The following is a 69,946-nucleotide window of genomic DNA, read 5'->3' as shown; positions in this document are numbered from 1 at the left end:
TGGAGGTATTAAAGGATTTTTTCAGGAGCTGTATTTTTGTCATACTACCGTCACATTTTGCATGAAATGATCAAACCTTAGTTTGAAACATCACTTGGTTGACTTTTATGCGACTATAGTTAACATGTGTCCAGGTCAGTGTGTCACATGATTCAGTCATGGCTGATAGCTAAGCACACATAGCAAACAGACTGACAGTATTTTCCAACATGCACAGGTCATTTTGATTACATTAAACTATACTTCACCTGAACAAATAAAATTGTCAGCTGCTGTCTGCTACACTGGCATACTGATGCCATTATAAAAAGATTAAATAAGATTATGTTAAAATGCAAACACACAAGTCATTGTGAGTTACGTAACTATAAACACATCCACCATTTACGCTGAATTTTATTCACTGAAAACTCATTTTGCTGAATATTTATTTGTTGTCATGATTTATTTTTTCATGTTACTTTATTCCTCATCTCATTGTCTCCTTTAATCTGCTGTTATTTTCTCTATCTTTGCCTGTAAGGTGACCTTGAGTGTCTTCAAGGGTGCCCATAAATAAAATGTGTTATTATTGTGTATTAATGTAACCTTATCATTGTAATGATCCATTATTATTATATATTAGCCATTATTGTTTGTCATACACAAAATAATTCATCTTAAATTAGAAATTTTATTCTGTTTGTTCTCAGTCATATTATTGAACAACGATGCATATTCTCAGCATACAGTGCTGACTGACAGGAAAGCAAAAGCAAAAGTTATGTAATAAAATGTGATGTATTTTTAACATGTTGCAACCATAGACTGTATAAAATAAGGTTGCAACAGTCCCCACAGTTGGGTCAGTTGCAACATCTGACTTCCTCTCTTCAAATAGCCTAGATTTTGTGAATGATGTGTCAGAAGAAGAAGAAGAAGAAGAAGAAGAAGAAGAAGAAGAAGAAGAAGAAGAAGAAGCTCCATCACAGCCCGGCAGTGAAGGCGGAACTAAAGTGGCGGTCATGTGATTCCAGTCAGGACCCGATTAGCGGCCGCACTGTTTACCTTCCGCTGCACACAGAAACAGCGGAGAGGAGGAATGTCCGACTATCTTTCAAAATGTATTCTCACGGTTCAGAGAGTTTAATTAAACAAGCGAGGTAAGGAAACATCAGAAGAACTTTGTCCGCCATTTTAAGCTCTTCTTCTTTAGCTAGTTTCCGCACAGTGTTAGCATTTCCGCTGCTAAGCTAACTAGGCTAAAGCTAGCTAGCCTGTCGAAAACTTAATGTTTACGTACATGTAGCGTGAATTTTAAGGCTGTATATTAACGGTAGGACGGCAAACAACTATTTTTTATTATCACGCCTGCTGTGTTTTAATTAATGTAACAGAATTGACGTTATTTAAGTTAATGTGACCCTTTAAATTGTCTTAGAAGTGTTCAGTTTGAAACAGTTGATTTTATGAGGCTGTAGCTCGCAACACTAGACATGTATTAAGTTTTGCAGGTAAATGATTTAAAGGATTTATTAATGATCAAGGCAAAAGCACAATTATATGTAAATTTCTTTTATAAAGGGACAGTGCACATTAATTTACATGATCACTTAAGTCACGTAAATGTGCCCAGATGTAGCCATACAGGCTAATTTTTATCTGCAGTCCCTGGCAGGTTGGTGGTATATGTGTAAAAATACAAAATAACATTCACAGATAAAAGTAGATTGATGACGTGTCCATAGGAGGTCACATAAATACAGAGCAAGCATATAACCATACACAAAAGCACACAGCAGGGCACATAAGCAAAAACAACAAGACATAAGAACAATAACAGAATGATATAACCATATAATCTAAAACATTGAAAGTGTACTACACAAAAGCACAACATAAACCAAAGCACACAGCCACAAACAAACACACAAAAGCACATTACATTTATATCGCATGTAACATACCCAAAGGCAGCCCAAAGTGCTTTATAGGAGACACAGGCCGATTTATATCAACTCATTTGACCGACAACCAATACTGGTATTAATATATCCACTTTTTTCCCCACCTAATTTTAGTCCTCATCAAGTCTCTTCTGTGGTGGAATTAACATCGTATTATACATGCATACTCTTATCGTGACAGCCCTCCAGCAGATGGAGATATTAAGTAAAATGCTTTTCATTGTATGTAATATTTATTCATTGTGCAAAATAAGAAAAAGCATATCGGCCGATAGTGATGACATGCCGATATTATTGTGCATCCCTAGTCGCATTGTCTCAAGTCTCGGCTCTTCTGGCAATTTGTTCCACATTTTAGTGGCATACAATCTAAAGCAGCTTTATCATGTTTGGATGTTACTCTGGGAACAACCAGTAAACTAGAGCCAACCGACCTGAGTGGTCTGCGAGATTCATAGAAGGCAGGAGATCCGACAACTTGGACCTAAACTGTTCAGGGATTTATGGACAGGCAGTCGAATTTTGACGTTGATTCTGTTGAAATATAGATTTTATAAATATTGTGTCAGTTGATACTCTTGTCTTGAAGAACTTTCCAGAGACAAAACCTGCACCTCTGTGTGTTATTTCCAGGGAGATTCAGGATTCTGAGCTGCAGAAGTTTTACGGCAGGTTAGTCAAGCTGCTCCAGGGGAAGGAGCTCGGCCATGAGGCTGTCGACTCCCTCCAGAGGCTGCACCTCATCCTCTCTGCCAACAAATACATCAGGACGTAAGAGCGCCAGCCTGCACCTCTCATACACCCTTCACGACCCTCTGTCCAGTCACCTTTCTGCTCTCATCACATTCAATTTGCTCCATCATTGTCCAACGCCTTTTTTCTTCACCCCCTCTTCATCTCGTTCCTCTAAACACCCATTTACTGCCTGTTGTGATCTCACATGCCCTCTTAGATGGCAAACACAGTCATCAATCTTCCTCCATTTCTGCTCCAGACTGTGAGCTTTTACTTTATACACACATTGCATGTCTGTCCATCAAGTGGGAGAGGGATCCCTCCTCAGCTGCTCCTCCTGAGGTTTCTTCCATTTTTTCCCTGTTTAAGTTTTTGTCTCAGGCAGGTCAAAGGACAGGGGGTTTCTTATGCTGTACAGATGCCCTTTGTGATATTGGATATATATAAATAAAACTGTCTTGACTTGACAGAATTTCCTGCCATATGTCTCCTCTGTTGTCATCAAAGGTTGCCCCCAGAGCTTCAGAAGAGGCTTCAATTGCTCCTCTCATCGCCTGCTGAGCAGTTTCAGGTGCTGGGCTCAGCTGTGCTCAGAGAGACGCTCCCCACCTCTGGCCAGGATGTGAACTACAGCCAGGAGAACATCAGTCAGCTGAACAGCCATGCTGCTGCGCTGCTGCTCTCACAGGTGTGAAGTGACACATATATCTTATTTGGCTTCAGTCATATTTATTTTGACACGTAAATGAGATTTTAAGAGGATGTCTGTTGCCTCTTAAATTACTAGTGTCTAATCAGACGTCATGGTTTGTGAAAATTATCAATCAACAAAAGATTTCTTTCTATAACTGATGTGAGTAAAACATACCATAGTTTGTTTTTGTGTGTGTTTAGGTGTAGAATTTAAAAAAAGAGTTTGGTGGCAGTGAAAATACATAGACACACACACTATTCATGGATTCAGCACCCAGTGACTTAGTAAGACACAGAGGAGCTTGTTTTGTTTTCAGGTGCCTTAACCCTGTCTTTTGTAAACTTTCACCCCAACAGGCTGGATCCAGGGCTGACCTGTCGTCTCTGTGCGCTCAGCTCCTTCGCAGTCTGGAAAGCCGACAATCAGAGGGGCCACCTCACTTGCTCACACACACCCTGCCGATCCTCAACACCATTCTCACACACAGCCCCAAGTGCCTCACCGAAGGTAACGTATGGAGTGGGAAAAGTAAATTTAAAGCCAAGCTATAGACATCTAATCAATGATCAAGTGATTCCACCGTCACAAAATCCTTTGTCCTTCTCTGCCTCTGACTGACAGATCATGTGACCTTGCTGAGTAAAAAGCTTGTGGATTGGTTGCGTTATGCCAGCATCACTCAGGGAGGCGGCACTTCCTCAGGAGGATTCTTCACAGGGCAGAGGTCACGTCAGGTCAGTAATCCACTTTCATATTGAGCCTTCAACTCTCTCACTAGTACAAAAAGTGGAGAAGATGTAGACATTCCTTTCTGTTCTCCTTTTCTTCTTCTTCTTTATTGTGTATTTTTGTGTTTCTGTTCTCTATCAGCCGGTGCCGATTGCAGAGCTGGATGGAACAGTGTCAAGTGATTTCTTCACCGTGCTGTGTGTGGGCCAGGGTTTCACCGAGGACCAGTGGATGAACGTCTACTCCTTTTCCATGCTTCGCCATTGGCTCCTCACCTACCACTCTGTTTCCAACAGCAACAGCACAGCTGACACCGGTACGACCTTTTCCACCAATAAAAAACCACAATGTTTTGTCTCCCCATGCTCATCGCTTCATGTCATAGCTACTGTGTACATACAAGGAACATCAGCCTCTAAGTATCAACCTTGGTGGCTGTGGTTTGTTCATATCATCAATCTCAGATGTCCTGCTCTGTGTTTTCATCATCTCCAGCACAGAGGCTGCAGCACAGCCTCTCCCTCTCCCACTCCCACTCCTTTTCTAATGGTAAGACATGTGGACCTTCCCTGCATGCACGTGCATCCAAGAAGCTGTAAACTCTTACGTTTCTGTTCTGTTTAACTTCGGGGCGGCACAGGTTAACTCACAACGCTTGATATGATCATGACTTACACTTCATCTAACAAACTATCTCACCACAAACCTGATCTGTGACTTCTTAACTACTTTTTTACTGGTGTGTGCATCTTTAACCCTTCCCTTAATCAGTGGTGGAATGTAACTAAGTACAATTACTCAAGTATTGTACATTAGTTTAGATTTGAGGTAGTCGTACTTTACAAATATTTTGTTTTTTACTCCACAACATTTTGTCTGACAGCCTTAGTTACTTTACAGATTACAGTTATTCAGATGTGTTGATTTGGTGAGGTGTTCTTTTATGTGTTGAGAAAATTCTCCTCCTTCTTAAGCTAAATAAACTCTTTAAAAACCCTTGAGGATCAGCTGGATGATGCATCGTCACAAAGCTATAAACCGGGCTGTTTTTCGTACACCATAAAAAGTTGACTTTTGAGAAACAATTACAGCTGTAAAATCCGACATACACATTAATACAGCAGGAATATTAATCCGAAAACATCAGATGTATTAACTTAAGTAAGGTTTTGAATGCAGGACTTTTGCTTGCGGAGTGTTTTCGGTGTGATATTGGTGGTCGCACTTAAGTAAAGGATCTGAAAATTTCTTTCACCACTGCCTTTAATCTCCTCACGAGGTTGTAATGTTGAATGAGTCACTGTGATGAATGACTAATAAGCTGCTCTGACTTTGACCACGTTCAGATATTCAGACATTAATATTACTGTACTAAACACATATTTGACGTGTACGAGGAGCAAGCCAGATTCTTTTATGTGTTTTATTGTTTGCACTTGACACTTCTGTGAGTTGTTGTTCATGCCTTACTCTGTCAAAGTACATTGATCCATATAAATATCTAATTTATGTTAATTCTGCACGATCTAACAAAACACCTTAAGGCTAATTCCTGTGCTACGTTACATACCCAACCGTCAGTTTTTAATCTTTCTAAAGGGATGTGATTGTGTGGAAAATTAACCTAAGTGTCTCTAAACCTTTATAATAATCTCTTAACTAAACCTCAACTCCAAGTTTAAGTAAAGCTCTGAAGGTTAACTTCAGTATTCAGTTTTTGTGTCTAAGTGACGAAATCAGTACAATTGGTATTGAGTGAGAGGGCTGCAGCCGGCAACTGCGAAACAGGCTGCGATTTAACCACTCATTGCCTGTTCACACCGTTTATGTCCACTAACAGTGTTAGTTTTGCCACTGACAGGCTCAGATTGTTATTCTGTCTGACAACATTATGGCAAGGATCCCTACAGAGATAGACCTTTTTGTGAAAGAATAGATCCTTTTTGTTTAACCAGACACAGCCCCAAAATCATCACCAAACACACCAGACTCCATTTAAAAAACAGACATTTTAGCGCGTATAGAGGCAGCATATTTTCACATCTAACTGGATGAATTACGGCTTTGTTTCAACCCTAACCAGAGTTGGTGATTGTTGGAACAGCGGAAAGACAAACTAGGATGGCTTTTGTGAGTTTTATTTTGTTTCTGTCCACTTTAAATTAAGTGTGATTTATGCTGATAAAATTACTGTTTATTTAAATGCAGTCTGGTGGGTTTGGGGATAGAGATTTCAAGGCTGTTTCTGGTTAAACAAAAAGGATTTTACTCTTTCACAAGAAGGTCTATCTCTGAAGGGATCCTTTCCATCGTGTTGCCAGACACTTAGAATACTAATCTGTGGCTAAAACAAACACTTTTAGTGGATGTACAGTACAGGCCAAAAGTTTGGACACACCTTCTCATTCAATGCGTTTTCTTTATTTTCATGACTATTTACATTGTAGATTCTCACTGAAGGCATCAAAACTATGAATGAACACATGTGGAGTTATGTACTTAACAAAAAAAGGTGAAATAACTGAAAGCATGTTTTATATTCTAGTTTCTTCAAAATAGCCACCCTTTGCTCTGATTACTGCTTTGCACACTCTTGGCATTCTCTCCATGAGCTTCAAGAGGTAGTCACCTGAAATGGTTTTCCAACAGTCTTGAAGGAGTTCCCAGAGGTGTTTAGCACTTGTTGGCCCCTTTGCCTTCACTCTGCGGTCCAGCTCACCCCAAACCATCTCGATTGGGCTCAGGTCCGGTGACTGTGGAGGCCAGGTCATCTGCCGCAGCACTCCATCACTCTCCTTCTTGGTCAAATAGCCCTTACACAGCCTGGAGGTGTGTTTGGGGTCATTGTCCTGTTGAAAAATAAATGATCGTCCAACTAAACGCAAACCGGATGGGATGGCATGTCGCTGCAGGATGCTGTGGTAGCCATGCTGGTTCAGTGTGCCTTCAATTTTGAATAAATCCCCAACAGTGTCACCAGCAAAACACCCCCACACCATCACACCTCCTCCTCCATGCTTCACAGTGGGAACCAGGCATGTGGAATCCATCCGTTCACCTTTTCTGCGTCTCACAAAGACACGGTGGTTGGAACCAAAGATCTCAAATTTGGACTCATCAGACCAAAGCACAGATTTTCACTGGTCTAACGTCCATTCCTTGTGTTTCTTGGCCCAAACAAATCTCTTCTGCTTGTTGCCTCTCCTTAGCAGTGGTTTCCTAGCAGCTATTTGACCATGAAGGCCTGATTCGCGCAGTCTCCTCTTAACAGTTGTTCTAGAGATGGGTCTGCTGCTAGAACTCTGTGTGGCATTCATCTGGTCTCTGATCTGAGCTGCTGTTAACTTGCGATTTCTGAGGCTGGTGACTCGGATGAGCTTATCCTCAGAAGCAGAGGTGACTCTTGGTCTTCCTTTCCTGGGTCGGTCCTCATGTGTGCCAGTTTCGTGGTAGCGCTTGATGGTTTTTGCGACTCCACTTGGGGACACATTTAAAGTTTTTGCAATTTTCCGGACTGACTGACCTTCATTTCTTAAAGTAATGATGGCCACTCATTTTTCTTTAGTTAGCTGATTGGTTCTTGCCATAATATGAATTTTAACAGTTGTCCAATAGGGCTGTCGGCTGTGTATTAACCTGACTTCTGCACAACACAACTGATGGTCCCAACCCCATTGATAAAGCAAGAAATTCCACTAATTAACCCTGATAAGGCACACCTGTGAAGTGGAAACCATTTCAGGTGACTACCTCTTGAAGCTCATGGAGAGAATGCCAAGAGTGTGCAAAGCAGTAATCAGAGCAAAGGGTGGCTATTTTGAAGAAACTAGAATATAAAACATGTTTTCAGTTATTTCACCTTTTTTTGTTAAGTACATAACTCCACATGTGTTCATTCATAGTTTTGATGCCTTCAGTGAGAATCTACAATGTAAATAGTCATGAAAATAAAGAAAACGCATTGAATGAGAAGGTGTGTCCAAACTTTTGGCCTGTACTGTACATTGATAGAGCGAACATGCTGTGAGTGGTTGCTCCTTGTCAGGCAGCTGCCAGCTGCAGTCCTCTCACTCAACGCTGGACCAGTTTCAAAAACTGTTGTTTCCATCAGTTACTTGGTTTTGAGTTTTCTAGTTTTCTATGACTACATCAATTTAAGTTTCTGTTTATATCACTAACTTGCACATTCTTTGTTGATTCCGGAGGCTAAAATAAGAAGTTCGTCTTGATTGAAGTGTCTTTTTTCTGTAAACCACAGCACTGGTCATGATCTCCAGAAACTAAAACCTTTCCAAAACATTCTAACCCGTTTTCTGTTCAGATTTGGCAGTCTGAGAATACTTCATGTGGAATTTGTTTATAATAAATCATCACTGCTTTGAGAACATTTCGACCTCTCCTTCGTGCCCTCCCATGTTGCAGATGACCGGTCGGAGGTGGACGGATCAGTGGTTTCCATGGTTTCGGCCACTTCCTCCTCCAGCCGATTGCTCCCTCCAAAGGAGCGCCTGAGAGAGAAGGCTTTCCAGTACTGCCAGCGCCTCATCGAACAGAGCGATCGCAGTGAGTCAGCGTGTGTGTGTGTGTGTGTGTGTTAAACTGTGCAGTGTGTGTGAGAGAGAAGCAAGTCATGTAGTTGTAAATCCAGAATTTGAACTAAATAAATGTTATGTTTTTTGTGATATGTGTTCTTCTCTTTGTCTCAGAGGCACTAAAAAGGACAGACACAGACCTGCAGAAAGCGGTGAGCCCGTGTATCATATATTAACAGTATCTTACAGATCCTCATAGTCCTATCCATTTTTCCTGCAATAATAACAGTCAGTAGTGTAACATTGTGTAGTGTGTAAAGAGCACTTTGATTGGGAGGAATATTGTACTAATTTAGTGAACACCTACACATGTAACGGCTGAAATTCATGTCACTTATCTGAGAGTAAAAAGCCACTATGGAAATGGCTGACTAGAAACATTCAGTAAAACTAGAATAAACAGATGAGACTTTTTGGAGGAGGATAAAAAAAAAAAAAAAAAAAAGAAACACAGTGCTCACATTTTTCTTATAATCCGAGCAACTCTCTAACCGGATTTTATTGTGGTCCTGTTTCCTCTCTCAGTGTCTGGTGGAGGCAGTGTGTATCCTGGACAGTGTGTGTGAGGAGGATGCCTCGCTGGTCTTCCGAACATTCCCGTGCATCAAGGCGCTCTTCGGTCGGCTCAGCTCAGACCTGTCGTTCGCCCGAGTCCTGCTGCCCATAGCTCAGTTCTACCTCAACCATGGTGTGTGTACACTTCTCTGTCTCTGAATCACACATGTACAAAAGCATAAATATGGATTGATGCGTATAGGTTCTTACACACTGACAGTTCAGTAACTTTCTTCACTGAAAGCATTTGAAACGTGTATTTGAACCTATCTAGGCGAGATGGCTGCAGTGGATTGCGAGGGAGTGTGGAAGCTCGTGTTTGGCCGATTCCCTGCCGAGCTGTTTAACGACCACTTCCTGGCACATGAGCTGCTACGCTTCCTTCGACTGAACCTCGAGAGCCTGCAGCTCCGAGTCCCACAGTACACACGCTCCTTCCCAAACCTGCTGAAGGTGAAAATACAGACTAATGTGTACCATACATGTGCCTACTGAAGGCTACTGAGGAGGACACATTGTACTGAGTGAGCTTTGTGCTGTCTGTCTGTCTCTGTAGTTCTTAGCGTGGGACAGCCCAGCAGTGGTGGATGATTTCTTGGATCTGCTGCCCTCTCTGGTGACAGCTGGAACTGCAGTGGAGCTTCTTCACACTCTGCTGGACCTGCCCTGTCTGTCTGCCACGCTGGTTTTACAAGTCAGGTGCGCAAACACATGAGCCAGAGCAAAACTGTTTACAAGACTGATTTGACTATGTTCATTTTTTTTTTTCCATCATCATACGGGGTGTGTGTATGTACGTGTGTATGTGTGTGCTGCAGGTCCACTTGTTTGCCCATCTCTGAGGCTGGCAGCCGTGCCCTCCTGTCACTTGATGCATTTCGAAACCCATCTTTCCGAGGGCTTTTCCTCTTCCTGCTTCGAGGAGAAGCAGGCTCAGGTAATCACAGTCGCACAGTTATATGTATGTATTAAATGTATTAAAATATTAGTCTTACATTTTGCTTTCCTGGTACAAGATGGTAATAAATGATCTTTTATGGTGCTGATTGGCAGAGCTTGTTCCCCTTAGACTGAGCTAGGCTAGCTGTTTACCCCTGTTTATGCTAAGCTAGGCTAACCAATTGCTGGTGTTTTATTGTACAGACACAAGTGTTATCTATCTTCTCATCTAACTATTGGCAAGAAAGCAAATAAGTGTTTTTCCTAAAATACAGAACACTACCCTTGAAAGAATACTTCACCCCCCAAATGATTGTTTGTGTATTAATTACTAAGCGGCAGGTACATTTAGTTATTTTGAAACATAGCTAATTGACTCACTTTTCTTTCTTCCTCTGCAGGTGACACAATCGACCGACTCAGCATGCTCCACGAGCTGCTGGCTGAGACAGCTGATTGGCCGAGAGTTGTTCAGTGTGCCCAGATTGTCCCTGTGCTGTTGCACATTTTTTTCAACACAGTGATCACGGTGAAGAGATTAAAAGTACTTTACAAATTCATCACACCTACAACTGTCAGTTTATATCAATGACATAATGTGTGGGCTTGTTTTGTAGGTCGCTGATGAGAAGCTTTTAGCCCACTTGATCCTGGTGATACTGGAGAGAAGCAGCCTCCTCCTCAACATCCCGAAATACCATAAAGAGATACACAGGTAAACCCAAACACACACACAGTGGAACTAAAGTCTGCTGTATGTCTTCACCCTGACCTCATCACATGCTCCATCCTCTCTCTGTCTCTGCAGGGTGTTCAGCTGCCACCTGCTGAGGTTGTGCAAGCTCCACCCGTCTCTGGTAGTGGACCAGTCTCATGAGATGCTGGAGTTCGCTGGAGCCACGGCCAATGTCTACAGCAAGGAAGAAATCTACACACACGTGGTAATGAAACTGTGTGAGATTTTGGGATGATTCTTTCTCCTCTCTGTGTATTTTGGATCTTGTACAAATCTCAGGCTTTAGTTGAATCTCAGCGTCCTTTCCCGTGTACTGAAATATGGTAAAATATCACGCCAGACACGAAACTGTGCCAACACCTGACACCAAGATAACACTGCTCTTGTTTGGCTTTCAGGTGTGGGTGCTGGGAGAGTACCTCTCTGTGTCATGTGACTCTCGGTGCTCCGTGAGGCTCATCACTTCCTGTTTTGAAGCGCTGGAGGCGGTGCTGTTTGAGATCACCTCATCTGCCCCACCACCTGGAGCGGCTTGCCCTGCTCCCAGAGCTGTCACCACTCTGATGAGCTCTCTGGCTAAGCTGGCGTCACGATCACATGACCTCATACCCAGGTGACGGCCATACACGTATATAAATTAATTTCTTTTTTGGCATGTATACTGTGATGTAATTCTGTGTTTATTCCTGTTTCAGGGTGTCTCTGTTCCTCTCCAAGCTAAGGACGGTAACTAGAGGTGCTCCAGTTGCCTGGTGCTCTGATGAAGAGGACCTTGTTGCCATAGTAACGCGAGGCGAGGAGCTGTGGTCGCTGCTGAAAGCCCCTGGTGTGGCGCAGAGCGTCCTGACCCCACCTCCACATGTCACCACACCCCAGTGGCACAGAGACATCAACGTGGCCATGCCCCTGCGACTGCGGGTGCTCACCAACCTCACACACAGACTTCCACACCACACATCATCATTTTGAATTCGCACTTAGAGATTCTCTCATGAAACGAGCATCTCAATAAATCTTGTGATTTTTGCACCTTATTTTTCTAAATAAATGTGATTGAAACTTGACATTATGAAGCATTTTTTGGAATCTAAACAAAACACACAGACGTCTCTCGGTGTAATATAGTGTCTCTTCTTTAATACAGTGAAAATACAATTTTAGAAAATAGATCATTTGATTTAAAAAAAAAAAAAAGCTCACTTCCTGAGTAAGTGCTCTGTTTTTCTGTTACAACAGAAACAGTTGAACTTCTAGAGGTTAGGGGGAACCTGCAAATGTGATCACACAGTGTTTGAAGTATAAAAATTCAAACTGTAAAAGTAAAAAAAGAAATATAATATGCCTGTGTGTTAAAGGGGAAATCCACCATCTTTTATGTGGCTGTCCAATTAGTGTTGATGGTAAATGTAGTCGATTGAAGCAACAGATTTCTCAGTGCGTGCTGTATTGACAGAGAATGTTGAGCTTGCAGCTGCAGCATGTGTTTTTCTTGGATCCAGCACCATCATTTGACGTCACAGTGACGTAGACGGAGGCAGGAAGAACTACAGCTCATATCAGCTTGTACTTTGCCTCCAGGGGGCGTGCTCTACGTGTCCTGTCTCCTGTCTGTGTGTCCTCACTGACACGTAAACATTCCCTCCTATTTTTCAGTAAATATAATTTACTGCTTAGACTGACTACATTTACCATCAACACTGACTGGATATCCACATATAACGTGGCGCATTGTCCCTTTTAAAGTCTGTCATTCAGAGGAATTCGGGGGAATTCTACTTTATTCAACACTGTTGCTGCTGATAGAAAAGTGCTCAAGGTTAAGAGTGCATCACTGAAACAAAACTGGCAATCATAGTCCTCTAAACAAGATAATCAACGCGCACAGCCTTGACATTCTTACAAATTTAACATCTGACCCAGAGCACAGTTAGCGCTACATTAGCTCTACGTTTTCATCTTTCAAATCATTTTACAGTAACTTAGGAGAGTTGATTTTGAGGCAGATTCAAGACTAACATCAAAACAGAATCACAATCAGGCCAGCTCTACTGAGGCCTCCTCAACAGTCGACATTTTCCTGGAATAAAAGCGGGTCATCGGTCGTCAGTGTGTCATCCTTGAGTCAACCTAAGATGTTTGTTTGTGAAACCAGTGTCAGCAAGTGTGTTGTTTGTAGTGCCAGCTCTACAGTTTCATATTTTGCCGCTGTGCAAAATGGACAAAACTAGAATAAAGTCAGGGTTAGCACCAGTATAAAGGAATGCCTCTGTGGTACATTTTGGCACATCACTTACAGTTGGAATATGGAAAGAGTGGAGTTACTAGTGTAGGGTAGATCAGGAGGTGTAGTCACAGACTGTATAGCGTCAGTTTTGTTATGGAGTTTTGTGATTAACGGAATAGTTTGACAGTTTGTAGGTTTATTTGCTGTCTTGCAGAGAGTTAGATAAGAAAGTTGCGGTGCCCACTAGCTCACCTGGTAGCGCAGGCACCCAATGTACAAATCAAGTCATTCCCACTATCTCTCTCCATTTCACGCTAAATTTGTCCTATAAAATAAAGGCAAAAAATCTTTAAAAAAATAAAGTTGATCCACTCTCATATCCATATGGTAAATATGAAGCTACCACCAGAGGCTGCTAGGCTTAGCTTAGCTTAACTTAGCGTAGCGTAGCATAAAAGCAATGACTTCCTGGAGTGTCTGTTGATTGCCTCACAACATCAAGGTGATGACAAGACTCCAGGAAGTTCCTGTTATCAAGTTACATATTAGAGCGTGCATGAAACTGCAACTTGTCATTTTTAGATCTTAGATTTTTGTAAAAATTAGTTGATGAGGCAGCTTTAAGCCCAGTTCACACCAACGCAGCTAGACGAGACATATCATCTCCAAAGCAACGACACTCTGTACTCCCGTTTTAATATCCAGCTTGTTATGTTTTTGTAGCTGGATATAATACAGTTGCATTTGTAGTGATGAAAAGGCGACAACAAAAACGAGAGGGTTGAGAATTTGGAGCTGTCCATAGGTGTGACAACGGAATCCCAACGGGCATATGCAAACTTATGTCGTGATTAAAGATTAAACAAACGTTCAACTGATAACTGGAATCAAGTAATGTTAACAACACGGAAGATGTGCGCCCTTCCCTTTTTTTGTTCTGTCTCTGTACTGCCGTTCGTCGTCCTTTTCTGATTCTCAGTAATGTTAACTAGATATCAGCGCTGAAAGGCTTCCACGACATGGCGTCACGCGAATGTCTTAAAGTTGAAAAATTCTAACTAGCACAAACTGCATGAATTTCATGTCTTTGTCAGTTGCGTCACCCGGCGCAATTTCAATTTTATTTATAAAGCCCAATATCACAAATTTGGCTCAGAGGGCTTTACAGCATACGACATCCCTCTGTCCTTGGATCCTCACGGTAGACAAGGAAAAACTCCCCCTTCTTCGTAATTTGGTGTAATCACTCCATTAGACAGAGGCAGCAAGCTGTTTCCCCCTGTTTCCAGTCTTTGTGCTAAGCTAAGCTAACTGCCTCCTGGCGTACACACATATGTACACGTATGTAGCATCTAAGTAGCATATATGCTACATATTTAGCACACAGACATGAGAGTGGTTTCAATCTTCTTATCTAACTCTCTGCAGGAAGGTGAATAAGTAAAATAGCAAATTGTGAAACTGTTCATTTAAAGGTGTACTATGCAGGAATTGTCAGTTACAGTTCAAAAACACACCTGCAAGCAAAAGTGAGAGCTTTGTCCACTTGGTGTTTTCGTCTTTCGATATTTGGGGGTATTTTTTGGCACTGTGCTTGTGATTCTCGTAGTTTCCTCTTGGTTGCCTGCTGCTTATGTTCTGGCACCTGTGTGACAGCGCCACAAAGGTGAGGGGAGACATGTACAGTATTGTTGGAGGGTTTTGAAGCAGAGTAGCCTTCAAATATACTGTCAATGTGTCTTGCAGTGTCTCTATCTTGTTAAGTTAACTTGGTTCAGGTGTGCTGCTGCACACAGGTGAAGGGGTGTGGCCTTTGGGGCACAAACGAGCAGGGAATTGTTTGGGGAGGGTTTTTGGACTTTGCTGAGGAAGAAAGGAGGACGGTGGTGGAGACCGGACAGCCTGGGTTGGAGGAAAAATAAACCTCTTGCTTTTAGTGTTTCCTCGACCGGTTGTTCTTTTCTTGTTTCCACCCTGGTGAGTTTGATTCCTTTTTTGGGGGGGATATTTTTCTTTTTTGCAATGTTTTGCTTTTTTCCTGATTAGCGGAAGTTCCTCTGATTACCTTTTTTCAATTTTTTTTCCTCCTGTATTTTCTTTGGGGAGGGGAATAATATATAAATAAATCATGTTTGAGCCTATTTAAGTTTCCTTTAGTTCGTTCTTCTGCTGGTGTCAGTAGGGAGCTGAGGGCAGGTCCCTAATTTCGTATACCTCGCCTCCAACCAAGTTAAAGTAATCACTGTAGATTTTTAATTTAACTCATAACAAGGCTTTAGAGCTAAGCTGATTGTTAGTTGTTAGATTGCTGGATGATTGCTAATTGCTAGTGGGTCATACATGACATTTGAGGGATTACTTTTGTATGAGTCTACAGATTGCTTTGTTGGAAAATCCTGCATAGTATACTTTTCACTGAACATTCGTCATCTAAAGTTTCTGGCACTTTATATGTTGCCATTTGTGCCAACATCTCCCATGAGGTGATGGAGACACCTCTTACATCATGTGTGATAATAACATGTCTGATACAGCAGAGTTCAGTTGTGTTTTTGCTCATCTTTGATCCAGTCAAACTGAATGTTCCCTGATCAGTCTGTTATATGATTAGCATGTTGAAATGACATGTAGTTACACGATACGAGTGTTTGGTCCGAGTGTTTCTCATCTGACAGTCAGATCATCTCAGCACAATCTGTGTAGCCTCAAGAGTCGGGTTAGTTGCAGTCAAAAACACAGTGGTCTCAGAACACAGGTGATGTCAGCTGAGAGCAGCTAGTCACCTCGACGTCTGCAGCAGCGGCCCAGGTAAGTACAGGTACCTCCAGATGGCGTAGTAATGAATGCATGCTCCCACTGCGACGAAAAGATGCCAGATGGCGTGGGCGAACGGGACGAGGCCATCGCTCTTGAAGAAGACCACGCCCACCACGTAGAAGATGCCTCCTAATGCCAGTTCACACACACCATCACGATCCACCTGCAACAGTTCAAACAATGCAGGTCCTTTGGTCTTTACATGGGATTTGCAGACTATAATACATACACACACACACATATATATATATATATATATATATATATATATATAATGCCAAACTTAAACCTGAGAGGAAGTCAATCATCTGAAGCTGTATATTTGGACAACAGTCTGCTGGTATTGCACAGGAACTCCATGTGATTTGTAGGTAATAGGTTAAAGCAAACAAAACCACCTGTTTGGTTCTTTAAATACTGACAGTGTCTGATTCCCACACAATAGCAGGAAGTCTGCTGCAGCGGAAGAAGGCTTTACATAAGTTTTTTTTCCCCTCAGGAGCAGAGAAAGAAAACTCTTTGTGTTCTGCACTCACCATAGACAGGATGACCAGAGCTGGAACGACCCCCATGGCCACATATCCAAACAGCTCCACCAGCTTGTACCTGCAGGTAGGAAACAGAATATAACACCTCCAATCTTCCATCTAATTGTTTCTGCTTCAAACAACAGCTCATTGTTTGCTGTAAACACTTCGAGGGGCAGGAGTCTGGTGTCAGGTTGATTGTGTCACACGGGGACACAGGGACACAAAGACAGGCTGTGTTACCTCTCGTGGAAAAAGAAGACATACATGGATCCTACACAAGCCATGACCCATATCAGCCAGCGCATGTGGCACGCCCAGGGCCCCAGCTCCCTCAGCATCAACCTGAGCACACACACACATCGGTACGGTCACTGTTTGTCAACCAGCTACGTTACCCACCAGACTGCATGTGACTTATTGACCCACCAGGGAGAGTAGGACGCAGCTATGAAGAAGTAGATGGCCATTCTGTCACACATGTGGAAACGCTGCTCCACCTTCCTGCACACAGACAAAGAGAGGACGAGCTCATTCGTAAATCATGATAACCTTTATCTAGTTTAAAAGCCAACCCCAGATTCACTCTTATTCAGCATTTGACCTCATCATATTTGAGATTTTTTCGTCACTGTGTCTTTTGGATGTGCTGCTCACAGTCTGGTACCTGGTTGGCACCTTTTTCGGAACCCCCCACCTCACCTGAGCGCCCGAACACATACATGAAATTAAGATTTTTTGCACACAATTAATATTAAAATATACAAGTGTGGCTGAAACCATTATAACAGTCAGTTGATCACAAAATTAATTGGTAAGTATTTTGACAAATTTTAAAAAATTCGTCATGCAAAAACATTTCACTTTTTTTACTTATTAAATTGATTTAAATGTTTCTGAACTGAGTACTTTACTTTTAATATTTAAATACATTTTCCTGTTTATAATTACAGTTTTAGGTAAATAACATTTTCGATGCATGGCTTTTACCATAGACTGTATAAAGAAAATGGACGTAGCCACTGTAACATCAACCACTGGTTTGTGGACTCCCATTTTGAAGCCTCGGGCTCGGCATTTGGCGCTCGTCATCTTGGGGTTTTTTTGCAGCCAGAAGTGACCATATTTAGATGAGAGGGTGGAGCTGTGGAGAAGCGTGGGGTGCACCTGACTCACAGATTGTAGTATCGCTTGTAGGCAGCCGCGCCCCTAAATATGCATAACTTTATGCTTTAAATAAATAAAAAATAAAAATAACTAAAATAAAATGTAAACAGGTGAGTTTTATACAAATTCACCCTCTGTACAGTCGTCATGAATGTTGAAATTAGGGCTGTGAACATGTTAATTTCTGCTGTAAATTTGGCAATTTTAATTTTTTTTTTTTTTTATATTTTATTTTTTTTTTTTTAATATAACGGGGATTGACTCGCTCTCGGAGCCACCCTCAAGTGGCCATTAGGGGAACTGCAGTTTTTTTGACACTTCTGCATTGGCTTCATTTTTAAGCCCTGGAAGCTGCTGCTTTATCATTTCAGATACTTATTAATCTCTAAATAGTATAATTAAGTTTTAATGTAATTATATTTTGAAATAAGAGCATGCAGGTTTGGGTGAAACCATTATTTCTTGGTGTTATACAAATCAATTAAGAAAGACCCTTCAACCTGAAACCTAAAATAGTTTGGGATCCAGTGAAATAAAATAAAAACGATTAGACCACTGAAAGAATTAACAATTATTTTGGCCTGATAACATGTTAGTCTGGATTAGTTGAGCAGCATTTTAAGAGCATGGCTGTGTGAGATTTATTTTATGGTTAAAGTTTTATGGGGTTCATGACAGGAAAGTGGACAAAACTGAATGTGGGAATTCAAAGTTTTTGTTTTTATGTAACAGTGTGTTTGACTGTTAATATGTGAGCGAGCACTTAGTAGAGGGGTACAAGCTGAAGATGATGTGAAATGTTTTCATTACCACGCCACATCTGTTGTTTGCTCTCTGGCCTTCTGGCTCTGTCATAATTAACAAACTGTACGTCTGAGTGTGATGTAAATGTCTACCGGAGCAGCACATAAACACACACATGCACATCTGCCAAATCCCTGCCAGCATTTTCTACAACACACATACACACACACGAACCGGAGGTGGCTGATTTTCCAGGCAGCGGTGTGGAAGAGTGTTGAGGTGACAAACAGGCCTGTGAGACCGCTCCCATAGAGCCAGGCAGCCATGCGATGCCATTGGTCCACAGACAGGAAGTAGAGCACAGACCCGCCCAGCAGACTGGGGAGGATCCACAACTGGAAAAAGATCAGAAACACACAAAACCACAGGTTCACATCTTTGTCTCTTGATACATGCTGACAGGCTGCATCTTACATTTCATTTGAGACCTTTTTTTTTTTTTAATTTTCCAGTTAAGTGTTTAAACTGTATATAAAATAAATCTAGTATTTGCAAACACTAAGAATGTAACCAGGCATTTTACTTGGTAGAGCCTCTTGAGGTAAAATTATACTGTCCTTTGTCTTCCTGACATTGTTAACATTCCTCTGTGAATCCAGGAGAAACAGCTGGAACCTTTGTTCAAGCAACAGTTCAGGAAATACTCAGTGTCTTGCCGAGAGTTCAATGAGAAGATTGATACCAGTCTTGTGTCTGAACGCTAAAGGCCTTCACACACCAGATGTGGCGAAGAAACAACGCAAACATGCTAAATACTCACCACAAACACATCAAAACTATTCATACCAGGATGCAAATTTGTGACATTGCAGCAGGTTCATCATATTTGTGACATGACGATGTTCTGCATAGCATGGCTGATCCTTTATTGCAGTGCGAAAAGTTCAGAAAAATTGTTCTCATTCCAAAAAAATTTAATATATTGGTTTTTGCTGTGTTAAAATACTACAGTTTAAAAATATATATTGCCATTTGAATTAACCACAGGCTAAAAAACACCCCCCACACACAAAGGTGTTTAGTACAAAGGCAAAGCTAGCACTAGCCAGTTAGCTTAGCTTAGCATAAAGACTGGAAAAAGCTAAGCTAGCTTTGTGCAACGCTAACAAATTCCACCTGCCATCTCATGCTCAGAAGTTAACATTTTATGTTTAATCCATACAAAAAAAGGAGCTTAAAAAAAAATCAATTTGCTGTTTTACCACAAGACCTGTTAGCCCAGCACAGAGACTGAAAACAGGGTGAAACCAGAAATATCCCCCTGTAGAACTAGAGAGCCACCATTTTAGACTGCGCATGCACAAGCACCAGACTCTCAGTTGTATGTTGTATGGACGGAGATTGCTAAATACATATTTTAGATTTTTGTTGTAAAAAAATAACGTTAGCCTTGTGTTCACAATTGTTTGTTTAAAGCTGAAATAAAAAAACTTCTCTACTACCTAGCGCACAAGCTCGCTAGCTAACACTGTCTCCTTATCAGTTCCTTAATCATGGATCAATAGAGAATATAGCAACTTTCACCACAGTTCATTTCAAGAGGACCACTCCAAGGAAATGTGTTCTTTGTTTAGATTATCAAATGGATTATCAAACACTTTAAAATGTTGATTAAAGACATTGCCATCTGTCTGTTTTTTATCAACATTTTGGAATCGAAATAGGCAACATTTCAGCTAACTTAGCTAGCCTGCTAGCAGCGCCAGCTAACGTGCGCGCTAGCGTATTAGCGACGCTAGCTAATGATGGCAGTCAGAAACAAACAACTATGATTCATAGTTTGTTAATTGTGATATGATTTAAACAAATAAGACATTTTTTCGCTGTGGTCCTTTTAAAATGAGCAGTGGTTGAAGTTAATACATTCCATTATGCTCAAGGAGTTGATGCGCAGACGCTAGCATAGTTAGCTTGCTGAAATGTTGACTACTCCTAATTGTGAAGTGATTGGCTGAATTAAAATCTGACAGGGGATTGTGGGCCTCTGATTGGCCACATTAAAAAAATGACTGACAGATACCCGCCCTCTTGAGCTCCCGCATCTAAAACAGTGGTTCTGAAACTCGCATATGTGCACGTCTAAAACGGTGTCTGTGGAATTTGCGCGTGCGCACGTCTGGCTCTGGCACTGTAGGGGGATGACAGTGGGTGAAACAGCTACAGATTTAACTAATATAACATTAATTAGTGAGCTTTTGAGGTGTTAGGCAGATTTTGGTCTTTTGGACAGAGCCAAGCTAGCAGTTTCCCTGCTTCCAGTCTTTATGCTAAGCTAAGCTGTTTCTAGGCTGTAGATCCGTATCTACCACATGAACACAAGCGTGGAATAAATCTTCTCATACAGAAAGTATTAGTAAAACGTGAAGATGATACTTGATGTTTACGGGACACGCTGCCCTGTGAAATAACCCTTAAGACAGATGAGTGAAAGAATGAATGAATGGAGTTAAGTATCAGAAAACCCTGTCCCGTTTTAAGGATTTAAAGTCATTACGGCCATGTTTCCTCTCTGTTTCCTTCCATGTCTCTCTGTCTGTTTCATTCACTGTCTGCCTTGCTCTGTCGGAGGCGGAAGCGCGCAGGGATTACAGCAGATTAGAGAAAGCTACAGGCTGAATCACAGATTATAGCCTCTATGGCACTGCCAAAAATCCTCCATATTCTGCCTCATTCCTCGCAATCCTCTCCATCTTTGCAGAGGCCTCTCTGAATTCACTGACTCACCCAACACAGAACACACAGTGACAGGGCTTAAAGATATGAGAAATATATGTAATAATTTTGTTGAATGTAGCATTAACAATATTAAGCTTGATAAATAAAAAGATATTAAAGTGTATTAATTTCGTGACTCAGACTTCCTCTGTACCTATATTTACTTGACTTAGGTCTTGAGGATCTGCAGAGTTTATTTAAAACCTGTACATTAACAACCAGTTGACAGCTTTACTGCCACTTTCTTCTTTGCTCTGATCGCTAACAGCTGTCTACTGAGCGCAATCTAACATACATACATGTCTCTCTCTGGATCTCGCAACTGAGCTATTCCTCAAAGCCTTCCATTATAACACAAGTCATTATTCTCAACCCAGTTGTATGGTTTTCACTCAGATGCAGTAGATGTTCTTTTGCATATCTTTGTTTTAGGATTGACCGCCATTTCATGGTCATTATTGCAAAATGAATCCTGGCAGGGTAAAGCAACACCCCACATAAACCCCTTTTAAGGTGATGCAAGACCCTCCACTTCTCGTCAGGGTCTTGCATCACTCTATCGGGGTTCATTTCTCAATAATGTCCCACTCACAATATCCCACTTATTACTTGCGAAGAAAATCAGTAATATGACACAAAATATCAATTTTAAAACGATTACACTGATTTAACAATGATTTTATTGCCTTAGCTTAGCATCTGTGATCAGAACTGTGTCCATGCAACGATCTGCTGTTCAGAAATAACAGGCTGTAGAGTGCCGTAACTGAACAATCAGAGAAGTATTCATGGACAGGATCTGAGGGCGCAGGCGTGGGGAGGAAGAGGTCCGGTTTGGTGACCTCAGAATTGCATCTCTGCTTTTTGCAGATGATGTGGTTCTGTTGGCTTCATCACACCGTGACCTCCAGCAGGCACTGGGGCGGTTTGCTGTCGAATGTGAAGCAGTCGGGATGAGAGTCAGCACCTCTGAGTCTGAGGCCATGGTTCTCTGCAAGAAAATGGTGGATTGCCCCTCTGAGTTGGGAGAGAGTTACTGCTCCAAGTGAAGGAGTTCAGGTATCTCGGGGTCTTGTTCATGAGTGAGGGTAGAATGGAGCGTGAGGTTGATCGGCAGTATGGCACAGCGTCTACAGCGATGCAGGGAGCTGAGCCTTAAGGCAAAGCTTTCAATTTACTGGTCCATCTTCGTCCCAACCCTCACCTATGGTCATGAGCTCTGGATACTGACCGTAAAAATGAGGTCGCAGATACAAGCAGCCGAAATTAGTTTCCTCTGTGGGGTGGCTGGCCTCAACCTTAGAGACAATGTGAGAAGCTCGGAGTAGAGCCGTTGCTCCTTTGTTTCGAAAGGGGTCAGTTGAGGTGGTTCAGGCATCTGATCAGGATGCCGACTGGGCTCCTCCTGTTAGAGGTGATCCAGGAATGTCCAACTAGTGGGAGGTCCCGTGGCAGACCCAGAACATGCTGGAGAGACAATATACCTCGTCTTGCCTGGGAACACCACGGGATCCCCCAGGAGGAGCTGGAAAGTGTTGCTGGGGAGAGGGACGTCTGGAGTGCTTTCAGAGCAGAGCAAAGTTTCACACAGTTGAGCAGACGTTACATTGCTCACTTGCTTGCTCGCTAACTTTTTTGAGCACATCAGGCAACTAGTTGATTGTACTTACTGGACCAGCGTAACTTTTTACTGGTACCAAGCCATCCTATTGTTGTCCGGTTGTCCTGTTGTTGGACCCTGCCTATTGGTGAAGGCTCTGTCTGACTGACCAGAGGATAAAATAGTGCCTACAGACAGAATGTCATTTAATACGCTGTTACTACATTTAAAGTCTTTCGTAGTGTGTTTATCATGCAGGTTGATACTGCAAAGATGGTAAAAAATGACGGTATAATGTGCAGCCCTAACAGGGACAGTCTGGGATAGAAAGAGTGAACCAGAGGAACTCCAGGAGGGCTGAGGAACAGAAAGCTTTTACTCCGACAGTGTGTTTCTGTCTGTCTGTATTTGTTCAGCTCACCCCGTGTGTGGCACAGTTTGCAGCATGTTCGTATTCGGTGGGCTGGTATCTCTTACTGGCTGGAACCCTGCAGTTCATGAACCTGAGAGAGAGGTGAGGTGAGGGGGGGCAGAGACAGAGAGACAGAGAGACAGAGAGGGGAGAGTGAGACAGGTTCAGGTAATGAATGCAGATCTGGAGGCAAAACAAGGTTCAGCTTTATTAGTTAATAAGTTACTGTGTGCTGAAGCCAGTGTGTGTGTGTGTGTGTGTGTGTGTGTGTGAGATGGTCATTCTTGGAGGATTTACAGGTCTCTAATCCACATCACGTTGTCTGCATTTTAGTGCGCCTCATCGTTACTGGGGCAACTGTCTGCGTTGCTATGGCCACCAGTGATGTCACTGCCTGTACTAAAACAACAGGATACCACTGACCACTAACTCTATTTTGCATTATTTGTTATGTTGCCATAAACTACTGAGGAAGTTACTCTGTGTGTGTGTGTGTGTGTGTGTGTGTGTGTGTGTGTGTGTGTTGTGTACGCTATTTAATCAGCAGTAAATCTCTCAATCCCAGCTTACAGGGAAAAACACATCTGGAGATGTTACGAAACCACATTTTATACGACAAGATGCACACACAAACACACACACTCACATAAACAAACACTCACACACACTATTTTGAATGTAGCCTCTCGTGCAGGGCCACAGGTGTGTCTGCGTCGGTCAACTGTGTTATTTGATTACACATTTAGGCCGATGCCTCATCATCACACACTGACATCACGCCTCATTCCCAACACACACACACACACACACATCCCGTAACTGTTTGTTGTACTAATTCAGCACAGTGAGGAGAAAGTGAATCAGGAGAAGACGCAGATAAAGGGATCCTGTCTCTTGTCTCAACCTTCACCTATAAAACACCCGGAAACCCAAAACATGTCTGTTAATGTAGCTGGGAAAAGTCTTGCATAACACAACGACCGGACATCTGGCGAAAAAAAGTAATTTCAGAGTCCAAACCATGCTCGGGTGGTATCAAGGTATTAGGGTATACCAAAGTATTTAGAAATACAAAAGGTTTAATTTTCATTTCAACAACTCTCTGCAAACCTCAACCTGCCAAATATCCATTTTTTTCAGGTATTTGCAAATCAGATATTTCCTTCACTCTCAGATACCAAGCTTCCCTGAGACACCTGATATGACCACTGCTCATATTACTCTTTGCCTAAACGTGTCACACAAGCATTTAAAATCCACCATCTCTGACAAGTTAGCGGAGATCAGACACGCCCCTCTTGACAAAAACAAGATTTAAACACATCATCATCTAGTCAATAACATGTCGGGCAGGAAATCCAAAGTGTGGGATCATTTTGAGAAGGTGAAGGACGAACCCAAGGTGATATGTAAACTCATCTTCATTGGTCGACTACAAACATGACGTATCATCTGAAACATGGAAGGAGCTACATGCCCATTAGCCCACAGCGTCATTAACAGGCGGCTCGCTCAGTGTGTGACGTGCACTTGGAGATAAATATAGGCCTATATTAATGAAGGTTCATTAGTACGGTTTTGTATTTCTCTGTAATGTAGCGTGAAAGAGTGACTTCTGTATTAACCCTTTGAAAGTGATCAGAGGTTACATATTTGGGGAAATCACAAGATAACTCTTATCACGTCTTGATCACCAACATTAGCTTTTCAAAAGCTGTCACGTGAATGTGGTCGTCTTACTTTCCATTTCAGCGTGAGATGAGTGTGTGTGTGTGTGTGTGTGTGTTTGTGCACTCACCACCAGAATCCTCATAACAAGAATGTCAGTGTGTTTTCCTGTGGTAGGTCAAGCTGTTATGAGTGTTACGAGGCATCAGGGCTGCACAGAACACATCTGACTTTCACACACAACCTCCATAAACACCGCATCTCTTTTTTAGTTGCTAACTAACACTAACATAGCAAAGTTATTACGCCTGTTTTTATTCATCTTTGCCAAGACGCAAGTCCATATGAGCGGCCCCACACAGGTCAGCTGCACACACAGGTGTTTCAGTTTGGGAACTATGGAGATTTGGAGCCCTGACTTCTGCCAGGAGGTTCGGGGATCCTCCTCTCTCCCACCCTTTTTCTTCATAAGGTGTATTTTGATGTTTTTTTATACACTGTGCCACCTTATTCACATTCAAAGTACAAATAAATGCCAGTATGAATCAGTTTATTTTCATTGTGAATTAGAAATGAAGCTCGAGCAAAAGTTCAGTCACGCTCCATCTGTGGCTGTCAGCGTTTGGGGCTGTCAATCAAGGCTTCACCTGTTCTACAGCTGATCCACAATCAACCAATTGCGCAGCGACACACCTTCTCCGTCAGACTATCATCTCACTGCTCCTCATTTTAAATATGGTCCACCTAGTCTTCTCCAATGCAGCCTCTATTCGCCTCAGCGGTCATCAACCAAAGTCATCAACCACCACCATCTCCACCAGTGTCTGGACTCCATCGGGGGGTTTATCTTGCTGCCGAATAGATGTCCCAAAATCACAAATAATCTCCTCTGGTGTCCAAAAGACTTTTGCTAAATCTTATCTGCACAAATCATCTGTTAGTCTGTACACTTATATTTCACATTAAACTTCATTCTTCTGTCTCTCCTGATTGAAACAGGTTGGCGAGCCCCCTGCACTGAGATCTGGCCCACAGGCTGAGTATCACTGCTCTGGACTTTTCTAGACTTAGGATTACTTGCTACGTGTGAATGTTTGCATGATTGTGTCACATGCTCTCTTTCTCGAGATGCAATCCACAGAAAGAAAACACTTAGTAACATTAGATTATTGTATGGCCGCCATGCCTTTAGTTTCCCCTGCAGTTCCACCGACAGTTCGTGCCAAGTGCATAACAAGAGAGCAGTATTTTTCTGAGCACTGTTGTGGTATTGTAGGGCTATCAATGGACCTGAATGTAGCACTCTGATGTCTTCTAATCGGTTATGACAGAACTCTGTGTGACTGTGTGTGTGTGTGTGTGTGTGTGTGTGTGTGTGTGTGTGTGTGTGTGTAATGAACTGATGAAAGGACGGGATAGGGATTCACAGGCTCTGATCAGAGCGGGCATTGTTGTCCTCATCAGCATACTATTCTCTCCTTTCTCTCTTTCATGTTTTCAGATTGTTTCGTTCCATACACTTTTCTGCACGTGTGTGTCATATGGTTCGATGTATGTTTGCATGTGTGTGTGTGTGTGTGTGTGTGTGTGGCTTGTTTTCACCTCACAACACCAGTGTTTGGTTACAAAAGCCCATTACAGCACATTCCATACATTAATAGGATTGGTTGCATCTGAGAGGATCAGAACCTTTGGGTCATTGCATGATAGCATACGCGATAGGAATGTGTGTGTGTGTGTGTGTGTGTGTGTGTGTGTGTGTGTTCGTGTATACACTCTCTGTAACTGCAGGGCTTTTCCTTTTACAGTAAAGCTCAAGTTCATCTCCTCGGGGACTCAAACTCTGGTTCTCACGATTATCGCCATCTCCCACACACACACACACACACACACACACACACACACACACACAGAGTCCTGGATGGCAGAAAGACGGACAGGAAGTAGAGCTGTCAACTATAAAAGTAATCGCTGACTGATTTGATAATCAATAGTAGTACAGTAATTTTTTTAAAAAGTAAACAAGCCAAAATTATCTGATTTCAGCTTCTTAAAGAAACAGTGTGTAAGATTTAGGGGGATTTAGTCGTGAGGATTGCAGATTACAACGAGCTGAAACGTCTCCTGGTTAGAATTCCCTTCGCGTTTATCAATCAGGAGCCGAATTATCCTCTCCGAAACAAATGGAGCAGGTGATTTAAACCAATAAACAACACTAAATAAAGCGGTTTCACATTAAATATCAGTGTATCTCTGACACTGTTTGGCACGTCACAGACAGGCTGCTCACCTAGCACCTGCTAATGTGCTCACCCTATCCAGATGTTCATGAGGTTTTAACCGGAAGCCAGATTATCTGCAGAGGCCTCTTCCTTCCTCTCCAGAACAAACAGAATTGGTGATTTAAAGCTGTAAAGCGGTTTCACGTTAAAAAAATCTGTGTTTTCCAGCACTGCTCATCTCAGAGGTACCAACACTAAAATGCAAATGACTCTATCTGGAGCCACTGTTTGATTTGTCTGCTCTGAGCTCTCATTTATAAAACAATGCATAGGATCCATACTTAAAATGTACATACTGACAAGAGCCAAAAATGGTGTGCACCAAAAAATATTCAATTCAATATTCAATTTCCCATCTCCAAAATGTTCCTAAGCATGAGTCAAAGTTTCTCCCATCAAGTCTGTTTTCATAGATGTCAACTTTTGCATGGGAAGTGGCATACGCCTCTTTCAGGCCTCCTTTTGTACATACGCAATGTTTATAAATGAGACTCCTGGGCTACTGTAGAAACATGGTGATGCAACATGACGATCTCCAGAGACAAGGACCCATTCCTTATGTAGATATAGAAACATACTTATTCTATTGCATTAAATTTCTGTCCATATAATCCCCCTAAATCTGACACACTGGACCTTTGCATGTGAGTGTTTTTCTGGTTTCTTTACGACCGTAAACTGAATATCTTTGGGTTGCGGACAAAACAAGACATTTCAGGACGTCATCTTGGGCTTTGGGAAACACTGATCACGTTTTTACACTATTTTCTGGCATTTTATAGACTAATTTATAAATCAAGAAAATAATTGGCAGAGTAATTGACAGTGAAAATTATTGTTAGTTGCAGCCCGAGTGGGAAAACAGATGGAGAAGCACCTTGGTGCAAGATATAGTGATTCTAATGAGGGCTGCTTGTGCATTAACACATTGTTAAAGACTACGATATCACTCAGGGATTATCTGAGTCAGTTGAAACAGAGTATCAGTAGAAAACTGCACTTTGAATTAGGGCTGCTAAACATGCAAAAAAAGCTATATTGACTATATTTAATTTCCACTGAAAAATGTATAAAATGATGATAGTGTGATTTTTGCTGGGTTCTGTACCACACAAGCATGTTCCCTTGTATCTAGAGTATGTTCTGTAGGCTGGAGCACCTGTTGCACCACAGTGCTTCATTTATGAAAGTATGTTGCAACACATTATACTGTTATCAAAAAATATGCAGCTCCTGTGATCTAGACATTGCACCTGCATATTGCAATTCAATAATATTTCAATTAATTGCGCAGCTCTACCTTAAAGGTCCAGTGTGGCAGAAATGGAATATAATATAATAGTGTATGATCACCTTAAAAATAAGAATTGTGTTTTTGTTACCTTAGAATGAGGCTTTTAGCTTTACGTAAAACTACTTTATTTAGTGTTTTTACTGGTTTAGATCTGTGGGTTTGTTTGTTTTGGAGAGGAAGAGACCTCCTCAGATAATTCAGCTCCTGGTTAAAACCTCCGAAATGTCTGGATCAGAAAAACATCCCGAACAGCAAAGGAGAAACACTAATTTGTGACATGAACCTGCTGTGTTCAGTGTTTTTAATCACCTGGTCCATTTATTTTGGAGGAGAAAAAAACCTCTGTGGATAATTCAGCTCCTGGTAAAAACCTCTTGAGCAATGAACACAGAGGGAATCCTAACCAGGAGAAGTTTCAGCTGGTTGCAAACTGCAAACCTCACTGCTAGATGCCACTAAATCCCCTTAAAACCTTCCTACTGTTCCTTTAAAATGTTTTTATTGGTGCCTTCTGTGTTCACTTCAATGTGCAGTTTGTCCAACAAGATAATACTGTGAATAATTTATTTTAGTTTGTTGTATTTTATTGTAATCTTTCAAGTAACATGTTTTCACTTTCCTCATATCTTGCAGACCTTATTCTGCTGGTTAAACTGACAATAAAATTGTTATCATGCTCCTCTCAGCTTGTTTGGGTACTTCACTAGTAATGAAAGTAATGGTCTTCACACACACACACACACACACACACACACACACACACACACACACACACTAATCTATAACATCCCTCTGTTTGTCGCTGTGCCAGCGCGTCAGTGCGCATGGATGCACAGGATGTGTCACACATGAAAAACATGCTGCCAGTCAGATATCAGCTCTCAAACTTTCCTGAGATAATGAAAAAAATTACCTCCCAAATTTTGTTTTCTTAAAGTCCATCTCGTGCGTGTAGGCTCTGTGCGCGCGCGCGCGCGTTGGTGCGCTCTATTTACCAACAGCACACACACACAGCAGCGAGCGTCGTCTCCTCCTACGGATCCCCCATTCCGGATGTCCCACCGCCGCGCGTCTGAACACACACACTCCAGTCCGACAGCGGGGACATCGACCTGCAGAGTCAACTACACAACAACAACTCCACGGCTCTGTCTAAAGTGTGGGGACTCCTCCGGTGGGCAAACTAGCAGCCATCCCGGCGGCGGGAGCTCGGAGGAGACGTGAGCCGCAGCCAGCAGCAGCGTGAGAGGAAACTGTGCAGAGTTTTGTTCCGAGTCTTAGATGTGTTTGCAGGATGTTCCGCGGGACTGGGTTTGTAACCCCTCCTCTCCTCTCCTCCCCTCCCCTTTCCCCTATCCAGGCTGATGATAACACAGCAGCAAACACAAACCGCTCCCCACAACACACACACACACACACACACACAACACAACACTCTCTCCTGATTCAGTTTTCACTTGCAACTGGCTGCACCGGTTGTGGTAACATATCCAATGGGAAAATACAGAACACTGACACAAAGATAACAACAAAACCTGATCAAATTATAAACAATGTGAGAAAGTTATTAATGGTGTCCTACCTTCATGTGCAGGGGTGAGAGAATAATGTGCGCGCACACTGGTGGGCAAAAAGCAGCATTTACAGTCAGCCAGCTTCAGTCAGGCTCGGATTTAAGAAGTCCAAGGTTCCCCAAACGCACCTCAGAAAACACCCAAAAAGTTTTTTCTCATTATTTAGATGTTTGTTTTTTAATTTAGTTAACTTCTGAATATTTTCTGCACATTTTTGCTGGACAGTAATTATACCTTTACTCCAATTAATTAGTACAATTTAAGGTATTTGTACTGTACTTGAGTATTTACATTTTACACTACTTTTACTTCAATATTAAATATTAAATATTGTTGTTGTTGTTTTTTTACTCTGCTGACACCTTAGTTTATTTTTCAGATTAAGACTTTATGTAAAGAAAACAATCATTTTAGAAAATAGTTGTAATAATATATTTATATTGCACCTTTCATACAAGAAATGCAGCACAAAGTTCTTTACAATAAGGGAATTATATGTAAGTGCTTCAAATGTCAATAGAACAGACATAAAACAGGCCAACAAGGCAAGTCAGTATAAGATGACATTTTCATACAATAAAAAAAATGAAAATAGAATACATAGAAGACATCATAGCTTGATATCAGCAAAGCAATAAATCTTAAAATCATTAAATCATAAAAGTATAAAATACAACACATCATTAAAGTATAAACCAGTGGTTCTCAACACTTGTTTTTAAGTTGTTAAGGTGATATCCCATCTAAACTTCTCAGATGGTTTCATTAAAAAATACTTTTAAAAACTGCTCACAGCCAAAAAAAAAAAGCAAATTCTTTCACAACATACTTTACAGAAAAATCAAAGATTTCAGAAAAGTAAAAGGAGGACATAATTTTGTGTATCATTTATTTATTTTATCTAATTTTATTATTATTTTTTATTAGATTTTACTTTATTAAATTTTATTTTTGTATTTGATTTTATTTCATTTTACTTTATTTAATTGTATTTTATTATTATTTTTTATTATATTTTACTTTATTTTATTTTTGTATTTTATTTTATTTTATTATTTTTTTTAATTATATTTTACTTTATTTTATTTTGTTATTTTTGTATTTTATTTTATTTTATTTCATTTTATTTATAAGGACAATGCACATTAATTAACATTTCTGTAAATGTGCCAGGGTGAGCCAGCTGGCAAATTTTCACCTGCAGTCCATTGGCAAGATGTTCTGAAACCAATAAAAGGATAAAATTCACAAGACAAAGACAACATTAAGACATTTTTTACACATGTATATATTAATATATATATATATATATATATATATGTATGTATGTATATATAATTTTTATAGTTATATATTATGACTCTTTGGAGGGGGCTCGACCCCAAGGTTGGACTAACTGTACAAAAGTATCTCTACTGTGACCAGATAAATGTTGCTTACATAGTCATGCATCACAATCTGTTGATGTAATGTCTACTATATCAGCCACAGGGTAATTTTTCTATACAATGAGTACTTTTACTTGGATACTTTAAGCACAATTTGCTAATAATACTTCTGTACGTTTACTTTAGTGGCATTTCCCTTGTAATAGAGTACTTTCACATTAATGTACTGGACCTAACACTGATTTTATTTCCCTACATTGGAGTCTAAATGCTGCCTGCTCCACACTGCCAGGAATAAACAGATGGAGTCATTTATTTACTTATTTATTGGCCTTAAAGTATGTAAATATTGTGAGTATAAAACATATGAATCATCCTGTAAAATCCCCTCAAAATGTATGTTTTTACTTAGAGTCCAAGGTTCCTAACAAGCCTCATCTCCAGAGGTTTGGCAATCTGCACTTTGATACGTCAGCTTTAAAACCAACAGGTAAATGATGTAATGTGTCAAAAGGATCAGTCATACAAACACCAGCAGGGACGTAAGACAAATTCTGTTTATTGGTCATTTCAACTAGAACTGTCCGTCTCTGTAGCAGTTATTTGTTCTACTACTGCGGCTCTGAAGTACATCTTTCTCATCATAATAAAAAGGGAAGCATGTCATTCTCTCTGCCTCTAAATTTGATTTAGCAGATCCACTCATGCTTCCCACCACACACACGCACACACACGCACTCATATTGCATGGAAAATTAAATATTATCCAACAATAACAGCGTCCAGCAGAGGCCCTGTGTGGCACTGTGCAGCAGCTGTGTGAGACAGAACAGATATATTATGCAAATACACAGAGAGACATCCAAACAAGTCTCCACGCTTCAACCAGAGCCGTGTTACACATTCACCACGACTGTGTTTACAGATAAGATTCAAATATCAGTGACAGTGGCCAGTCGAGCATATTTGCACAGCGTCTGTTTGGACACATTATGTATTTGTGGCGCTCTAGTGAGTATCATTATTTTCTGTCTCTTGAAATCAAAGCATCTTATCATCATCCCCATATCAACTTGTTTCTACCAGCTGTGTGCGCAGCGTTGCTTTCTATGTCCCCTTCCCCATCTCTGTCTCTGGCTCTGTGTCCATCATGTTTATTTGGAAGCTATGGCTTGTGTAAACCAAAGGCTTGTACGCAGTGTGTTGGAGCTCGGCCTGTGTTGACAGACCTCTGGAGGAGAGACAGACATCGGCCCCCTGAAAACAAAAACTGGACCAAAGGACACAGCTGACACAGAGTCACAGCGTCACAGGGGCAAAGAAAGAACTTTGGTGCTCTGATTTACAAAATGGACGCAGTCACTGTCGTCGTTTTACATCTAAATGTATCTAGTTAGTTCAAGGTCCAAACAGTTGAATACATTTAGCAACATACTTGCTTTGGACATGTTGTTCAGGTAGTTTTCTGTCTCTGTCAGGTAGCTGTCCATTAGTCACTCACTCTACAGCAAAAAAACCCCACTTCAAAATAAAAGCTCTGTGCTGGAAATTTACTGTGCTTCAAAATAAAGTGGAGCCCTTTTTAAATAGGAATTGTGCAAATTTGCAGGAAAGCCCAATCAGTCTTTTTTCAGCATTGGCAGTATAAAAACAAAATCAGGGAGTGCAGCAAAATGCCGCCTACCTACTTTTGTTCATACAGAATGCGCCTTTTTCGGGGCAATGGGGGGTGTGAGCAAGTAACAAAACGTGTAGCTCAGTGTGTGACGTAAACAGTGACGTGGGAGGGAAGCCGCGGCTGGTCAGTCCTCCGGCGACTCTCTCATAAGTCGGCCCGTTCTTCACCATCCCCGTCATCTGACGGTTAATGGCCTCTTCGTTTGCGAGGACAAGGAGGGCGAGCAATTCCTTGTCTCCCCAGTTGCTCATCTTTACAGTGTCTGTCAGGTTTGTGTTTCCCTCTTGCTACTAGCTGCTCATTCCTGCTATCAGCTGTTTCCTGTTTATCCACTGCCAGTGGCTCGCACGTGCGGTGTCATCAACAGCTCCTCCCACAAGTCATCAACAGCCCCTCCAGTGGCAGAAGGCCGCCTCGCTCTTTTTAAACCAAAAAGGTTCCGCCAATATGTCTACCCTATGAGGCGGAAAATTGGGCACCTCGGATCAACTCGCCAATCTGGCTCTGTGTGTCTAAACGCTCGCAGCTTGCCGGCAAAGTAGCCCAACATTTACCAAAAATCTGGCAGTGTAAAAGGGGCTTGTGTTTTTACAAACTTGGCGTGATAGCAAGTCACTGCAGTCCATTCAAAATGGACCCACGACCTACTTTTGGTGCGCGTCCCACCAGTTGGGAACCACTGCTCTAAGGAATCAGGGTTTCTCCGGCACTTATGGCTGAATTTCTCCTTAGCTGAGGGACTTACACAGTTGCACAGAATCTCTTCATAGGTTTCCTTAGTTAAGGAAAAACATTATCTAATTTACTGCGCTGAAAGATTTTACAGCGGGACAAGTTTCCATGGAGATTGTTTGTTTGCTTGGACTCACGTTTGTGACACCTGTATCGTCTCACAGAGTTGGCTTATAGTTAGATGGTGAAAAAATGGCAGAAGAATAGAAGACAAGAAAACCATATTGGTCAGAGATGGAGGAGATAAAGTAAATCCCAAATACCAGAAGACAACTGTTAGAAGAAACTGTAAATTGCAATTGATTCAGTCAAATCTGAAGTGTAGAATCAAAAGCGCATCCATCAGGTTCTCGTGGTTGCAGAACACTCTTCTCAGGGTGTGTTAGTGTTTTCATTTACCATCAAAAACTTTATCATGTTGCAGTTAAGACAGAGTCAGAGGTACCTTAAGTATTTTTTTTTAACCTTGCTGTGGTTGCTAAGGTCTTTTGTGCAACGGTTGAGGGATTCCTTTAGTATAAGACCAAGACAAGGAGAAAACCATAAATACTTAAGTGAACATTTTAAGGAAACCTTAAGGAGAAGACTTTAGGGTGTTTTGTTCAACCAGTTTTATTTTGAGGAAACCTTAACGAGGACATAAATCTTAACTTAAGGTATTCAGATATTCAGTTTTGCAGATAAGTTGCACTTCTGGCTCCAAGTATCCAAGATGGCGACGACCAAAAAGTCAAACTCGAGGCTTTAAAACAGGAGCCCACAAACTTATTGCATCCTTTTTTTTTGCTTTCTTTCCTCTCATTATATTTGTGCCAACTAGCTGATAGTGTTACTACTCCACATCCGTCTTTTGTTCTGTGAGATCCTCGCACAGGATGAGCAGCTGTCTGCAGAGCCTGTCTCTGCCTTCATGTTGTTATCCACTGAATAATTTGCGTAGCTCGCAGTCCCACTCCGACATGCTCAGACTTACACCTGAAACTGTAATGAAACTAATACACGCACACAGAAACAGTGACTCACACCCCAAATTACACACTCAGCACTTCAGATCACCAATGGTTTCCTTCTCATCCCACGCCTGTCAACAGTCATTATTGTGTGTATGTTAAGTTTTGATACTCATATCAGAGACACATGCAAAGACAGGCCATTCAGAAAATAATTAATATGGAGTTCACAAAAGCTGAAATGCCTGCGGTCTAACTTCAGTTGGTAACTTTTAGTAACACTGCCCAAACCAGTTATATGCACCTTTTATGCCCCAACTGTGGACGGCCCTTTGGCACGAACCAAACTCCACCACTGACACAAATCAACTTCATAAGACATCTTTAAAGACTCAAATCCATATGGCATTTATGAACGACAAAACAAGCAAACATGACAACAAACATCAGGCCTCCCTTCTTTGCTGCTGGCACAGGAGCTCGTCAGCACCTCCTCCATGCCAGGTGCACTGCACCTCTTTAAGCAATGCAGCACACCTGGGCAGATCTACACTGGAGGGAACGGGACAGCAGCACAGAGCACACACACAGCCGTAACACAACTGATGTAAAAAAGAAAATGTGATACATGGCCAATACATGCACATATATCAATAATTATTCACACATATTAAAACTATATGTGTCATATGTTGCAGAAATATCTGTCTTGTTCAAATGTTAGATTAATGCATACATGTATGTTGTTTAATTCACAGTGCAACATACACCCCTATGTTCGCCATAACGACTATTTTGTTTATATCTGATATTGCTACAAAAATAGAGCTTTGCATTACTTTATATATGGTTGTACAACATGTGTTATAACAGCAGCCCACTGGAATAATTCAACCATGTACAATTTTACTTTAGTTTTGCAAAACACTTGAAAATTTAATAATAATAATTAATGATTATATATACTATTACATCGTGTTAAATATCATATAGATATATCTTATATATATCTTTATATCAACCCAGAGCGGCACAGAATGACTTGAATGACAAAATGTTCAACAATAATTTTGCACTGACACAAAATGGACATGGAGCGGGATCAAAATAAAACTCTTTGTTCGGGAAGTCAGTGTCAGGGTGTTTGTGATTATCTTAATTAAAGTGATGATTATCTACAGTGCGTCTCTTTCACTTTAGAAAGAACAGAACAAGAGAGAGAGTGTACAACAGGCTACAGTTTTGTCAGTTCATATTAACAGTATATTTAGATCACCACATATAGCCTACATTGCTGAGCCGCACAGTGTTATAGTTTATTTATACTTAGGAAATTAAAGAAAGCTGAGATATTTGAATAAAGATTATTTTTAATGAACTGGTAAATAGCTTTTGGGGCAGCTTTACAAATTGTGTGGTACAATCAAGATAAAACATTGATACTTAATTATAGGCTGGAGTCAAGAGGAGATGGGAGCTGGTCAGTATTATCAGCGATATGTAATAGTAATAATAATAATAGTAACTTTATTTGTAGAGCACTTTTCGAACTGAATGTGCTTTCCAATGTGCAGACAATACAAAACAAAAGTTATACTAATAAAACACAAGCATATACATACGCCTACACCATACATACAACATATCCACTTAAACACATATATACCTGCAAGCATGCATACATAAACACATGGCTGCAAATACACACAGTCCCACACACACAATTAATCTATAAACTGTCAGGAAAGGCCAATCTCTAGGAGTAAGTTTTTAGATTTAAAGACGAGATTTAAAGACATGAACAGAGTCAGCTGATCTGATGCTCAGTGGGAGGCTGTTCCAAAGATGGGGAGCAAAAACTGAAAAGGCTCGATCACCCTTTGTCTTTAACCTGGAGTCTGGGACAGTCAGAAGACCCAGACAAGCAGACCTGAGGGGCTTGTTTGAACGGTACGGTGTGAGAAGCTCAGTTATATACTCCGGTGCCAGATCACTGAGAGCCTTGTATGTAATTGAAAGATTTTAAAAACTGATTCTCAAAGAGACTGGAAGCCAATGCAGGGAAGCCAAAATAAAATGTAGAATAAATACACTATATTTAACACACCTGTAAAGGTACACTGTGTATCTTGCTCATTTATTTCAGATGTTGTTTGCACCTATTGACAGCAGGGGGCGGTGTTACACCAAATCATGAATAATTACTGTACAGAGGAGTGTTTGAAGAAGAGTCGTGTTTGCTTCCTGTTTCTCTGTGTCTCTCCTGAGACTTGATAATAAACCAAAAAAGCATTCAGTCATATTATATATGACTAAATTTGTATTTATTATCATGAGGATTCTGTTTGACAAAACGGTCCTGTTTCTTTAAAGGCACAGCACGCTGCGTCCTCGGCGCACGCGCAGTAAGGGGGAGCAACAGCCCCTATGACAAACAACAACAATCACTACAGCGGGGCTGGAAAAAGAGAGATGGCTCCTTGAAGCTCAACACTTCTGGCCTTTCACAGTACCGATCCCAGCCCAGCTGCTGCTATTTCCACCGGAGCTTTATATGTCGATGGTGCCGAGCCCATGAACCTGGCCAGTCAAAGCGGGGATGCTGGCGGAAGCCAGCTCCTCTTCGCCAACTTCAACCAGGACAACACGTAAGACAGGGCCGGGGACAGAGGCTGGGGATCCGATGGCCTGTGCTGTCAAGCTAGCTTAGCTGACGTTATCTAGCTCAGTGTGGACATGTCTGGGCGCTTCACGGACTGACAGGGCTGAATGTGAAACAGTCTGCATGTGGTTTCTCACAGTAGAAATAACCACTAATATAAGCTAGGTGTAGCTAGCTACGTGGAGTGTCCAGTCGAGGCTGGACTACGTGTTATTTCACCCGTCACTAGCTTAGCTCTGTAGCTAACATGATGCTGTGTGGTGATGCTAACTTTAGCCACAATACACATGTAGGTTAGGTGTCATGTAACTTAGTGGGAGGCTGTGGTGACGATTGTTATGATACATATCTGGGATTATAAAATGTATAGAATAGCTGAGTTTATTTGGTTATGTATATTTTTAGCGCAAGTGTTTAGTGGGTGTTATTTATCAGGACTGGCGCTACAGTTAAAGGCTGCTTTATGATGCTGCAACACACACAAACTGGGTCACTGTATTTCACAGACGTCAATAAGACATGCAGCTGTATGTGACATTGGAGAAGTAGTACGCTGTATGTAGTGGGCACTGCTTTAGACCGAAGAGGCCTGGTGTTATTGCAAAACTGCTCCAGCCGTGTGACCACTGTCACAATCTGACCAGTACATCCAGTAGGTAGTGGCCAGATCCTCCAATATCCAGTGTGTGTATGGGTGTATTAGCCTGCAGATGCAGTGATTGTTCATGTCTGCTGTTGTGTCTACTTCCATAGGTCCTTAGCTGTTGGCACCAAATCAGGATACAAGTTTTTCTCCCTGTCCTCTGTGGACAAATTGGAGCAGATATATGAATGTAGTAAGTATTGTCTAAGCTCTGTTTCCTTGTGACTACAATCTCATTAATCAGGGACCAGACTGAGAACAAAATATATATATTTTTGCTCACTCATTTTGTGTTTAATGCATGTTGTCTAGACACAATCACCATTAGAGCACTGCTGTAACTTTAAATATTAATAAAGATTGTCAGCACTTTTCCCACACCCATATCTTAAAGCATCAAGGTCGCTCCTCATTAGTGGATTTACATAATTTATAATGTGATCTCTGCAGCAGTCTTATGTTGTATGTGAACCACCCATGTATGGTAAGCTAACATGTACCTCTTGATAATCCTGTTGAATTTGAATAGCCAATGCAAAGCAGGTAGTAGGAGATAAGTGAGTAGGATCAGTAAGTGCTCTCATCTATAATTCATAAACCTATATTTTGCTGGATATGTTTACCGAACATGAATAATGTGTTTAAACTTTTGCAGTTGTGTTCAGGAACAGCGAAACCTCTGTGACTCAGCGCACTGCCCAAATATGGCTGATATGTGATGTTTTAATCTGCACCATTTCACTCACTTTTAATTTATTAGGGTCACAGAGAGGCAGCTAATAAAAGATGACAGGAGTGAACGTTGTCAAGTGTTGATTGGTGTGTCTATGTGCGTGTGTCTGCAGCGGACACGGAGGATGTGTGCATAGTGGAGCGTCTGTTCTCCAGCAGCCTGGTGGCCATCGTCAGCCTGAAGGCCCCCAGGAAGCTCAAAGTCTGTCACTTCAAGAAGGGAACTGAGATCTGCAACTACTCCTATTCCAACACCATACTGGCTGTCAAACTCAACAGACAGGTAGGAAGACGAGGGCAAAGAAAGACCTGTCTGTCAGATGATCTGTCTCACACATTTTCTCAGAACAGATGGTGTGTTTATCTTATGCAAATGTCATGCCTGGCTGCGTATTGTTTGATAGTGGTACGGATACCATGACGTTGATACTGGTCCCTGAACTGTACTTTCTCAATACTAATTTTCTAAAATCCATTTTAACGAAAAGAAAATTACACATTACAGTTCAAATATGTGTAGCACATTATCACAATATCAGCATTTCCCGCCACATTTGAATTGTTTTGGAGCTGTATTTTCCCTCTCCTTCTTGGCATAACAACTCTGAGCAAAGATGGAGCAGCAGAGCACCAAGCACAGTGAAAATGAAACTTTCATAGCGTTAATTCATACAGCTTTAGTGTTGCCTATCATTTTTCCAAACTACTTAAAATGAAACCGACTGGAAACGGCGTACCCCACGGCCCAGTGCTGGGTCTAATCAAGAAAAGAAAGTAGCGGCTGTTCCTGTAATCCATCGATCTGATCTGATCAACTTTGATCTTTTTGAAGACAAACTGATCGAGAGGATGTCTTGGAGTGTGATGATCATACACTTTATTTCTCAATTTTCCATCCGACTGTGGCTGAAGAAATCAGTAAAACTCATGAAGATATCCGCCTGCGCTATGTTCACGGACTCGCAAAAATCTCTGAATTCAGAGAGGGACCACAGAATTATCACAAAGGGACACACACACAATGGAAAGTCTACCAATTTGGCCTGGTCGCCAGACGTCACCACACATAGAATATATTTCTGTAGGACATGCAAAAATCGCAAGTTTTATTTGTCTGCTCCTTGGCATTTTTACACAATGAAAGCAGTTTCATTTACCAAAATTTGGTTTACTTAAGTTGCCTCTTTCAACTTTTTAATTTTAGGTTTCGACACCCTGACATTTTAGCACTCAAAGCTGTTTCTCAACATAAAAAAATAAAGAGTTTATCACAACTTGAAGCTGTCTGTCAGCATAATATCAACATGGCTCCCACTTTAAGTCACCGCACCTGTTACTGTAACTTTAACTTTAGTAAACAATCATGGACAAGTTGGCCAAATTTTTTTGTTTGTTAAATGTTACCTAATAAAATCCCAGACATCATAGCTCCGTCCACAGTAATCTGGGATAAGGGGGAATCCGGTAGTGGAGATTCTGAGGGAGGCTGTGTAACGTCAGGCAGGCTTGAATGCTGAGAGGAAGATGTCTGTGGCCTGTCCATCTTGCAGTCGAACATGGAGCTTCTCCTAAATTTATTCTGTGCATGTTTCATCGAAATTGTCATGTTGCCAGTCTTGACAATAATGTCCTTTTTTCATATATTTCATTGCGCACTTTTGACACCAAGCCTGAGAAAATGGAGACATGCTTTTGATCTCTTCCTAGATGTTTGTTACACCTATGTGACACGTGCTGTAGTCAAGCCTCACAAAATACAGCAACACGTAACGTAGGGTTTTTCCTGCCCGCCTCTACGATATGTAACGTAGACAGCCAATCACTAGCTTTATCAGACCTTGGCACAGGCATGCTGGATGCTTACTGGCTCACAGATGCTAATGAGATTTACTCCTTAGGTATCGAAATTTGGTTCAGAATGACGCAGCATTTTTCAATACTTTGTATTATTGAATCTATTCGGTCGGTGCCATAAAAGTATCAGAATTCAGCCCTGTACTGTAGCTGGCCAATGTATCAGCACAGCAAAATGTCTGACCAGTGTTTGCAGTTGATGGTTATGTCATTGATGTTTTGTGGTTCCTCTGCAGAGGCTGATCGTGTGTCTGGAGGAGTCGCTTTACATTCACAACATCCGAGACATGAAAGTGCTGCACACTATCAGAGAAACTCCACCCAACCCGTCAGGTGAGTCTGAAGAATGACGAGGAACACAATATGTATGTGTATGTGTAAAGTCCAGTAGGTATAGTATGATAGTAGAGTGGTCATAGGAGGAGGAAGAAGGTTTTTCCTTTTCAGTATGCTGTGTGCTCAAACTGAAACCAGAAACGTGGCATTCCTCTGGTTTTTGGTGCTTTTAGTTTCTCTTTCATTTTCACAATTTTATTTTTAGTTCACTATTAGCTCCATTTTGTTTGCTGTTGCCCCAAAGGCTGAAAACTGTCACTGCGGTCTGAGTTACTCCTGTGATGTTTGTCTGTTTAATACACCCACTGAACACAAACCCACTCATGCTGTCAGAACCATTTTACACATTCAGATGACTGTAGTCTCACTATGTGCCTGAGTCACTCTTTCACTTTCTCTTATTGTCGAGTTCAGATGAAGGTGGCTTTGCTGGAATCTGATGTATCATTGTGCCTTTGTTAATGAGTTTGTATTTGTGCTCATGTTCCTCCAGGATTGTGCGCCCTGTCCATCAGCAATGATAACTGTTATCTGGCCTACCCTGGCAGCGCCACGATAGGAGAAGTGCAAGTGTTTGACACAGTCAACCTGGTAAGTGAACGTGTCTTCCTTTAAGGCACCGTGTCCACCAAAGCATTTTTTTCCTCGCTGAAAACAGCAAGTGCTCACACTTGTGGTCTCGCAGACTTTGCAGGTGTGTTCCCGGGAAGTCTGTGAGTGCTTAGTGCTGTCCAAATCTACAGTTGTTGTTGTTCAGCACTTGTACATGTTAAGATTTGACTGTTTGTCTTAACGTGGTATTTGTCCCTTCTCCACTGTGATTGAACGGCTGAAGTGACAGTGACGAGCGCAGCATTTTTCAGCTCTTGGTGCTCAGAATAAAAACGCTAAATGCACAGCGTTCAGTGTAGAATAGACACTTAGGGCCTCGTCATGCTGCTGCCGTTTGTAGCGTAGCGTAAATAAGTGGCACTCTCACTGCAAAGAATTACAAAGATGCATTTGCTATGATGGACATGAGCCCTAAAGGTGGACTCCGTCTGTGTCCTTGTCTGAGTTTTTCTAATGGAAACACTCACTTAGCTGTTAGCACAAAGCAGTGAAGGAGGTTAAAGTGCTGATAATAGTAATAACTTCAAGGACCACCTAAAAAAATCAAAATCAGTTTAAGTGTACTCTATATTAAGAGTATTTTAACCCCTTTACCATGCTGTGTCCTCAGCTAGTATTTCCTGGTGTAGCTGAGGTGCAATTTCTTTATGCTTATTAAATTGTAGTGTTTATTGTTTGTACTTCTAGAAAAGACCCGAAGCTGACATGAAATGTAAACTGTCCTGTGAGACTCTGTCCTTTGTGGTCTTACAGCCAGTGGTTCCAATTATCTGCCACAGTGTATACTCACTATTCTCTGAAGAAGAGCATCTCTAACTAGTGTCTGTATATGTGTCTTCCAGCGAGCAGCTAATATGATTCCAGCCCACGACAGCCCATTAGCGGCTCTGGCTTTCGATGCCAGTGGAACCAAACTGGCCACAGCCTCAGAGAAGGTAACACAGTCGAAGTCTATGCGGCTTATTTATGTGTGGTCTTGTTTCCTGCTTGGGCAAATACACATCACTGTTGTTGCTTCGCTTTAAGTGTTGTCATCCTCTGTGTATCTTTCACTTCCTTTCAGGGCACAGTCATCCGTGTCTTCTCCATCCCAGAGGGACAGAAGCTCTTTGAGTTTCGAAGAGGAGTCAAGAGGTAGATGTTTTGATGACGAGCATGATTTTGCACCTGTGTTTGTGCTTGTGTGTTCATATGTGCTTTATATTTGTGTTTACCTGCGTCCCTTTGTTATCTCAGGTGTGTGAGCATCTGCTCACTGGCGTTCAGTATGGAGGGCCTGTACCTGTCGGCCTCCAGCAACACAGAGACGGTCCACATTTTCAAATTAGAGACGCAGAAGGAGAAGTATGTGTAAGTATCTTTCTGTTGCTGTCCTGTTATGTCAGATCACAACCATGGATCTAATATGGTGAGTGTTTGAGACAAATATGGTGAAGAGGAGTGTCTTTGATTCTCACAGTCTGTGTGTGTGTTTGTGTTTGTGTGTGTGTAGGCCAGCGGAGGAGCCCACCACATGGGGAGGCTACCTGGGCAAGGTTCTGATGGCGTCCACCACCTACCTGCCTTCTCAGGTTACGGAAATGTTCACCCAAGGGCGAGCCTTCGCCACTGTTCGCCTGCCCTTCTGTGGACATAAGAACATCTGCGCCTTAGCTGTGTGAGTATAACACACACACACACACACACACACACACTCAGGTCCCAAGTTACTGTGGTGAAAATCAGGCGTGTCAAGTCAAGTCAATAACTGCAATAATTCAAGCAAGACAAGTCATATGAAATTCTGATGATGTGGTCAAACATAAGCTTTCTAGCTAACGTTTAACCAGCCAGGAAGCTAATAAGTTACACACATTCACATACTGTTCTCTGTGGGTTTTATGGAGTTAGATGTTGTGTGTGCTGAGGCCGTCATTCTCTGCTGGAAAACGGGGGATTGCCCCCACTGGGTTGGGAGTGACTTAATGCCCCAAGTATCTCGGGGTCTTGTTCACGAGTAAGGGCAGAATGGAGCGTGAGATGGATTGGCAGTTTGGTGCGGCATCTGCAGTGGTGCCGTGGTGAAGAGGGAGCTGAGCTGGAAGGCAAAGCTTTCGATTTCTAGTCCATCTACGTCCCAACCCTCACCTATGGTCATGAGCTCTGGGTAGTGACCGAAAGAATGAGGTCGCAGATACAAGTGGCTGAAATGAGTTTCCTCCGTGGGGTGTCTGGGCTCAGCCTTAGAGATAGGGTGAGGAGCTCAGACATCCAGAGGGAGCTCGGAGTAGAACTGCTGCTCCTTGTCGAAAGGGGTCAGCTGAGGTGGTTCAAAATCTGATCAGGATCCTCCTGGGTGCCTCCTGTTAGAGGTGTTTAGGGCACGTCCCGCTGGTAGGAGGCTCCGGGGCAGACCCAGAACACGCTGGAGGGATTACATATCTCATCTGGCCTGGGAACGCCTCGGGGTCCCCCAGGAGGAGCTGGAAAGTGTTGCAGGGGAGAGGGAGGTCTGGGGTGCTTTGCTCAGCCTGCTGTCTCCATGACCTGGCTTTGGATAAGTGGTTGAAAATGGATGGATGTTGTGGCAGTTGTGTCACTGATTTTTGAGCTGCATACTGGTCTTCTCTCAACATAATCATTAAACCCAAATTTTCTTATTAATTGTATTATTTATTATTAGCCTTGTCCATGGTAGCTGCCTCATGTGTTGACCACTGCCTCCTAGTAGGTTGCCAGGTTTGCATGTTCAAAAAAGAAAATGTGACTTCACAATATTTAGAAAAATGCAGATATTTAATTAAAAAAATTCAGGTCCTTTTGAGTCATCTGTCTCAAGTTGTAAGTGAAGTCTCAAGTCATGAATACCAAGTCAAAGTCAAGTCTTTTAACAGTGTTAGTCAAGCAACTCTCAAGTCCTCAGTTTGCAATTTAAGTCTAACTTGAGTCAAGGTCATGTGACTTGAGTCCCCCACCTCTGCGTATATTCATCATACAGCACTGTTCTTGTGTGGGGCTGTTTTGTTTTTGGGCCCTTCCTTTGAAATGTGAAGTGAAAGTGGAATTAGAAGTGATGTGCATGACTCACGGCCAGATTAACATGCACAGACAGGTCATGTGAATCGGTGGTGTGCCTTTTATTCCATCTTCATTAATTGTTATGAAACAGCATCAGTCAAATCAATCATCTGTGATGTTTAAAATTCAGCTGATGATGTTTACTGATGCAGTCTTGTTACTGCTGCTCGTTTTAACCACCAGTTTTGCTGCTTCTGTGAAGTATGACTCATTAATCTCCTGTGGTTTATCTGAGAAGAAGTTTCTCAACACTTTAAAGCAGTTGATTTTTAATGAACCGCATGTTTTGGCTCGACTTGACTCAACTTTCTTTTGGTACCAGGTTCTTTTCGTTCTCCGCTGCAGATAGTACCCCCTCAGTGTAGGCGGGATTCTCATCTTATCGCCATAGCGATGCCAAAAGAGAGCGAGTCGAGTTGAGCAGTGTTGTCGTACCAGGCAGTGGTGTGGTCAAACATAGTTTCAGCTGTTGCATAACAACGTGCGAGCCATGGTAGAGAAGATTGGTGTTGAGTAAATGAGAAGGACGTTTGTGAATCTTTGTTTTTGATGTTTTAAATCAGGATTCAGAAGATTCCCAGGTTGCTGGTGGCGGCGGCTGATGGATACCTGTATCTGTACAACCTGGATCCACAAGAGGGAGGGGAGTGCACACTTATGAAGCAGCACAGGTAACACACACAGTAAATACATGGTCACAGGTCACTGAAGACTATAATCTGACGTTTTACAGCCTGAAGTTTGAGAGTGTTACTGAGAGTTTCTGATACTGGATCTCCTCAGGTTAGACGGCAGTGCTGAGCCAGCCAATGAGATCCTTGAGCAGGGGTCACATGACCGCCCACTTGTGGCCCAAACCTACAGTGCTGCTGTCACTAAAGGTATGTCACACAAATGTTCCCAACACTTCATTTTACTTTAATTTCCTGCTATTTTTCTTATGATTTCCCTGTGAGTTTGGTGTAAAGGACTCTTTTACTCTATTGACTTTGACTACTTCTCCTATATTTTGAATTCTGTGCTTCCCTTTTGACACATTAATAATATGTTGGAGTGTTTTTGTGTCATCATGTTTAACTAGAAGTTCAGCGATAAGTTAAAGATGTACAAAGAGAGTTTGATACAGAGTCAGAGGTGGGGCTCTGTTTATTCTGATCAAAGCTGCTCAGTGGCACATGAAAATGAACAAGTTTAACTTCCTCGGAATAAAATTACCCAAATCTTCAGCACATCGTTGGGCCCATAGAGCAGAATATGACACGAGATTTCCACCGGCCAAGCAACTAACTTCCAGTTTAGCGCTCTGCTAACTTGAGGATAAAATGATTTAATCTTGTATCTTTCCTAGACTTTTTAAATGTTATCAGACTGAATGGATCAAATCTCAATATGAAATGAGTTACTTTGCAGGGGGGTTGTGACGTTTACAAATATGTATCCACTTTAGTAAAGTTTTATTTTTTAAACTTAAAGTCTTTTTGTCAGTAATAACTATTGATATGGTCTCACTGTGTTTAACGACCTTGGTGCTGTCTTGTCCTTCTCTAAGTCATGGAAAAACAGATTGTTGACAAATATGTTCAGTCATAGTTTTTGTTAATGAAATGAACACTGGTGTGTTACAGGGCTGGGCGACTATTTACGAGCCAGATATAGATTTAGACATCACAGTTTATATCGATGTAGGGTCACGTTACATAACGCTGTTCCTCCGAAAAGCCACGGCAGTGTGCATCTGTAGTTCTCCAGCAACACTCAGAGAGACACAGAGCTGCTGCTGTGCTTAATCAGTCTGTTCATTAGTCTACAGTAAGACATTGGTATGTGTGTTGCACAAGCTACGCTAGATCAGTCTGTGAGATGAATGAAGTTACCGCAGCACACGCGTAGTACAGCGCTGCGTTGCATGTGTGGGAGACAGAGCTGCTTGATTGCGGCATTTGTTGCCAGTTTGTGTGTGAGGTGGATCATAGTACATCACTGTTCTTCTTGGTAGTTGTAGTCTGTTGTGTGACATGGAGACAGCGCCTGGATGCAGGCAACAGATGTGTTTAAAAAAAAAAACTTTAAACCTCTGTAGCTCCGGTGCTGTGTGCAAAAAGTTAACGTACAGCCCTGCTGTGTATTTTAAATATTTTCATTTACACGTTGTGCAGCTGTATATTATCAAACAGCTGTCTTTGCATTTTAATTGAGCATTAATTGTAATTTAAATTTATCGCCCAGCCACAGTTTGTCACAGAAGTCATGTACAAACTTGTTTCAGTGTTTGACCTCTTGTTTCCCAGGTTACTGTGAAGAGCAGGGCGCCGTGGGCGGAGCAGGGCTAGAGGACGACCTCAACGACTTGCGCTTAGAGGAGGAGAACGAGCAGCCACCACTCATCCTAGAAACTGACTGACTGACCTAACGGACGGCTGTACCCACCAATCAGAGGGCTCCTCTGGTGCTGCTATGAACATGTGACACAAGGGGGGCACGGGCAGGATCAAAGACAGGGGCGTTTTTAAACGCTCAGAGTGTTCATGGGCCTGTCTGTCAGTCTGTCTGTGCATTTGTCTGTTCACATACATGTCGACCTTTCCTTCCTCCCTCCCTCCTTCCTTCCTTCCTTCCCTCCCTCCTTCCTCTCTCTTTCCTCAGTTTGCCTGCGCAGGCCAAACTGACGCTTTGCATGTACATGTGCCAACTGCTAAAAACATGCTCCGATGTGAATATCTGTGAGTGTGTGTGTGTTGGACGTTTGAGGAAAAAAAAATGTAGCTGTGTCTGGGCTGAAGACACACTTAAGTAAGCACTGTGTAAACTGAAAGTGATTGTGTAAGTGCCTCTCTGCCCCAGTGTCACGGTTTCTTGTGTCTGAGAGGGAGGATCTCTTTGCATTGGCTCAATAAAATCTATTTTCAGTTGTCGGATCTTAATCGAGAGTGTGTGTACTGTCTTTTCTGACTCACATAGTCACACACTGTCCTGCTGGGAGTGTGTTAGCACTCATCTGGCTCCAGTTGACCCTCCAAAGAATGATTTAGAAGCCTTTGGCATGAGGCAGAGGTGTTTGCGATGAGGAGTGTGTGTTTGTGCGCTTGTCGTGAGGCCTTGTGTGTGTGTGTGTGAGTGTGTGTGTGTGTGCTGGGCATGTACATTAGCAAAAACACTGAGTGATTAGCCTCCACTTGCCCCCCCCCCCCTCACTTTTACCTCATCCACACAGAGGCTCAGTGGACCCTCCCGCCCTCTCCCCCCTCCTCAGGCCTGCAGTCATTGGTTGGTTTTAAACTGATATTAATGATCTTTTTTTAAATCTACATAACCAATCATAACCAACGATGTGTCATGCGTAAGAAAACATGCATGGTGTTGTTGATGTGGTACTTTGTCCATACATTGAAGACGTGGGCGCTGAGGATCAGTTTGAAGTCAGTCAGCAGATCAGTTGAGAAAGGCAGGAGCTCCTCACCCTACTGTATCTCTACTCTGTACATTACTAGATATCATATTGTCAGGTTATGACCGTGGCTTGAAGATTTGACACTCTGGGACAGTCGAGTGAACTGTGGATTATAATTTGATTGATCTGGAGCTCAGCCTCATTGACTGGTCCAGGATGCTGCATGAATCCCACATTAATCCTTTGGTGTGTGTGAGGCCGCTAAACGAGGATTAGCCACGGGATTGTCGAGCATTTTCTAATGATTTTGTATAAAATGTGAAACGTTCATCTGAAACTAAAATGAAAATAAATTCCATGTTGATGTATGAGATAGGTGCCTTTTGTCCTTGTGATGGTGACGTGCTAATTTACACTCATTAAGAGAGAACAGTCAAAGTTGTATTAGTCGGCATCACAGCTACTTTAACTACAAAACATACTTTTGCTTCATCTGATTTTATTTTGCAGTAATTTCATGGAATAGGTGAACACTTTTTAACCTGCATTAATTAATTTTAGCCACCTGAGGGCAGCGTAACAAGCTGTGAACACAACACTAACATATTAACCATTAAAGTTGTTGTTAGTAAACTGTGGAGAATAAATCTGTAAAAGAATAAAGTAAGTGTGGAAATATAAAGAGATCAAAATAATTGAAAAAACAAAAACAAATTTAGATGCTGTAAAATATAAATATTTACAGAAAAAATGTGAAAATAATTAATGCTGCCTACTCTGATTTATACTTATAATTTTTTTTTTACTTAATTTTTCCACAAATATTTCTCTTTATATTTCCACATTTCTTTATACTTACATATGTATCCCTTTGCTCTTACTATTCCTACATTTTTAAGCAATTTTTAAAATTTTAAAATTATCATTTTATTTTTTGTTTTCAATTATAAAAGAAATTAAATAAAAATATAACAAATATTAAATATATTATTTCATTACATAAAAATAAATAAAATAGTCAGTCTAGGCAGCATATATAGTAAACCATCAAATGAAATGGCAAACAAATAAAAAAAAGATTTTTTTTTAATTTATTTTTTATAATTCTCCTTTTATTTATTTCTCCTTATTTTTACATTTTTATTTTTTCATTTATATTTATATATTTTTTCCATTTATATTTTATTTTTTAATTTTTATGTTATTTTCTTAATCTTTTACAGAATTATTCTTTTTTTATGGCACCCCTATGACTCCACAGCTGCCTATTTACACATCTAGAGCGACACAGAGCTACATTTAAGTCCAATACTGTCTCAGCGCTGCTTTTCTGTCCACTCCAGCAGACATTTTCACCTAAGGGTATGTATCTGTTCACTGCAGTGGACACTATGCATCAATGGTATAAAAAGTGATTCAATGGAATTCAATACAAGCATGAAAAAAAGGTTTTTTGTCATGTGTATTCATGCCACTGGCTCTTAGAAAATGCTTAAATGCATATTATGTTATATTGAGTAACATTAAATCACTTTTTATACCACTAAAGCATGAACAGTTAAGTAACTTCTTCAAAATAACATATAATGGAACAAATATAGACTTAATTTTTTACTTGTTTGAAAGTGAAACAAACACTAAAATTACTACTTTGTGATGTAGTAATTCATGTATTCATGCATGCATGCTTGTGTTACCTGAAGGCTACCGTAGTTTCTACTACATGCTTGAAAAGGGAGAGGTGAGCGGAGGAGTGTTCAGTTTTGCTCCAGTCTGCAACCTCACCACTAGATGCCACTAAATCCTAAACACTGATCCTTTAACAACACATGAACACTGTGACTTCACATCTGTACACAGGTGAAGACCGAAGAGTCAAAAACACTTCCTGTATTGTTGCAGGATGTGTGCCTGATGAATACGCCACACACTTTCTGCTCATTTGCTTGTAGTTTATTAAGACTTTGCAGCCAGTAACTACACACACACTTTTAACACACATGCAGAGCGACACACGCAGGTGGGCTCTCTATCGTTGACGTGAGAGCACAGCTTCACCTACCCCTCCCTCCCCAGAGGACAGACACTGACTGAGATCATGCAAGGTACAGACACATATACTAATAAACAATATGGCACTTTACAGAACCATGAGAGCAAAGGTCGGACACAACCAGCGCTCTGTACCTGACAGTGAAACACGTTCAGGTGAACATTCAAAGCCTGCGGACACACACAGTACAGTCAAGGCAGTAAAACATAGCGTGCGAGCTAAAACCGACTACAGGTTAAGTGAACAATCCTAACACTACATTGATTAAGACTATTGGTGATGTTAAAGACTGTTTTAATTATTTAAGACTTTCTAAGAAGCTCTGGGCCGTTTTAAGACTTTCCTCGGGGAGCCTGAGCTCGTACTTCCTCAGTGAAGCGTCCTCTGGAGGGCTGGATGGGTGTGTGTCACTCTGTGGGAGCACAAAGACAACACATGCTGAATGATACTGTGTGTATCAGAGATGATACACTCACATAAGTGATCTTCATTACCTGCTAGCGGTGTGTGTGTGTCTCTTTTCCCTTCTACCCCTCCTGTCCCCCGCTGCTAGGCTTGGTGACCTGGACGATCTCCACCGAGGTGAAGCCCTTAGTGGTGGAGGCTCGGTTCCTCATCCTCATCTTATTCAGGGTCATCTCTGCCACCTCTGCGCGCTCCTCGGCGTCATCCAGTTCATGGATGGTCTTCCTGTATTTAGACAGGCTGCTGTTGGCCTGCTCCTCCTACAGCAACACAGGAAACACTTTGTTACAAGATGTCCGCACAGTGTCTTCAATACGCTCACCAACATGTCTGCTTTTGAGGAATTAGACGAAAGTGCCTCTTTTTGATTGACATGAGTTTAATATTCAAGGCTCTAATGGGATTCAAGGAGTGTAATTAAAAGTGGCACAATTTAAAGGAGTTAAGATAAAAGATAAAACTAAGACTTTAAATCCAGTGTCTCTGTTCCTACTCACAGCGTCCTCTATCTGCCGCTTGTAGGACTTGAGCTTGTTCTGGAGTTTCTCCACCAGCTCCTGCATGCGCTGATTGGTCTTGTGGTCCTCCTCCGTCTGGAAGATCAGCTCTTTGAGTCGACGCTCTCCCTTACGGAGGTTTTTCACTGTCTCCATGTGGCGCTTCTGTTCCTGGTCCAGGTCATTCTCCAGCTCCTTGATCTGAGGGAGGAATCGACACAATATGTGGATAAGAGGCCTCGGCGAGGTGTGGTCTGATCTGTCACCATTTTGTCACTCTTTGCCTGCTGTCAACACAGCTCCTCACCCTGGTTTCCAGTTTCTGGATGGCCCGTTTCCCGGCCTTCAGAGCCTGCTGCTCAGCCTCCTCCAGCCTCAGCGTGAGGTCTCGGATGTTCTGCTCCTGGTTCTTCTTGATCTTCTCCAGGTGGGAGCTGCGGTCCTGCTCCTGCCGAAGCTCCTCACACAGTCGCGTCGCCTGGAGGGAGACACGTGCATGAATACGTAAATCATTTTGAACTGACCTTCATTAAGACATAATGCTTCTAAGACTGAAACTTTCGTGTAGTCCTGCAGCTTACATCAGTCACAGCCTTTTTGGCTCTCTCATCAGCAGAGCGAAACTCTGAGATCAGCTCTTCGTTCTCGCTGGACAGTCGGGCGAGATCGGCCTCCAGTTTTCTCTTCAGGATAGTCAGACTTTGGTTCTAGAGCCAGAGAAATTAAACATTTTTATTAAAATTATATGATAATGAGCAAGATGTCAGAGCAGTAATTAAGAATACATGTGTTTGTTTCCTTCCGTCAGTATGGAAGTGCCTACCTGCATGTTGACCTCACTGAACCTCTCCGTGATTTCCACCAGCTCCTGCTCGATCTGTTTACGGGCCCTCTCAGACGCCTCCAGGCCTCCTCTCAGCTCCTCCATCTCTCCCTGCATCAGGCACAGACGCCGCTCCTGCAGGCTGTACTTCTCCCTCAGCTCGTCGTGCTGACGGGCGTCCTCGTCCATCTGCACCTGCAGATCCTGGATGAGACACACACAAGGATTAACGCTGTCATATTTTCAAACTGTTTTTCCTAAGCGGTTTCCTACAAATAAAACTCCTACTTTGATCTGCTGCTGCAGCTTCTTGAGGGTTTTGACCAGCTCTGCGTTGTTCCGGTTGGCGTGCTCCAGCTGGATCTCCATCTCGTTCAAGTCGCCCTCCATCTTCTTCTTCATCCTCAAAGCCTCGGCACGACCTTTGGCCTCTGCCTCCAGGCTGGCCTGCAGAGACTCCACTGCACGCGCATGGTTCTTTCTAGTCGGCACAAGTGACAGGTCGTAGTTAAGAAGTAGTCGTTTATAAAAAGATAGATAGACATAGACATAGAAAGGGGACAATTTTACACAAAACTTTATTTAAATACGCTCAAATAGCACAGAAGCACCAAGACACTTTCTGCTTGGCAGTGCAGTTAGAGATGCATTTGACCCTCTGCAGGTGCTCTATTTTTTTGTCTTATTCATGCACGCCTCCAAAATCCATGTAATCCTTTTGTGAATTCACCCGGGAATCTTCTATAGTTATATAATAAACCAATGGTTTAATTAAGAGTCTGAATGAAAATCATAGGGTCTTTTCACTGGATGTTTATTTTCTTTCACCCTTTTGTTGTGAGATTTACTATCAAAAAAGGACATGAAAATACAGATTGTTTGAGCACCATGGATGTGATTTGCCATGTGCAGAGGACAACCACCATGTCTTTTAATTAGGATTTTATTTTCTAGCAGATGATAGGACATTTTTTAAGTGTACTATAATTTTGCCGTTTGCTAAATCCACTTATGCTCGCTCTTAAAGAATCTATTTGCTAACCTGGTGACTTCAAACTCCTCCTCCTTCTCATGGATTCTGCGGTCAATGTCAGCCTTGACCTGAGCGAGTTCCAGCTGCACACGGACCAGCTTACCTTCCTCCACCTCGACACACACACACATTTTGACAACTGTAAAATAGACAACTACATGATGGACAGAAGCAAAAAGTTTCTTGTTTTGCTCCTGTTACTTTTCCAAACTTCGTCTACATCATCTCTCAAACTGTTCTGCAGTCAGAGCTCACACATGCCAAGTTCTGTCTTGGCCAAAAGAAGCCCTCTGTACCTCTAGTGAAGTTTCGGCCTCCTCCAGAGCCAGCTGCAGCTCCTCCTTCTCCACTTCCAGTTTCTTCTTTGCCTTTTGCAGCTCGTGGACACTGCGGCCTCCTTCGCCAAGCTGCTCGACCAACTCCCTGATCTCCTCTGTGGGGAGAGAGGGCACATTGTAAAGCAGGAAAACATGAGTGCATGCTGGGGATCAGGGCAAGACTACCAACTTTCCTCATTATAATCTATTGTACATGTTATCTGGAGCTGTAGGGAGGTACCTGTGAGGGTTTTGTTCTCCTTGCGGACGGCCTCTATCTGATCCTGGCTCTCCTCGTAGGCAGTCTTCAGCTTGTAAAGCTCCGTCATGTATGAGCGGCTCTCTTTCTGGCTGTTGTCCAGTTCCAGTTGCAGCTCCTCGTTCTTCTGGGTCCACTCGGCCGCAAGCTTGTCGAAAACTCGCTGCTTCTTATCCAGAGCTGCTGCCGCCGCGTTGGACTAGTCACACAGACAGAAAGGAAATAAATGTTCCTTTTTGTGATCTTAGATTATATCTGCAGATTCAAAGACAAATCAAAGTTTCAGTAAGTGCATTTGTGTGTGTGTGCATACCCTCTCCAGGTCTATGGTGAGGTCCTCCACCTCTCCCTGCAGCCTCTGCTTGACCTTATCCAAGCTGGCAGCTCTGGCTTGGGCCGCCTCCGCTGCCTCCTCAGCCTCCTGGAGACGCGCTGCAAGTTTGCGCCTGGCGGAGAGTGGGTGGAGGAAGAGAGAGGGAGAAGCAACCGTGGGATGACATTAAAAAGTATCAAGACTGGTTCGGTTGTGTTGTTACAACCACTATTTATACACAAGGGTGATATTTAAAACTTTGTATTTTATTTACAGATGTAGTTGCTGTATTTTTCAGCTCTATTAGACCTACTTCGTCTCCTCCAGCTCCTCGGTGCGGTGGATGGCATCTGTCTCATACTTGCTCCTCCAGGAGGTGACGTCCGCATTGAGCTTGGACACAAGGCGTTGTAGCTCCCCGCGGGCTTCTGACTCCTCCTCCAGCTGCTCCTTCATCAGGGAGAGGTCGTGACGGGCGTTGGCCAGGCCCACCACTGCTGTGTTACGGCCCTGCAGAGGTGGAGAGAGCCTTTAGCAGTGTAGTGTTTACTGGAGGTGTTTTAAAGGCAAGAAAAAGAAAACTACTTTTATTGAGAAAAGAAGAATATTCTTACAAAGTAGACACTCTCCAGCCACTTTATTAGGTACATCTTGCTAGTACTGAGTTGGACCCCTTCTGCCTTCAGAACTGCCTTAATTCATGATGGCATATATTCAACAAGGTGCTGGAAACATTCCTCAGAGATTTTGGTCCATATTGACATGATGACATCACACAGTTGCTGCAGATTGGTCGGCTGCACATCCATGATGAGAATCTCCCGTTCCAGCACATCCCAAAGGTTGGGACTGAGATCTGGTGATCTGACTGATCACTTAAATCACCGTTCTTCCTCATTCTGATGCTCAGTTTGAACTTCAGCAGCTCACCTCTTCACCATGTCTACATGACTAAATGCATTGAGTTGCTGCCATGTATTGGCTGATTAGCTATTTGCATTAACAAGCACTTGAACAGGTGTACTTAATAAAGTGGATGATGAGTGTATATATCTCTTAAGTCTTGCAAAATCAACCTATCTTTGCACCCCAACGTATTGGTCAAGCTCCCCTTTAGTACCAGGAGAGATAATCCCAGCGCCAGCCATGCTTGTACCTTGCTCTCCTCGTCCACCTGTCGCTTGAGCTCGTCGATCTGCGTGGTGAGGGAGGCCTTCAGCCTAGTCACCTGCGTCAGCTTACCCTGCACGTCCACCAACTCTCTGCTTATATCGTTGTTCTCCGCTACATGCACACATAAAAGGAATAAAGTGTATAAAGAAAACTCGAGTAATAGTGTTTGTGGCGGTGCATGTGAGTGTGTTCTTACCAGTCAGATGGATTTTGGCGGTGTTGAGCTCAGTCTGAGTGTGTTCCATCTCAGCCAGGCGAGCGTTGGCCTCTGCCAGGTTGTCCTCCAGTTTATGGGCGTGGGCCTCAGAGTTCATCTACGCATATGAACACCCAAATACACACAGATGAGTTTATATTCATATATGATTAATACACACGGTTTTCCAAACGATGCTGTACCTTCGCTTTCTGAATGGCCTCCATTGTGACGTTGAGATCTTCAATCTCCGCCTTCATGCTCTGTTTGTCCTTCTCCAGTTTAACTTTCAGCCTGGTCAGGTTCTCTAGGTGCTCGCCCATCTCTGCCATCGCATCTGAGTGCTTCTTCCTCAGTGCTGCTGCCGTGGCCTCTGACTGGAGCGCTGATTCCTCCAGCTCCCGCCTCAGCTTCAGCAGCTCCGTCTCCCGCTTCCTGTTCTGCTCGATCTAAAGGGTTTAAAAAGACATAGGTAAAACATTTTTACCAATTTTACTCCCTCTTGATTGACTGGCAGCTGTCAGTGACACTCACCTGGGCGACGGTGGCCCCTCCCACCTCCTCCAGCCTATCACTGAGGTCCTCCAGATCTCGGGATAGCTCTGCCCTCTGCTTCTCCACCTTTCAGAAAACAGACGACTTTAATCTCTCTAAGTTATATCCCACCTGCCTGCCTATTTATACTTGTCATCATATGGATATGTAATTTTAATTCTGCAGTTATATATGAGGTTTAATCTGTACCTTGGCTCTCATGGCTCGTTCAGACTCCAGCTCCTCCTCCAGCTCCTCGATGCGGCTCTGAAAACCAGAACATTTATCAACCCCCTTTACTTCTTCAGTTCCTCATTTCACCTTCTCCTCCACCTCCTAACCCTATATTCACACTGCTTCTCTCTTTTTCTTACCTACTATCACACCTATCCTCCACACATAATCATTTCTCCCTCCACTGACTTCATGCAACATTCAGCGCATCACATTTACCACTGCAAAACACCCATGATGTCAAGCTGCTCATAGGATTTGCAAATACTAAATTCACGACACTGGGAGTTTAACACAGTAAAATTCTAAATTAACAGACATGTAATCAATACAATTGAAACCAGCATGTATGGAGTAAAAGCCTGCAGACTTCTGCACCTCTAAACACAAACCTGGTGCTCTTTAAGCTTGCGGGTGAGCATGGTGCTGAGAGACTGTTCGTCCTCCAGCTTTGAGTTCATGTTGTTGATCTCAAAGTCTCTCCTGGGTGTACGCACACACACACACACACACACACACACACACACACACAGCAGCAATGCATCAGGACGTCAAGATACTTCAAGAAGCTTCAGCGTGTGTGTGCAGGCTGTTGTCTCTCACTTCTTAATGACTTCTTCGAGGTCGATCTTAGTGTTCTCCATCTCGTTCAGGTTCTCAATCGTCATCTTCAGGTCTCCCTCTGCCTTCCTCCTCGCTTTCTCCACCTCCGCCCTGATCCTCTTCTCCTGCTCCCAGCTGTCCTCCAGCTACACACACACACACACACACACACACACACACACACATACACACACACAAATCCAAACATGATTTAGGCACTAATTCTGAGTATATTCAGCTGCAGGTCTGCTGCTATTCCTGCCGCACACAGTCTCAATAAGTCAAAAAGACAAACCATTTTTGAGGTCACGTACCTCATTCACTTGGGAGTTGAGCTTGCTGTTGGTCTTGGTCAGATGGTTGACTTTGTCTTCCTCTGTTTGGAGATCCTCCAGAGTTTTCTGATAACATTATAACAATTTAGTCAAGTATGAAACTATTTCAATTAGTAGATAAAATGCGTGTGCTTGTCTACCTGTTGCAGTTCCTCCAGAGCTCTCCTTTCCTTCTGCAGTTTGCTGATTTGGTCGTCTCTCTGGCTCAGGTCACCTGTCATAGTTCGCACCTTGTAGTCCAGACCCTAAACATGCCATGGAGCATAATTCAACTTCTTGTGTCCACTGATACAGATAATATTTAGTGAAATAAGCAACAGCTCTCTCTCCACAGCCTCCTTTCCTCTACCTGTTTCTCCTTCTCGGTCCTGGCCAGTGTGGACTCCAGTGACTCCAGATCTCTCTTCAGTTCATTCAGCTCCCCCTCCAGCTGTCTCCTCTGGCCATGGAGGGAGGCGGTGTTCCCTTCTTCCTCCTCCAGGCGCTCACGCAGATCCTAAATCCATTGTTATTTTAGACTCAGGACAGTTTTTCAGCTGTTCACTAGACATATGACTCTCCAGTTTCACAGATGATTCTTGTTTGTTGCCAATAATAACACAACGTCATACATGCCCAGGAGGAATTCTAGTGTTAAAAATTAAAGAAGCGAATACACTTATGATATTCACATATAACATGTTACCTGCACTGACTCCTCCAGCTGGACCTTTTGGTGCATCAGCTGGGTGCAGCGCTCCTCAGCATCACCCAGCGTGTCCTGCTCCTGTGGAAAGACAAGGAGATGAGTATGTAGTGTTTCTGTGTGTGTTTATAACTATACAGGTGCAGGGACAGAGGAAAGACACATCACTAACTCTGGCTTGAGAAAAGTTGACCAATATGGTTTTCTTGTCTTCTGTTCTTCTGCCATTTTTTCACTATCTAACTATAAGCCAACTTTGTGAGACGATAACAGGCATCACAAGTGTGAGTCCAAGCAAACTCCATGGAAACTTTTACAGCTGTAAAATCTCTTTCAATGCAGTAAATGAGTTAACTTTTTTCTTTAACTAAGGAAACCTTTTAAGGGATTCTATGCAACTGTGTAAGTCCCTCAGCTGAGGAGAAATTAAGCCATAACTGTCATACTTAGGGAGAAAATTTAAGGTGTTTTGTGCAACTTTAAATTGTGTTTTATGTCATGCAAATTGAGCACAGACATATGTAATATCCTGCTACCATTTGTTTGGATTGGTAACAGTGGCACAACTTGAGAAATTAGTTTAAATCATTTTACTGTGCTGCAGATATTTTTAGTAGAATATTTTTTCATCTACATGGTTCGAGGAGTCTTTAAGGATTCTGGAAAGACCTTCAGAACAGCAGTAAGTGTTGCTGAATGACCCTCTGGGTTTTTCAGACATTGTATTTACTTTTCAGAGGAGCTGATTCTCAGCGCCGTGACTTGAATGTAATAGTAATACACAAGAGGTACAGACTGGGGCTAGAGATTTCTGTGATACTTTACACCAAAGAATATCAAACGAACAAGAGAAGGAGAGGATTTTACATCAGTGATTCACTCGTTCTTTGATTTGACTGCCTCGAGGCCAGGAGGAGTATTTTAACCTTGTGTTTTCCTGCATATAAAGATTTGCCAAAAGCCAACAAGAACTTTACAAGGTCTCAGTAATGTGTGAATATCATATGAATGTAATAAGATTACACACAAACATCAGTTGATCATCACTTACTGCAGCCAGCGCCAGGGCGAGGTCGTTCTTCTCCTGTGACAGAGTGACCATCTTCTCCTCCTGATCTTTGATCTTACCCTCCAGCTCCTTCACCCTCTCCACTGCCACCCTCAGCTCCTCTTCCTTCTCCTTGAACATCTCCTCCTGACGGGCGACCATCAGCAGGGGCTTCACCTGAGGGAGCGAGGCAGCAAATATGATGATGAGGACGATAATGATGATCATTTCTCATTTGTCAAGAGAAGATTCTAGTAACCTTAGTGTAGAGTTTCCACCAGCCCCAGAAGCGTAACTGAAGGAACTTCCTCACGTTGCGTTGGATGGCCATCAGTGCAATTCTGTATCACACACACACACACACACGTGAATGCAGAAACACTTTTAGTAAATATGGACACATAATTGACCAAAATATGCTCCATCTCTGAGCCGCAGCTGTCTGAAAGGAAAACACACTGACCGTCTGTCCACCATCTTCTTAAACTCGATCCTCATCAGAGTTCCTCTGAGTTGAGCCTGCAGCGTGGTCATGATCTTCGCCAGCCTCTCGTCACGCATGTCCTCCAGCTTTGCCAGGACGCCTGCGCGGAAAAACACCTGGAGAGGGAAACACAGACATTTGATAGACGAAAGAACAAGAGGAATACCTGTAAACACACACAGCTCAAAGTAGATTTCACCCAATAAAAAACAAAACAGCCAGTAAATAAAAAGTGATTCAATTTTCAAGTCTTTAATATTGATTGATTTGTATTTGTTCAATAAGAGATATAATCTAAATGTATTTTATGGCTGATTATATAACGGTGGTGTACCTTGGTGTGGCCGATGCGGTACTCCATATTATCCAGGCCAATTGAACTGAGGATGAGCTCAGACGCCTTTTTGTTGTCAACAAATCCCTTAGGGATGACGTTGGGGTTGAGGATATAGTACCTAAAAGACATTTGGAAAGGCGAAATGTGACAGTAGTTAAATATTTTTATAATGTAGATTTTTATCCATTTTAACACCATGCTCTTTAAATTCTCAATTTTTCTACAATAATAATAATGAACATGTAAATAGGGTTCCAAAAAGCAAAAGAGCTCCTGGTTCAAACCCAGGGTGGGGAAGCCCTTCTGTACGGAGTTTGCATGTTCTCCCCGTGTCAGCGTGGGTTTTTTCCAGGTACTCCAGCTTCCTGAATGTGAGTGTGAATGGTTGTCTGTCTCTATGTGTCAGCCCTGTGATAGTCTGGCGACCTGTCCAGGGTGAACCCCGCCTCTCGCCCACTGTCAACTGTTGTAGTCTTCAATGAAAACTTCATTCATTCAAACATTCACAAATCTGTGACCACTTTACCACCCACACAACCCTACCACCACATCCCCTATGCCACAAAAATACAAAAAAAGGGGATTCCTGAGGAGCAGGGTAACAGTGGGTTTACATCTTATGTGCCAGTAGTTCACCTGGGGGCTAAATGGATTGCTCCCATCGACAGTAATTAAATTAACATGGAGGAAAATCCCGGAATAAAAGAGATAAATATAGACAAAAATGGGAGTCAGACCTTTGTTTGAACTCTGGGTACTGTTGTCTGTTGGGGAATCCTTTCCTGCAGATGCGGATGCCCTCCAGCACGCCGTTACAGGCTAACTGGTGCAGGATCAGAAAGTTATCTGTCACACCTTTACAACACAGAGGAGAGAACCATGTTATAGTGAGACACACTATGGTTTCAAGATTCTGACGTCAACACACACTCTTCACCCACTGACCTGGTTTCTTGTACTCATTGGGCACAATGCAGCGGACAAAGTGGGGAGCAGTGCTTCGCAGGGTGCTCATCAGCTTGTTCAGTTGTTCCTGTCGTGCACAAATAATCAATGGACACCTATGAGATCGTGAGCATGTTGTTGCAGAGCTGAGTTGCAGTATTCTTATATACACAACATGTGTAGGCGTCCCCCTGTGTGTCTGGCTGAGTCACCCTGTAGAAGTTAGAGACGGTTTGAAAGGACGAGCCTTTCTTCTGTTTCTTGGATCCTGAAGCGGCCTCCTCCTCTCTGAAGAGCTGAGCCAGCAGAGGTAATGAGGACTTCTGGAAGAGTCCCACCACCGTCTCATTCAGAGGGTCTTTGTTCTTCTCCAGCCAGCCGGCGATGTTGTAGCCCACCTGTGAGAGGCAAAAACAGCATTAACAGACCTATGTACACACAGTTACACATCCTACTTTACAGTCTAAGATATAAGTGGCTGTGTATGCACTGGGGCATTGTACTTAAAGCAAAACTTCATCCTCCAAATGACCACTTGCATATCAATTGCTCATGTATGTGTTTGTTACTCCAATCCCCACGGAAGCATTTGTCTAGCCACTAACATCGCCACAACAATCCAATACTCACAGTGCCAGCATAGTGCACCAGTTCAAAGTGGACCTCGGGTCCTTTCTTCCCCCCTTTCGGCTTGAGGAAGTTGGGGGACTTGCCCAGGTGGTTTTCATACAGAGATGCTTTGAAGGTTGCGTCTGTTGCCTTTGGAAACACACACTGCTCCTCCAGGATGGAGAAGATCCCCATATGCTAGAGGGGGAGGCAGAAATAGAAAAAAAATGGTGTACTCAATATATACTTTTTTATATGTTCTTGTTTGTGCACTTTATGCTGACTGTGTCTTACCTTCTCCAGCAGGTCGATGCAGGCCTGGAGGTCCAAGCCGAAATCGATGAAGACCCAGTCGATGCCCTCCTTCTTGTACTCTTCCTGCTCCAGCACAAACATGTGGTGGTTGAAGAACTGCTGCAGCTTCTCATTAGTGAAGTTGATGCACAGCTGCTCAAAGCTGTTGAACTGGAGATGAAAGACAGAGTTACATCGCAGAAATGAGAGTATGAGAAGAGACTGTCTGACAAATGTTGGAGACATGATCATATCCAATTCATTGATTCAAATCTCACCTCAAAGATCTCAAACCCAGCAATGTCCAGCACTCCTATGAAGTACTGTCGCTGCATCTTGGTGTCCAAGGTCTTATTGATGCGGTGTACCATCCACTTAAACATGCGGTCATAGATGGCCTTTGCCAGAGCACCGATGGAGTACACACACTGGTCCTGGTTCTGACCTGACATTTCAAGTTAAAATATTGTAACGGGTGCATTGTCTTCTCTCATTTAATCGTCTCTGTTTACAAGAAAATCATTTGAATCCTCTAAATAATGTCTTTACAATACCTTTGGTCACAAACTCGTTGCCAACCTTGACCCTGGGGCGTGTAATGCCCTTCTGCAGCTCCCCAGAGTTGATGGCCATGAGGTGGGCGACTTTGTCAGCCACTTTAGGAAGGGAAGAAAAGAGCAGACAAGGAATTCAGGATATAATTTCAACAATGTCTCGTAACACATGCTGAAAAAATGTGTCACCGCCATATACACAAATGAGGTAGGGGCTGATGAAAGGAAAAACAGATAGAAAGAGAGCGAGGTGGACATTATATACCCTCAGTGGAATCCACATCAGCCTGTTCCTCTCTGGCTTTCTGTTTGAACTTCATGTTACCGAAGTGCATTATGCCTCCAGTCAACTTGTACACACTCATCTTCTCCTCAGAAGTGAAGCCCAGGACATCAAAGGCTTCCTGTAGACACACAAGCATACAGAGAGAGAAAGGACAGAAGAATGACGATCAGTGCTGCACGATAGTTACACAAAGAGAAGCAATAGCACCATCAACAGGCTCATTTATATAACTTCTCATTGGTCATGCACAGATGTACAGTACTGCATCTCAGTCTTTATCACTGATTTTAAATCAAAGCACAACATTAATAACTCAGCTCCCACAGAAAAACTATGAACTCACATCAGTGAGCAGCAGTTCCTCCCCATCATCCACGTTATCCACCACAGTGACTCCCTGACACACCCACACATACTGTTTGGGGTCTGGTTTCAGCAGCAGAGCCTCTGGAAGACATAATATGAGACAATAGTCATTTGTTACCCCGAGAGCAAGTCCGGATGTTTAATACCAGATAAAGTATCATTTCAACCAGTTGTTCCCAACCTTTTTTGACTGATATACTGCCCCAGCCCTGCCAGATGTCCCCAAGCACCCCTTCATCAGCACCACTAATCATGTTCCAAACATCTTAATTTTAATTTATTTTAAACTGAATGCTATTAAACTCAAAAGAAGAAATACTATATGAGATTTCGGTTGATAGGATCTCAAATCACTGCCACTTTTAAATGAAAATTGTTGAATCCATTCTGTCCATTCTGTATTTTTTCATGTGAAGCATTCAGTGCTTATAATGTCCTTAGTGTAAAGCACTTTGTGCTACATTTCTTGTATGAAAGGTGTTATACAAATAAAGTTCATTATCATTATTATTATTATTATTATAATTACAATTACTATTATTAGTTACTACTATGTTTCATACTACTAGTGGCATAAGCTCCATGTTTTTACTATTTTGGTATTTCAACTAGTATCCACTACTTGTAGCTAACAAGTTAATGCAACATTTTCTTTACATATTTTTTTTAGCTCAAATTGTTTTAACCATTCATCTGCTACTGCTAACGTTAACTATTTCAACTGTTAACCCATTATCCATAGTTAAATAACAAATTTGAACTGTTTACTCATTACATAAAGCTAACTAGGCCTATTTTAACTGTTAACTGTTTATAATTGTAGCTTACTATTTCAGCAGTTTTTTACTATTTTATCTGTTAACTCATTACTTTTAGCTAGCAATTTCCTGTTTATCAATTACTTCTGGCTAATTATTTCAACCATTTATCCCGTATTTTTAGCTATTAAATTGTTTTACCCATTACTCATTGTCAACTATTTAAACTGTTAGCCCCTTACTTTTAGCTCGCTATTCCAACTGTTAGCCACTTACTTTTAGCTAGCAATTCCAACTGTTAGCCACTTACTTTTAGCTAGCAATTCCAACTGTTAGCCACTTACTTTTAGCTAGCAATTCCAACTGTTAGCCCCTTACTTTTAGCTAGCAATTCCAACTGTTAGCCCCTTACTTTTAGGTAACTATTCCAACTGTTTATCTTTCACTTTAAGCTAACTATTTCAACTGATAGCCTTACTTTTAGCTAACTATTCCAACTGTTTATCTTTCACTTTTAGCTAACTATTTCAACTGTTAGCCCCTTACTTTTAGCTAACTATTTTAAAAGTTAGCCCCTTACTTTTAGCTAGCAATTACAACTGTTAGCCCCTTACTTTTAGCTAACTATTCCAACGCCCTTTACTTTTAGCTAACTCTTCCAACCGTTTATCTTTCACTTTAAGCTAACTATTACAACTGTTAGCCCCTTACTTTTAGCTAACTATTCCAACGCCCCTTACTTTTAGCTAACTCTTCCAACCGTTTATCTTTCACTTTAAGCTAACTATTTCAACTGATAGCCTTACTTTTAGCTAACTATTCCAACTGTTTATCTTTCACCTTTAGCTAGCTATTCCGACTGTTAGCCCCTTACTTTTAGCTAACTATCCCAACTGTTTATCTTTCACTTTTAGCTAACTGCGTCAACGGTTTGCTCATTGCTTTTAGCTAACTGTTTATCTATTACTTAAAACTATTTCAACTGTCTTACATTGCTCATTACTTTCAGATAACTACTTCAACAGTTACACCATTATTTAATGTAATTTCAGCCATTTATTCAGTACTTTTAACCAACAATTTATTAATTACTTTTATCCAGTTCAATCATTTATCCAATATTATTTATCCAATACTATTGCTACTTTTCACACATTCACCTGCAACAAGTGGTGTTCACATGTTAACAGCTGACATAGTAGCTTAGGCCTAGATTGCTTTTAAATTCTAATGTTTTTAATTAGTTGAGTTACTCCACAATATTTTAACATTACCCCTGAGTTACAGGTATACCTGGCTGTAAATCACTTTGTATTTTAAATAGCACTTTACCAATTTTATTTCTTTGCACATGCAGATGTTTGAAACTATTGCATTATGAAGAAAGCTTAGGGCAAAATGTTCATCTTTCAACACTTAGTGTTTACAAATAAAATATTAAAGTGTCTCCAGCAGTGCAAATATCTCTAGTTTGTAATAAGTGTAGTGTTAAGTACTGTGGCTTATACTTTTCTTACCTAAGAGTTCTGGCTTCCTTCCAGACAGGAGTTGGTAGAAGATGTGGTAACCTCTCTCAGCAGCCTGCTGTGAAATCACTCTTGATTTCTCCAGCAGATCTGAAGCACACACGGAAAAAAACACCACAGACACAACAAGACAAATAGTATTAAGGATGGTAATTATATTTCTGAAACAGCTTCCACATGAGGACATCTTAATTTCGTTAAACATAGAAAAAACAAGTCTTGGTATTTGACCAAAAAGACAAGACAATGAAATCCACTCACAGCTCTCAATGTCGGCGCCAGCCAGCTTAGCTGTCGGCCCAAAGTGGATCCGGATGAACTTTCCCTGAAATGACACAGAAATACTATTCATACAGATATGCTAATTGTAGGATTCTGCTGTCATTACATGGACATTGATTGTTTCATTTAATTATGTAAGAAAAATATCCAATGATAATTTCTGTGTTTTGCCCCTACAAAGCGTGAGGAGTTGTTGTTCCTGATGGTCTTGGCGTTGCCAAATGCCTCCAGCACCGGGTTAGCCTGAATGATCTGGTCCTCCAAAGAGCCCTGACAGAAGAGAAGAAGAAGAAGAGAAAGTTGCTTGATTTTGACAGATAAGAAAAGCAGCACACAAAATCATGTTTATACTACATACACAAAGACCACTTGCCTTGGAGTCAGGGGCTTTGCACCCAGAGGCTCCAACATTGGCAAAGTACTGGATGACCTTCTTGGTGTTTTCAGTCTTGCCAGCACCAGATTCTCCACTGGAGGAGAGAAATGAATGAGGATTTAATATTAACCACACATGCTGGCCACACCTTATATTTATAGGAGACATAAAACATGTTGTCCTTACGTGATAAGCATAGACTGGTTCTCATGCTCTGCGACGATGGGACATAAAGGGAGCAGGAGGGAAACAGGGAGCAGGAGGGAAACAGAGAGAGTGTGAGAGAGATGGGAATAATTACTGCTGATTTCCCTCTGAGCAGATCAGAGGAGTGTTGATGTTCTCTGTCAGCACTACCAACAACACAGACAGCTGTCAGGTCTCCCCTGATGCCATATAATGGCTTCAAATATTTTTCTGCTCCCTGAACAAATCATCACACGCCACACTGATTACACAGCAACTGCCCCACTCCCTCTTTCCACATAAAGAACAGCATAATGACTTTCAAGCAACACGTCTCATGGGGGCTCAACCCAAATCACCACATACCACTTGCATGCTTACTTCTCCTCTTTACCTCCCTCTGCTCACCCACCAGTGACCTACAGCATGACTGATTAAAATGTTTCCCCTCCCTCACCCTGCCATCGCCCTCTTCTCACCCATCAGCATGTCATGGTAGGCATTGTCAGAGATGGAGAAGAGGTGAGGAGGAACTTCATTGCGTTTCTTCCCCTTGTATATCTGGGCCACTTTAGCGCCATAGATGGGCAGCCACTTGTATGGGTTGATCGTCACACAGAAGAGGCCTGAGTAGGTCTAGAAGTGGAAGGGAACATATAAAGAGGATTAAATGGTCAACAAACTCAGTAACATGAGAACAAATCTGGTTCATAGGCACCTTGACATGCCTTTCCTTCTCTTTCCTCCTTATCTTTCCTATCTAACGGATATATTTAAAGAGAGAAGTCAGCTGCTTTTAAAGCATAAGTCCACAATTTTATATCCAAATATGAAAAAATGCTGTGACAGTTGTAAGTTAAGTCTGCCTAGTTGTGTACTTGTACTGGTGATGTCCTACTGCCCTTTAAAGGGGTATTCCAATGATTTAGTATTAACTTCTATAGAGTTGGGAGCATTGTAAGAGATGGGTTTAAAATGGGTGAAACTTCTAAAACATTGGATCCCACACTTTCCAAATGCAATGAATAACATATTTCATGAGGGTTCTCATCCCAGGTCTTCAAATACCAATGCTGTTTCGTGCCTTTGGCATGTGATACCAACACCGAAAGCACCTTTTGGCGTGTCTGTGCGACACACCCTTAGATGTCTGCATGTGACGCACAGCTCTCTCCTGGGTGAAACTTATGACACATGGTTAAAGTTATCAGATGGTTGCGGTTAGGTTTGGGCAACAAAAGTACTTGGTTAGGTTTGATTAAACGTCATGTTTTGGGTTAAAATGAGTACTTAATGTGATATAAATCCCAGGGGCTTAAGTAAGTAGTGCGGCTGCACTGGGGCCCATGGGGTCGGGGGGCCCGTATAGAGTTAGAAGAAGAATATGCCTCCTCAAAAATACAACTGTAATTACATAAGAAATTAAACTAAAAGTGGTGCCATTTGCTATTTATGCCCTCAAAAAGGAACAAGAAGGCAGAGTCAGTCACAATCTATAGCGAAATTATACGTTTATTCTACACAGACTATAAAAAACTATAAGTAAAATACATATATAAAAACACTAATCACTACTTAAGTAACTGGTTCCTTACTTTCTTTGATATTTTTGTCATATACAGATGATACAAAAATAACTACAGGGTAATAAATATGTTGATGCAGTTCAATGTAAAGTCGTTATTTGAACATTTGACGAGATGCCAGGATGCTAGTTAAACACAAAATCTGGCATGGGCCTGTCATGACTACTTTACGCTAATACATCATGGGTGACATCAGTATGTGACGGACAGACATAAATTACGTCATGCTACATTAAAATAACTTTGACTTGACTTAAAAACAGCCAAGGGCCATAACAAAGCATCAGTATTTGACGACGAGGGAATGACAATGGGCTGTAAACGCCTGTATCTCTCAAACTCCTCTCCCTTATTTGAGATGTAGACGATATTAGACATTATACAACTGTTTCACAGGCTGAGTTGTACCCCACATGACAAATTAAGTGATGTGTAAAGTCGGTGTTGAACTTGCCCCATTCAGCTTTTGGTTAACAGTATCATATTAATATGGTAACAGTTCTCTGAGGCACAAAACAAAGTATATTCTCCTGTCCTCGAGGTGTCATGTGGACATGTTTTTGGGGGTTGTTGTGGTGCTGTGACAGGCTTACATAGATCCTCATGTTGATGTAGCGGCTGCGCAGGTTTTCCATGACGCTGGCCTCGTTGAGGAACGTGAGGTTGGCCATGTCGCTGGCTTGGAAGAACTTCGGAGGGTTCATCTGCTGGATGTCATCCTTCCTCACACTCACAGTCTGATCAAAAAGAACAATCACTCAGTCAATCTCTTCACCATCAGTGAGACTGTTAACATTACTCGTCATATAAATGCAAACCTTTAAGATAAAATAACTCACAGTGTTCTTGGAGGTCTTGACGGTGACTTTGTCCCCATCTTCAGACTGGATCTCCCCGGCAATGAAAGCCTCCTTCTCATCTTTGACCCAGCAGGAGCGCTTGATGTCGTATGATTTGCTCATAGCATCTTGGCGCTCCTTCTCTGAGGGAACCAGGAAGGGCATGGGGTCCACATCGTCCCCGCACTCCCCTTTATATGGCATGGCTGCTGCTGCTGCCACCGACACACACCGACCAACTGACAAGCTCACTCACCTACAGGCTGAGAGAAAACAGAATGTGTTAATAGAAGAAGAAGAAGAAGAAGAAGAAGAGGAACACTGACCAAATATCTGACACACTCACCAATACAGGCGGCGGAGGTGCGCTCAGGAGGAATATGGGAGTGTGAGCTGAGGCCATGCTGTTTTATATCAGACCTTCTCCATCCTGATATGGTCACTACTCTAAAACCAGCCATCACCCTGAGGTCTCATCCCTCCTATCTGCCTGGCAGCGCGGGATCTGGGAATTCTTCAATCTGCCTCCGTCCATTTAGGGTTTCCCTGGAAAGCCATCACTCAGGCTGAACCCATCTCCTTTCCTCGCCCCATCACTCAATCCATCTTCTCCACATCTCCGCCCTACCAGACCTCGATTTTCATCCCACCGTGCTTTGGCCCTGGACAGTGGGGACTGGGATGAGTCAGGCATCTTAAATTAAAACCATGAATACGCAGAAACAGAGGGACATTTTTCTCATATTTTTTTTACAGCACTGTTCACTCTGCTGCTCATCAGACTGTCCAGCAAGATGCACTATTTTATCTGTATATGGCAGAGTACGTGTGTGTGTCATATGTGATTTTAAAACAGTCCCTTGTAGATAGGGACAATGCCAGATTTCTGAGGCACCATGGGGAAATTATGGGACAATGGGCCCCTGGGCACAGACATGTTAAAGGCGCCACCCCCTCTCTCCTACACAGGACTGGAAACACAACTCAGGCTTTGTGGTAATTTTGCCACTTTTATGTTGTCTTTTCGCAATATTCAAGGTCTTTTTTGGCTATTTTGTGTCTCTTTGTAGTTATTTTGTGTCTCTTTTTGGTTGTTTTGCCCCTTTTTGTGATTATCTTGTGTCTCTGTGACATCATTTTAAGGGCTTTCTGTCTTTTTTAATGATAATTTTCTGTCTTTAGTGGCCATTTTGTGCCTCTTTTAAGTTATTTTGCCCCTGTTTGTGGTTATTTTGTGTCACAATAAGGACTTTTAGTATCTTTCTTGGTCATTTAGTGTTTTTGTGTGTTCTTGTCATCATTTTGGGGGTAATTTTGTCTTTTTTGGGTAATTTTATGTCTTTTGTAGTCTTTTGTGCATCTTTTTGGTTGATTTGTGCCTCCTTGTTGTCATTTTGTGTCTCTATTTGTTCATTTTTAGTTTCTTCGGGGTAATGTTGTGTGTTTTATAGTCATTTTGTGCTATCATTTTGTCCATCTTTATGATTATTTTGGGTCACTTTTGGGTTTTTTTACTGTCTTTCTTAGCCATTTTGTGTCCACTTGTAGTCATTTTGTGTCTGTTTTTGGTTGTTTTGCCACTTTTTGTTGTTACTTTGTAGTCCTTACGGTCATTTTGTGTCTCTAAGAGGTAATTTTGTGTTTTGTTTAGAGTAATCTTGAGTCTTTTGTAGTCATATTGTACCTCTTTTTGGTTGTTTTGCCACTTCTTACGGTTATTTAGTGTCTCTGAGATCATTTTGTGTCCTTTTTGGTTGTTTTGTGCCTCCTTATTGTCATTTTGTATCTCCATGAGGTAATTTTTTTGTTTCTTCTGGGAAATTTTGTCATTTTGTCATTTGTCATTTTGTGTTTCTGTCTGGTTGTTTTAATCTGTTTGTAGTTGTTTTCAGTCTCCTTGTCATCATT

The 69,946-nt window shown here is 42.0% G+C and overlaps 4 protein-coding genes across 7 annotated transcripts; 2 read left to right on the top strand and 2 right to left on the bottom strand.

The window, feature by feature from the left end:
* Window positions 1-942: 942 nt before the first annotated feature.
* Window positions 943-11,990, top strand: ap5z1 (adaptor related protein complex 5 subunit zeta 1). 2 transcript variants are annotated; one of them, XM_033644620.2, is made up of 18 exons: window positions 943-1,142; window positions 2,580-2,717; window positions 3,189-3,369; window positions 3,732-3,882; window positions 3,997-4,109; window positions 4,246-4,420; window positions 4,600-4,653; window positions 8,527-8,667; window positions 8,811-8,848; window positions 9,222-9,384; window positions 9,526-9,704; window positions 9,808-9,950; window positions 10,070-10,188; window positions 10,592-10,719; window positions 10,808-10,905; window positions 10,999-11,131; window positions 11,325-11,539; window positions 11,622-11,990. In XM_033644620.2, the coding sequence occupies exons 1-18, from the start codon at window positions 1,102-1,104 to the stop codon at window positions 11,893-11,895; spliced, it is 2,484 nt and encodes an 827-aa protein (XP_033500511.1). In that variant the 5' UTR covers window positions 943-1,101; the 3' UTR covers window positions 11,896-11,990. The 2 variants fall into 2 exon arrangements, with proteins under 2 accessions (XP_033500511.1, XP_033500512.1); XM_033644621.2 differs by lacking the exon at window positions 4,600-4,653.
* A 3,167-nt stretch (window positions 11,991-15,157) lies between these two features.
* mmd2a (monocyte to macrophage differentiation-associated 2a) lies at window positions 15,158-29,695 on the bottom strand. Of its 3 annotated transcripts, none has more exons than XM_033644622.2 (7): window positions 29,350-29,695; window positions 23,202-23,283; window positions 18,640-18,800; window positions 16,924-16,998; window positions 16,738-16,839; window positions 16,504-16,573; window positions 15,158-16,130 (listed from the first exon to the last, which is right to left on the bottom strand). In XM_033644622.2, the coding sequence occupies exons 1-7, from the start codon at window positions 29,376-29,378 to the stop codon at window positions 15,930-15,932; spliced, it is 720 nt and encodes a 239-aa protein (XP_033500513.1). In that variant the 5' UTR covers window positions 29,379-29,695; the 3' UTR covers window positions 15,158-15,929. The 3 variants fall into 3 exon arrangements, with proteins under 3 accessions (XP_033500513.1, XP_078017598.1, XP_033500515.1); XM_078161472.1 differs by lacking the exon at window positions 29,350-29,695 and adding an exon at window positions 24,025-24,123; XM_033644624.2 differs by lacking the exon at window positions 16,738-16,839 and having other exon boundaries at window positions 16,897-16,998.
* Window positions 29,696-37,165: 7,470 nt separating this feature from the next.
* On the top strand, window positions 37,166-48,413 carry wipi2 (WD repeat domain, phosphoinositide interacting 2). Its single transcript, XM_033644228.2, has 12 exons — window positions 37,166-37,406; window positions 38,174-38,256; window positions 38,909-39,078; window positions 40,886-40,982; window positions 41,479-41,576; window positions 42,440-42,532; window positions 42,661-42,731; window positions 42,834-42,947; window positions 43,090-43,254; window positions 45,218-45,325; window positions 45,438-45,535; window positions 46,943-48,413. The coding sequence occupies exons 1-12, from the start codon at window positions 37,333-37,335 to the stop codon at window positions 47,053-47,055; spliced, it is 1,284 nt and encodes a 427-aa protein (XP_033500119.1). The 5' UTR covers window positions 37,166-37,332; the 3' UTR covers window positions 47,056-48,413.
* A 1,567-nt stretch (window positions 48,414-49,980) lies between these two features.
* On the bottom strand, window positions 49,981-68,694 carry LOC117268064 (myosin-16-like). Its single transcript, XM_033644224.2, has 45 exons — window positions 68,385-68,694; window positions 68,039-68,301; window positions 67,793-67,936; window positions 66,093-66,249; window positions 65,614-65,641; window positions 65,425-65,521; window positions 65,229-65,321; window positions 65,031-65,094; window positions 64,761-64,859; window positions 62,463-62,566; window positions 62,099-62,237; window positions 61,834-61,935; window positions 61,558-61,724; window positions 61,280-61,450; window positions 61,007-61,183; window positions 60,589-60,774; window positions 60,377-60,464; window positions 60,169-60,286; window positions 59,429-59,549; window positions 59,074-59,210; window positions 58,870-58,951; window positions 58,614-58,787; window positions 57,563-57,643; window positions 57,227-57,373; window positions 57,018-57,122; window positions 56,857-56,943; window positions 56,543-56,688; window positions 56,332-56,422; window positions 55,916-55,972; window positions 55,706-55,792; window positions 55,375-55,620; window positions 55,172-55,289; window positions 54,959-55,086; window positions 54,116-54,312; window positions 53,803-53,935; window positions 53,472-53,688; window positions 53,210-53,346; window positions 52,923-53,026; window positions 52,169-52,361; window positions 51,881-52,084; window positions 51,639-51,764; window positions 51,365-51,535; window positions 51,058-51,258; window positions 50,590-50,820; window positions 49,981-50,507 (listed from the first exon to the last, which is right to left on the bottom strand). The coding sequence occupies exons 2-44, from the start codon at window positions 68,240-68,242 to the stop codon at window positions 50,623-50,625; spliced, it is 5,826 nt and encodes a 1,941-aa protein (XP_033500115.1). The 5' UTR covers window positions 68,243-68,301; window positions 68,385-68,694; the 3' UTR covers window positions 49,981-50,507; window positions 50,590-50,622.
* Window positions 68,695-69,946: the final 1,252 nt, after the last annotated feature.

This window comes from Epinephelus lanceolatus, chromosome 18, assembly GCF_041903045.1.
Source record: "Epinephelus lanceolatus isolate andai-2023 chromosome 18, ASM4190304v1, whole genome shotgun sequence".
NCBI classification, from domain to species: domain Eukaryota; kingdom Metazoa; phylum Chordata; class Actinopteri; order Perciformes; family Serranidae; genus Epinephelus; species Epinephelus lanceolatus.
Note: the sequence above shows the minus strand (reverse complement) of the source record. Positions and strands in the feature narration are given on the sequence as shown.

What these genes read in the sequence shown, in the direction of transcription:
- wipi2 (XM_033644228.2), top strand. Translation starts at nt 37,333, where the DNA reads ATGAACCTGGCCAGTCAAAGCGGGGATGCTGGCGGAAGCCAGCTCCTC. An exon ending in GGAGCAGATATATGAATGTA is followed by an intron (nt 38,257 to 38,908) that starts GTAAGTATTGTC and finishes GTGTGTCTGCAG; the next exon opens with CGGACACGGAGGATGTGTGC. An exon ending in AACATCTGCGCCTTAGCTGT is followed by an intron (nt 43,255 to 45,217) that starts GTGAGTATAACA and finishes GTTTTAAATCAG; the next exon opens with GATTCAGAAGATTCCCAGGT.
- ap5z1 (XM_033644620.2), top strand. Translation starts at nt 1,102, where the DNA reads ATGTATTCTCACGGTTCAGAGAGTTTAATTAAACAAGCGAG. An exon ending in ACACAGACCTGCAGAAAGCG is followed by an intron (nt 8,849 to 9,221) that starts GTGAGCCCGTGT and finishes TTCCTCTCTCAG; the next exon opens with TGTCTGGTGGAGGCAGTGTG. An exon ending in TTTTCAACACAGTGATCACG is followed by an intron (nt 10,720 to 10,807) that starts GTGAAGAGATTA and finishes CTTGTTTTGTAG; the next exon opens with GTCGCTGATGAGAAGCTTTT.
- LOC117268064 (XM_033644224.2), bottom strand. Translation starts at nt 68,242, where the DNA reads ATGCCATATAAAGGGGAGTGCGGGGACGATGTGGACCCCATGCCCTTC. An exon ending in CTACCATGACATGCTGATGG is followed by an intron (nt 65,642 to 66,092) that starts GTGAGAAGAGGG and finishes CCATCGTCGCAG; the next exon opens with AGCATGAGAACCAGTCTATG. An exon ending in CTGGGTTTGAGATCTTTGAG is followed by an intron (nt 61,451 to 61,557) that starts GTGAGATTTGAA and finishes TTTCATCTCCAG; the next exon opens with TTCAACAGCTTTGAGCAGCT.
- mmd2a (XM_033644622.2), bottom strand. Translation starts at nt 29,378, where the DNA reads ATGGACTTTAAGAAAACAAAATTTGGGAG. An exon ending in TGGAAAATCAGCCACCTCCG is followed by an intron (nt 16,999 to 18,639) that starts GTTCGTGTGTGT and finishes GTCTGTGTGCAG; the next exon opens with GAAGGTGGAGCAGCGTTTCC. An exon ending in GTCTTCTTTTTCCACGAGAG is followed by an intron (nt 16,574 to 16,737) that starts GTAACACAGCCT and finishes TCCTACCTGCAG; the next exon opens with GTACAAGCTGGTGGAGCTGT.